The sequence below is a fragment of the Camelus ferus genome, chromosome 2, assembly GCF_009834535.1.
Source record: "Camelus ferus isolate YT-003-E chromosome 2, BCGSAC_Cfer_1.0, whole genome shotgun sequence".
NCBI lineage: Eukaryota > Metazoa > Chordata > Mammalia > Artiodactyla > Camelidae > Camelus > Camelus ferus.
Window position 1 is genome coordinate 55,610,320 of NC_045697.1, and position 72,089 is coordinate 55,682,408.

The following is a 72,089-nucleotide window of genomic DNA, read 5'->3' on the forward strand; positions in this document are numbered from 1 at the left end:
TTGTACCATTTTACCTACTTATGAACAATGTGTGAGAGTTCCAGTTGCTCCTTGTCCTTATCAATAGTGGGTATTTGACATATTTTTAATTTTTGTCATTCTAATGCCTGTATAGCACTATATCATCATAGTTTTAATTTGTGTTTCTTAGATAATGAATGATGTCCAGTAGTTTTTTTAAAAAAAATTATGAGCTCTTTCAATATTTTCTTGTGAAGTCTGTTCAGTTCTTTCCCCATTTAGAAGTTTTTTTTCACTTGTTTGCACTCATTTTATAATATATATATATGTACATATATATATGCAATGAGTATATAATAATTATATGTATAAATGAATATATTTGTGTGTATTGTGTATATATGTGTGTGTATATACATACATAGGATCCTTTGTTACATAGAGATAATGCATCTTCCCCAAGTCTGACTTTTTAAAATACTTTCTCAGTTATTTCTCAGTCATATCACTTGGTGAGCATGAATTTTTGTGTTTTCTTATGTACATCAAATTGCTGCAGCACCATTCATTGAAAAGCTCACTATACACACATTGAATTTACAGTGGTGCCTATGTTATAAATCAAGTGAGCATATTGGTGTGTTTGTTCCTGGATTCTATTCTATCTCATTGAATTATTTGTCTAAATTTATGCCAGTTCTATATTGTCTTAAATATTATACCTTTATAGTAATTCTTAAAATCTGGTTGTGTAAGTTCTCCAACTTAGTTCTTCATTTTTGTTTAGTGACACGTATAAGGCACATATAAATATGAATAAGAACATTCGGGGAAGTTATATTTTTAATTGTCTCCAACAACAAACAGCAGAAAAGTCTATCCAGAGAAGAACTGATATACTTCATTGCATATGCATACAGTAAAATGCTGTACAACAATGAAATCAACAAATAGAAATACACAAAACAAATCGATCTCACAAACAAAGCACTCTGCAAAAGATGTCAGACAAAGAATATATATTATATGATTCGTTTTACAAAAATTTCAAAACAGCTCTGAGTAATTGAAGGTATTAGAAATAGGTTAGTGGTTATTTTGGGAGAGGTAGATATAGCAGATTTGGGGGCAGGTTTCCAGGGAGCTGGTAATCCTGACTGCAATGGTAGATCCACCCTGTTCAATTCTCTGCCACTGTACACATAATTTGCACTGGTTTTTCAGTAAAATAATCTTTACTTCAGCTTAAAAAATTAAATATTACTTTTTATAAAATGAACAGAAATGCCAAGAGAAAACCTTATCAGTATGTTTCCATTTGAAATTATGTAAAATAATAAATAGTATAAATATTAGGGATATTATAACACTTCTATCTTATTCTTTTCTTAAGCCATCAACTATTAATTGAGCAATACTGTACTTAAAAGTTTTTTTTAACTTCAGCAGAATTGAGAATGCATTTCCCCAGCTTACTTTACAGAAATGTTACAAAATGGTGTCCAACTTTGCTCCTACTCTGTTGCCTTACTAGCAGTGTTCTGGTTTGAATGTCAGCAAAAGTTGTGGGATTCAATTCAGCAGTCTGAAGAAACAAAATTAAGAGAGAACTTTATGCTTCAAACTGACTTGCTAACTGCAAGAACTGCTTGTTCCCGATATGATTTTTCCTCTTTTTTCTGGTTTGGGAAGCTTCTAGTCAAAACACCCTAAAACTCAGTAGGTATCATGTGGAACAACAGCAACAACAAAAATGAATTGTTCAACATTCTCTACTAGCCAGTTCATGACACATCTCATTTTAGCCTAAAATTTTCTAGTGTTTTTCCAGGAGGAAGAAAAAACCTTAGATATTTTAAAGATTGATTTCCACTCTTGTCATTGTTTTCTACTCATCATTATTTTATTGTATCTCCAAGAAAAAAACTAGAAAATTACAAATCATTTTATAAAACTGGTATGAGAACTACTGAAAGGATTAACCAAAGAGAATTTAGCTCAGTGGGCAGAAATAGTTACCTTTTAACAAATAATTTAGATAATGAAATTGTGAGTGAGATCAACACATTTGTTAATAACTCCCAAAGCCAGATTCAAGTTCCAAATATTTCTAACAATTAAAGAGGCAATTATACTCACTAATTCCACTAATGACCTGTTTGTTCAAGGTACAATGGGTACAATCGCTAAGTACTACCTAACTAATGTCTCATGGATCAAAATGCAGCTGAACTGACCTAGGCATCACACCAGATTTCAAATGTGAAGTGAGTCAGTCCTAGCATGTAAAGAAAAATGAATGATACGTACTTTTTATTTAGGCCCATTTTGACACTGTAAGACAATTAAATCATCTTGTGTAATCCTTCCTATAACTCTGATTGTGTATGAAATATATTAAATATTACATATTTAGCACTGTTTCCCCTGGGCTTAAAACAGTGACAAGCTTCTAGCAAGTGTTTGATAATTATTTTTAGAATTAGTTAAGCAATTAATATAATTAAGTTTAACTTAATGGCAAAAAAAGTATTCCAAAGTAAGATGACCTGTCAAGAGTCACACAGGTTATTAAAGCAGGACTGATCTGAATCAAAATTCCTTGACATTTTCAGTTCAGTTATTGGTCTTAATGAAAATATCAATAACCATTCTTGTTATTTAAGTTACATAATGAGATGGAGGAGAAAAGTTATGATTCCCTTTATAGAATTTTATTTCAAGACAGGTTAAATCAATCCATCATAACTTTATAAAATTGTGTAAAATATTTTCAGTCTTGTCCCATTCTTAGTTCATCTAAAGACCTTCCAGAAATGGCTATACTCTTACTGAATTTTAAGAATTGACATATTTTAAATACCAGATGTATCATTTGAAAATGTTTTGTTCCTTCTGTAGGTTTTCTTTTCACCTTCTTTATAGTTGTCATTTAAAGAACAAAATATTATAATTTAATCATCACCTAGCCCAAAAACATAGACATTTATTCCTTTGCTTTTGTTTAAGAGTTTAATAGTGTCAGCTCATACATTTAGGTCTATGATTCTTTTGTTAATTTCTGTAACTAGTGTACAGTACTTCATATTTTGCATGTAGATATTCCAGTATCCAAATGCCATTTATTACAAAGACTATTTTTTCCTATTGAATTATCTTGACATCCATGTTAAAAATCAGTTGAATATAAATGTAAGGATTTATTTCTGGGCTCTCAATTCTATTTCTAGTTTGTTATTTTTTTTTCTATCATGGATGGGTATTACTTTTTCTGCATTGATTGATATGATCGTGGACATTTTGTCTTTATTCTAAACTAAAAATTACATTTATAATTTACAATTAAATAGGGTGTGTTTTACTTCTGAGTTCTTACAGTCAAGGATGTGGGTACTGACATGAGCAAAAGTCTCACCCAATAGGCTACATGACGTGCTTAGGTGAGATAGATAGAAAAACAGCACCCCCGAAAGCATCAATGTCCCTGTCCCTGGCACCTGTGAATATGTTACCTTAATCATTGCAAATGTGACTCTGCAGATGTGATTAAATTAAGGACCTTCAGAAGAGGAGATTATTCAGGTGAGTCCAAAGTAATCATAAAGTCTTATCAGAAACTCTTCCAAAAGAAATTTATAGAGAGACGGAGAAGATGGCGGAGTAGAAGGACGCTCGCAGGTCACCCTCTCCCACAAATACACCAAGACCCACATCTACAGACCCACTCAGCCAACCAGAGCACCTGCGGAACTCCGACAGAACATCACCCTCTTCAAAAGATAAAGACGCCAAAAATCTGGTAGGAGAAAAGGAAAAAAGAAAGAACAAAAGGCAAAGCAGCATGGGACGGGTCCCTCGGGGAGGGAGCGGCAAAGGAGGACTGGCGCTCACTCGCTGGGTCTCCCCTCTCCAACTGAGAGGCCAGCGGGACGGAGGGGGAGCCTCCGAGGCTCGGATCTGTACAGAGCAGCCCTTGACTAACAGAACTAAGTTAAACAGGCACAGAGCGTCCCCCCGACACCCAGTCTGAGACGCGGCCGGCAGCAGCTGGCAGGGCCAGGCTGCCCAAGCTGGGCAGAGGACGGGGGCGGCTGCACGAAGGGAGCCCCGGGGGAACGCAAGAGGTTGCGCGCTGTGGCTGTGGGTGCACAGGGCAGAACAACCTGGGCCCTCCATAAAACAGCAAGGTTGATGTGCTCCCGGGGGAAGGGTACACACCCCCATCTCTGAAAACCCACGGAAACTTTTCCTGGGAAGAGAGGCGGGGCTCAGGCACAGCCGCCATACCCTCCGCTCTGAGCACTCAGGAGGGGGCGGGGGCGAAACCTGCATCCCCACCGAAGGGCTTAGCAGCCTCAAAGGCCAGACTGAGACTGGCCTGCAGCCCGGGGCAGATAGGATCCTCCATCCAGGTTCCTCAGAGAACTTGCTCCACAAAGACAAACAAGGAGCTGGGTTCTGGCTCGGAGCAGGGACAAGGCTGTCCCTCGGTCTTCCCTGAGCCCACCCGCGGAGCGCCGACCAGGGCGGAGAGCGCAGCGGCACAGAGCAGCGGAGCTACCGGCAGCGCAGGTAGAGCGAGAGCGGCCCCCCGCCTTTCGGGCAGGAACACAGCCCCTGGGAGGTGCTGGGAGGGGGCACTACCCGCCCTCCTACCTGGCCAGTCTGACTGCGGCATCCGGAGGGGCAGCGACCCGCCCGCCCACAGCAGAGGAGAGCTGCACCTGACCCAGTGTTAGGAGGAGGCGCGATCTGCTTGCCAACAGCTGCTGGGAGCAGCACAGAAGAGGGCGCCAACGGAGGGCCTCTGAAAACAGCAAGCTGAGCTTCCAAAACAGGACGAAGACAGAAAGACTTCACATTAAAAGCACACAGACTCCAGGAGAACGCCGACAAACCCCACCCCCCCTTTTTTTTTAAAACTGTTTTTACCTGTTCTATTTTCTATTACTCTCTTAATCTTTACTTCTTAATTCATTTCTATTTCTCTTGGGTTTTGATGTCCTGCTATTGATTAGACACAGGTTTCAAATACATCTATTCATCTCCCCCCCACTTTTTTTGTAAAGGTTTTAAAAGGACGTCTCAACCCGATTAATACTTTGCTTCAACTCACTCTTCTATTATTCATTATACACTGTTTTCAAACCCTCTTTCTCCCTTCTTTTAAAATTCTTTCTCTCTCTGTCTTATTTTTTTCTTTTTTTCCTAAGTTCTATTCCTAAATAGGCATCAGATAGATAAAATCCTTAAGGACCAAAATAAACAACTGATACTCCATAAACCACAGTGCCAAAGAGGTATGAGCAAGATGAAGAAGCAGAAAAACCTTTCCCAATTAAAAGAACAAGAGAAATCCCCTGAAAGAAAGATCAACGAAATAGACATCGATAGCCTACTAGATCAAGATTTCAAAAAAGGAGTGATCGAATTGCTGAAGGAATTAAAAGAGATAGTGTTTAGAGATATAAAATATGTCAAAAATGAAATTGAAGCTATAAAGAAGAGCCAAGTAGAATGGGGAAACTCATTGACAGAGATGAGGAATGATCTAATAGCTGTGCAAAGCCGACTAGATAATGCAGAGGAATGAATTAGTGATCTAGAAGACAGGGCAATAGAAAGCACCCATTCAGAAGAACTACAAGAGAAGCAAATAAAAAATAATGAAAATAGCATAAGGGACCTAAGGGATAATATAAAGCGTCCCAATCTTCGCATAATAGGGGTCCCAGAAGGAGAAGAAAGATCAAAGGGGATTGAAAAGGTTTTTGAAGAAATCATGACTGAAAACTTCCCAAACTTAAAGAAGGAATCAGATATCCAAGTACAGGAAGCTCAGAGGGTCCCAAACAGGAAGAATCCAAATAGACCCACACCAAGACATATCATAATCAAGATGGCCAGAGGCAAGGATAAAGAAATGATTCTAAAGGCAGCAAGAGAAAAGCAAAGAGTAAGTTACAAGGGAACCCCCATAAGGCTCTCAGCTGATTTCTCTACACAAACACTACAGGCCAGAAGGGAGTGGCAAGATCTATTCAAAGCCCTGAATGAAAAAAAGATGCAGCCTAGGATCCTTTATCCAGCAAGGCTATCCTTGACGATAGAAGGAGAAATAAAGAGTTTCACAGACAAAAAAAAAAAAAGCTGCAGGAGTTTAGCAACACTAAACCCATGCTAAAAGAAATATTGAAAGGTCTACTCTAAATAGAAAAGCAGCAGGATGCTACAGATAATGAGAAACTCACAACTGGAAAGGTGATAACTCATGAATTACAAATAAAGTAAACATGAAATTATAAAAGAAGACATACAAATCACTGAGAGTAGGAGAGGGAGGCAGGGAAATATAGAATATCTTTTTCTTTCTTTTTTAAAATTTTTTTAACAGTAGGATGGGTTTGAGATCATGTTACTATCAGTTTAATAAAAACAGTTATAGTAATGGGTTGATAGATTTACAAAAAAGGGTAACCACAAGCCAAAAATGTACAAAGGAGTCACAAAAATTAAATAAAATCCATGAAAATGCAAAGGAAAATTACCAAACCACAAAAGGAAGAAGAAAGGAACAAAGAGGATATACCAATTCAACTGCAAAGATAAGTTCAAAATGGCAATAAACACACATCTATCATTAATTACTGTAAATGTTAATGGACTAAATGCTCCAGTCAAAAGACACAGAGTGGCAGACTGGATAATAAAGCAAGAACCTTCAATATGCTGCATACAAGAGACCCACTTTACGGAGAAGGACACATATAGATTGAGAGGGAAAGGATGGAAAAGGATATTCCATGCAAATGGAAAAGCCAAAAAAGCAGGTGTTGCAGTACTGATTTCAGACAAAATATACTTTAAAACAAAGGCCATCAAGAAAGATAAAGAAGGACATTTTATAATGATTAAAGGAGTGATACAAGATGAGGATATTACACTCGTTAATATATATGCACCCAATATAGGAGCACCTAAGTACATACAAGAATTACTAACAGAGATGAAGGGGGATATTGATGGGAATACAATCATAGTTGGAGATTTTAACACTGCATTAACATCACTAGACAGATCTTCCAGACAGAAAATAAACAAGGCAACAGAGAAATTAAATACTACAATAGAAAAACTAGATTTGGTGGATATTTTCAGAGCATTACACCCCCCAAAAATAGGATATACATTCTTTTCAAGTGCACATAGAATATTTTCCAGGATCAATCATGTACTTGGGCACAAAAGAAACCTCAACAATTATAAGAAGATAGAAATTATCTCAAGCATCTTTACTGACCACAATGCCATGAAACTGGAAATCAACAACAGAGAAACAAAGGAGAAAAAAAGGAAAGCATGGAGATTAAACAATATGTTATTGAAAAAACAATGGATCAATGAGGAAATCAAAGATGAAATTAAAAAATACCTTGAGACAAATGATAATGAAAGCACAACCACTCAAAACCTATGGGACACAGCAAAGGCAGTGCTAAGAGGGAAGTTTACAGTGATACAGGCCTTCCTCAAAAAAGAAGAACAATCTCAAATAAACAATTTAACCCACCACCTGAATGAATTAGAAAAAGAAGAACAAAAAGCCCCAAAAAACAGCAGAAGGAAGGAAATAATAAAGATCAGAGGGGAATTAAATACAATAGAGATTAACAAGACCATAGAAAAAATCAACGAAACCAAAAGCTGGATTTTTGAAAAAGTAAGTAAAATCGACAAATCTCTGGCCAAACTCACAAAGAAGAAAAAAGAGAGAGCACAAATTAGCAAAATAAGAAAGGAAAATGGAGAAATTACAACAAACAAAATAGAAATACAGAATATCATATGAGAATATTATGAAAAACTATATGGAACCAAACTGGATAACCTAGAGGAGATGGACAAGTTTCTGGAAACATACTGTCCACCAAAACTGAATCAAGAAGAATCTGAACACTTGAACAATCCGATCACTAGAAAGGAAATAGAAATAGCAATTAAAAACCTCCCTACAAATAAAAGTCCAGGACCGGACGGCTTCACCGGGGAATTCTACCAAACATACAAAGAAGAACTCATACCAGTCCTTCTCAAACTCTTCCAGACGATTGAAAAGGAGGGAATACTCCCAAACTCATTCTATGAAGCCACCATCACCCTCATACCAAAATCAGGCAAAGACACTACAAAAAAAAGAGAATTATAGGCCAATATCACTGATGAACATAGACGCCAAAATCCTCACCAAAATTTTAGCAAATAGAATCCAACAACACATAAAAAAGATTATACATCATGACCAAGTGGGGTTCATCCCAGGGACACAAGGGTGGTTCAACATATGCAAATCAATCAATGCAATACATCACATCAACAAGAGAAAGGACAAAAACCACATGATCATCTCAATAGATGCAGAAAAAGCATTTGATAAAATTCAACACCCATTTATGATAAAAACTCTCGCCAAAGTGGATATAGAGGGAACATATCTCAACATAATAAAAGCTATATATGACAAACCTACAGCCAGCATAGTACTCAACGGTGAAAAACTCAAAAGCTTCCCACTAAAATCTGGGACAAGACAAGGATGCCCACTATCACCACTCCTATTCAACATAGTCCTGGAAGTCCTAGCCACAGCAGTCAGGCAAGAGAAAGAAATAAAAGGGATCCAAATTGGAAAAGAAGAGGTAAAAGTGTCATTATATGCTGATGACATGTTACTATATATAGAAAACCCTAAAAGGTCCACACAAAAGCTATTAGAGCTGATTGAAGAATTCAGCAAGGTAGCAGGTTACAAAATTAACGTTCAAAAATCAGTTGCATTTCTTTACACTAACGATAAATCAACAGAAGAAGAAAGTAAAGAAACAATCCCCTTTAAAATAGCACCCAAAGTAATAAAATATCTGGGAATAAATCTAACCAAGGAGGTGAAAGAATTATACACAGAAAACTATAAACCATTGATGAAGGAAATTAAAGAAGACTTTAAAAAATGGAAAGATATTCCATGCTCTTGGATTGGAAGTATCAATATTGTTAAAATGGTCACACTGCCCAAGGCAATCTACAGATTTAATGCAATCCCTATCCAATTACCCAGGACATATTTCACAGAACTAGAACAAATCATAATAAAATTTATATGGAACCATCAAAGACCTAGAATTGCCAAAGCATTACTGAAGAGAAAGAAAGAGGCTGGAGAAATAACTCTCGCAGACTTCAGACAATACTATAGAGCTACAGTCATCAAGACAGCATGGTATTGGTACCAAAACAGACATATAGACCAATGGAACAGAATAGAGTGCCCAGAAATGAACCCACAAACTTTTGGTCAACTCATCTTTGACAAAGGAGGCAAGAATATACAATGGAATAAAGACAGTCTCATGAGCAAATGGTGTTGGGAAAACTGGACAGCAGCATGTAAAGCAATGAAACTAGAACATTCCCTTACACCATATACAAAAATCAACTCAAAATGGATTAAAGACTTAAACATAAGACAAGATACAATAAACCTCCTAGAGGAAAACATAGGTAAAACATTATCTGACATACATCTCAAAAATTTTCTCCTAGAAGAAATAAAAGCAAGAATAAACAAATGGGACCTAATGAAACTTACAAGCTTCTGCACAGCAAAGGAAACCAGAAGTAAAACAAGAAGAAAACCTACGGAATGGGAGAAAATTTTTGCAAGTGAAACCGACAAAGGCTTTATCTCCAGAATATATAAGCAGCTCATACGACTTAACTAGGAACAACCAAACAACCCAATCCAAAAATGGGCAGAAGACCTAAACAAGCAATTCTCCAAGGAAAACATACAAATGATCAAAAAGCACATGAAAAAATGCTCAATATCACTAATTATCAGAGAACTGCAAATCAAAACTACAATGAGTTATCACCTCACACCAGTCAGAATGGCCGTCATTCAAAAATCCACTTATGACAAATGCTGGAGAGGCTGTGGAGAAAGGGGAACCCTCCTACACTGCTGGTGGGAATGCAGTTTGGTGCAGCCACTATGGAAAACAGTGTGGAGATTCCTCAAAAGACTAGGAATAGATTTACCATATGACCCAGGAATCCCACTCCTGGGCTTATATCCAGAAGGAACCCTACTTCAGGATGACACCTGCACCCCAATGTTTATAGCAGCACTATTTACAATAGCCAAAACATGGAAACAGCCTAAATGTCCATCAACAGGTGACTGGATAAAGAAGAGGTGGTATATTTATACAATGGAATACTACTCAGCCATAAAAACCGACAACATAATGCCATTTGCAGCAACATGGATGCTCCTGGAGAATGCCATTCTAAGTGAAGTAAGCCAGAAAGAGAAAGAAATATACCATATGAGATCGCTCATATGTGGAATCTAAAAATACAAAAACAAAAACAAAAACAAACAAACAAAAACAAAGTGTAAATACAGGACAGAAATAGACTCATAGACAGAGAATACAGACTTGTGGTTACCGGGGGGTGGAGGGTGGGAAGGGATAGACTGGGATTTCAAAATTGTAGAATAGATAAACAAGATTACACTGTATAGCACAGAGAAATATACACAAAATGTTATGGTAACTCACAGAGAAAAAAATGTGACAATGAGTGTGTATATGTCCATGAATGACTGAAAAATTGTGCTGAACACTGGAATTTGACACATTGTAAAATGATTATAAATGAATAAAAAATGTCAAAAAAAATTTATAGCAGAATTTCTCTCTAATGTCCTTAGAGAGATATATTGGAAGATGCTACACTGCTGGCTTTGATGGAAGGAGGGGCCATGAGCCAAAGAATGAAGGTAGATGCTAGAAGCAAAAGGGGGCTGGATTCTCCCCTACAGCCGCACTTTGATTTTGGCCTAGTGAAACTCACTTTGTATTCTAACCTCCAGAGCTGTAAGATAACAAATATGTATTGTTTTAAGCCAATAAATTTGTGGTAATTTCCTAGAGCAGGAATAGGAAACAAATACAATAGAACCTAATATAGATTGGGTTACCTCATCAATAATGTGAAAGCCTGTGAAAATATATTTATCACAATTTCTAAGTCTTTTGGGCCTTCTCTAGTGAGAACTGTGGTGGTTTCTTGCAGCCAACATCGTAATTCCTTAAAATCCTTCAGTGTGTGGGACTAGCCTACAGAGACAGGCAGTTTGACACTCATTCTTTAAAACAGAGACAGAGATGGAGACAGACTCTCAGAGGGGTTGTATCTCTTGTCTAAATTATTTTTTTTAATAACTCTTCCAATTTTCAAATTAGCGTACCTTGACATTTTGGGTGGTTTGTTTTTGTTCCTGTTTTTGTTTTGTTTTAACAAACAAGACGTTATTCTACTGTGGGATAGAGCACTTGATATTTTCAAATGGTAACAAATGTACTTGATTGGTGAATTTGGGGGAACTAAAGTTTGTCTAAGCTCTGCTTTGATTCTCTTTTTGGAAACTCTAATCTGTAAAATGCATTCATTCCACACTTTCTTTGCTATGTGCTAAGAGGCTTTTTCTGACAGAGGAGGTCTGAGGTTGTCCAGTACTGCTTGAGACTACCTAATTCAAACCCAATTCTGACATCAGTGGTGAGTCCTTTTTGTCATAAATCTAAAGCACCATTTTCCCACTGGCTTACTCAGTAAGAATAGTGCTATTTTGATTTCCACCTGTCTGAGAGAGACTCATATCTGTCTCTCAATTTGTTGCAAATTTATGCCAAAACTGTGTGATTTACTAACTCGTAAAAACCTAATAGAAATTATAGAATTTTTTTAAAGATAAAATATAATCACTAGATAGTTAATAAGAGTATTAGAGATGTTTGTCATGTGACACTAGCATTTTATTTGACGGTGGGTACTTTAAAAGGGTCCAGGACACACATAAACATATACTGAATATTATGCACTGAATCAAGCCAAAATCAAAGTCCTGTTATAGCAATGTAATTATTATTATGCAAGATGTGCATCTTAGTGGCTGATGCAATAAGAATTAATTCCAAAGGAATCAGTAAAAGATTTTGCCATCTTGCCTCATTCAGTTTTCTACTCAGTACACAAGAAAGCTCTGTCCAAGCTCATAAGCTCACAGATTCTAGCTCTGTCCCCTGTAATGCTGCAATCACTACACACATCTGAATGGACATTAAGCACTCGAAAATTTGCATTGGATATGCAGCCTTCTGAGATGCATCTAATGTGCACTTTCTAATTAACTCTGCTACCACACCTGGGCCTACCGTCTTTTGGCTATAAGCATATTTTCAAAGGGGATTTGAAAGGCAATTCATTAATTTGGTATCATTCTCCAAAATCAACAACAATAAAAATATACAAAGAGAGGCAGATTTGATGATTAATTCAGTCTAGAACTACAACATCTGCTATGAAGCTAAACTGGGTTTGTTTTGGCTTTTATTTTGAAACATTATTTAAAGAGCTCCAATCTGTTTAATTTGCAGGGGATTTGGGAACAGGGGAAGGTGGTTGAATATCAGAGTCTGGGGAACACAGGTTGATTTTCTAACAGAGCCTAAGAAAGGCAGACTAAATACAACAAGAAGAAAAACAGCAGCAGCATCAACAATCAAAGCATTAGAGTTTAAATCACAGGAACAACAAGATTCAAAATTGGATCTATAGTCTTTATAGCTGTTTATTCTTGGGAAGTTAATTCACCACATTCAATATCAGTTTTCTCATCTATGAACTGGGTATAATAATACTGACCTTACAGAATCTTCAGGGCATTTCAATGATAAAATGTTGGTAATGAGCTTTGCACTAGCTCTGGTCTATCAGTGGCAATCAGTAGCTATTATTTGAATCTGAATCTTAAGAGAGTCGGCAATGCACACCCACACATTTAAATTTACAGAGATTGAACTTGCATATTGCCTAGATAAATACAATTTCACATATAACTGCCAGTCATAATTTCTGTATTTATCTACTCTAAAAGCATAATAAAGTTTCAGATAGGCATTTCTTAAGACACTGGGAAAAGCACTGAATAAGTTTTATTCAATTCCATCAAAGCCACACTAAATAAGCATTCACTTAGTAGAAAGAATGTTTTCAGAGCAAAGAGGGTTTCACGACAGGACCTCAGCCCTCCTTTCAACAATATTGCCTCCTTCAATTTCCTCCATTACCAAAATTCTGGAGGCATATTTGCCAAGGAATGTCTGTGAGATACACTGGGTGTTAGGAAATGCATTAAAATGAAGAGAATTATTAGAAGTGAGTTGACAAAGTCCACCTGTACCGTAAGTTTTATGTGCTGAGAAAGCACTGTGTTTTAATCTTATTTACTCATTTTATTACTTCCTCATGAGAATTCACTTATGTTTTAATGTGAAAAATGATAAACTTTAGTTACAAATAATAAACATACTCCTGTGTAACAATATAAAGAGTCTACTTGAATGATGTTCAGTCTCATTTCAATTAGAAAATGTGTTTCATGGATAAGGAGTCTTAAGGAGTCTTAAAGAGTCTAGCTTTTTCATCCTACGGCATGGCTGAGCAAGATGGGCAGAGACGGGGCAAAGCTGGGCAGCTATACTGAGATGTCATCCTTGGGTTTAGGCCCTGTCCTCAGCATCCTCTGGTCACTGGTTCTCGGCTCAATTTTTAGTGCTGAATCTAAAGCTGGTATAGCTAGTGAGTTAATCTCTCTCTTGGATTGGACAGAACCCATTAGCACCCTCAAGCCGACTCAGATGCCATTAGACTCTAGGAAGCTACCTGGCTCCGGGTTTCTGCTACATTGGCCAACGAGAAAAAAACAAATCAAAACAAAAAACAAAACACACACACACAAAGGTGGGCAGTCCCCCTCAGTGTCCCGCTGGCTAGGGAGAGAAGAGTGGCTTTCTTCCTGCCACTGCAGACTTCACAGTATATCTGCTACCTCTCAACTCAGCATGGAATCAGGACAACTGCTACATGAAAATGAAGGGCCTTGAATGAAAGATAAACCACTAAACTTCTCTCTGCCAAAGCTGATCACACCCAAGGTGAATAGTACAGCCCCATCTCTGAGTATGGAGTTCCACTGAAATGGTATTTGAACATACCTACCTCCAAAAGAAAAGACCAAAGGTGAGAATGATGATATTTCAGAACCAGGTGGCTGGCTGTGAGTTGTAATGCAAATCCCTAGTGTTTTGTGTCTTCTCACATCCACCCCACCCAGCCCCCTCTCTCTTCCCTCCCCCATCCTTCCTCCTCTCCCTCCTTCCCTCTCTTTCATCCACCAACTCCACTCTGTACATCTCCTGTGAAATATTAAAATACTTGTTTTTCTTATGGATACTAACAAGAGAAGTGATATCAAAGTCCTGAGAGCAGGACTTCCCTGCTTCTTGGGAACAAGTGGAAATGTCCAGGAAGAGAGTGTAATAAATAAAAGCCCGTGACCAGAATCTCTAGAAAGGCTTACACAGTGTAGGTGAAGATGAAGCATTTCTATTGCCTGCTATTTTTTTTCAAGTTCTACTCTCTGTCTTTGAAACGCCATTAAATGATTCTGCAATTGGAAATACCTATGTATGCTCTTTAAATCCCAGGCTTTATACTTTCTTTATAGGAGAGGAGTCTATATTCCATTCTAAATTATACCCATACTTTGCCACTTTGAAATAAAAATGGGGCTTCTGTTCCTTTTACTTCTTATCTCCCCTTAATAACTCCCTCTTATCACAAGAATTAGATAATTGCCATGTATCATTATTAGTTTTTAAAAACGAATTTTTAGTTGATACAATAATCAGGAAAAACAGTATCTTTGACCTATACTTCATAACCTTCATTCCTTCTTGCTCATAGTTCCTGTCATTTTTACTGAACTTACACGACTTTGCCTCAAATATATTCCTGATCAAGTCTCTCCTTGTCCTTTAGAACCCTATTTGGAGGAAGCAGGAGAGAAGTCAGTCTTTATCACTGCTGACTTAACAGGATGTGTACTATGTCTCTGTATAAACTACCAGTAAGGCAAGTCGTCCAAAAGGTGGAAAAAAAATTAAATTATATTTAAAAATAAGAATCAATTAGGAATTGACACTTTGAGACTTCAAGTTATTTGACAGTTTTGAATGTGTGTGTGTGAGTTTATCACATGGTAAGGGAAGCCACCACTACTTTGGTGTTTGAGGCTGCTACACTGTTCACCAGATTTTCACTGAGACAATGAGCTTCTCAACTGCTTCCACCACTGCACTTTCATTGTCTATTTTACATGTTGATCTTGTACATAAAATTTTCTAGGAAAAAATAGTCTTATGCCTATCAAAAAAAGGTTGGTACAACCATTGGCTTTAATAAAAGTTGATAAAACTACTCTTCCACATGGTTGACATTGTCCTTCTAACAGAATTTCAGGGTACTTACATCCATTTCATCTAATACGTTTGACGTACTTTTGACTTGACATATTGCATTATGTTTCTGGTTCCATTCATAAATAAATATTTTTTCTAGACTTCTGTCTCCTTGGATTACATATAAACATAAATCTAATTTTTTTTTTTCCTTGGTGACTCATCCTTGCAATAAATCTTCCAAGTCATATCTGATCTATCTTAGGGTCAGCCATCTTCTTTGTGCCAAATAAAACTTCCTGCTTTGTATGACTCTTCCACAGCTTCTGACCCACGAATAGTTCTAAATCCAGTTCCATGCTTTATACCACATTTTTCTTTTTGTAGTTTTATGTATTTTAACATTTTTTTCAGTTTCATTTCTCCTTAAGTGTCAAGACTGTCATTTTCATCAATTTTAAAAAAAAATGGATCAGTTTTAAATTGAATGTTTCAATGTTAAGATTGTTGTATTTGGTACATACCCTCTTTATGATTATCCTACTTACTAAAAACATTTTTAGTATAAGTATGTCCCCAATATCCATTCTTAATCTGAATTGAAATTTAACTGGTGTTGATACTAAATATGGCAAATCTATCTTCCTCAGAAATATCTCTGAAAATTTCTAAAGTTGACTTCCCCTAATGATCTATGTTGTTTCTGTATATGTGTTAATAATGTTAATTTTCTGTGGTTCCTCCATTAAATAATCTTCAACACATAGGAATAGGCCACTTAAAAAGGAAGAGGTGTCAAGAAAACTGAAGGATGAAAGAAGGGAATGCAAGGTACTTAAAAGAAACATACATGACATTTTCTGACATACATTTTAGCAATGTTCTCATACAGCAGTCTACCCAGGCAATACAAATAAGAGCAAAAAAAAAAAAAAAAACCCCACAAATGGGACCTAATTAAACTTATAATCTTTTGCATAGCAAAGGAAACCATAAGCAAAACAAAATGACAACCTACAGAATGGGAGAATATTTGCAAATGATACAACTGACAAAGGCTTAATTTCCAGAATATATAAACAGTCCATACAACTTAATAACAAAAAACCAAACAACTCAATCCAAAAATGGGCCGAAGACCTAAGCAAGCAATTCTCCAATGAAGACATATAAACGGCCAGCAGGCACGTAAAAAAGTTCTCAATATACTAATTATCAGAGAAGTGCAAATCAAAACTATATTGAGGTATCACCTCACATCAGTCAGAATGGCCATCATTCAAAATCCATGAACGATAAATGCTGGAGAGACTGTGGAGAAAAGGGAACCCTCTTACACTGTGGGTGGGAATGTAGTTTGGTACAACTGTTATGGAAAACATTATGGAGATTACTCAAAAAACTAAAAATAGACTTACCATATGATCCAGCAATCCCACTCCTGGGTACATATCCAGAGGGAACTCTAATTCGAAAAGATACATGCCCCCCAATGTTTACAGCAGCACTATACACAATAGCCAAGACATAGAAGCAACCTAAATGTCTATCGGCAGATGACTGGATAAAGAAGCTGTGATATATTTATACAATGGAATACTACTCAGCCATAAAAAAGAATAAAATAATGCCATTTGCAGCAACATGGATGGACCTAGAGACTGTCATACTAAGCGAGAAAGAGTGAAGCCAGAAAAAGAAAGAAAAATACCATGTGATATCACTCATATGTGGAATCTTAAAAAAAAAAAATAAAGGAAAAAAGGACACTATAAACTTATCTACAAAACAGAGCCTCGCAGACATAGTAAACAATCTTGTGGTTACCAGAGAAAGGGGTGGAAGGGATAAATTTGGGAGTTTGAGACTTGCAAACGTTAGCCGCTATATATAAAACAAGATTAAAAAAAAAAGTTTCTTCTGTACAGCACAGGGGACTATATTCAATATCTTATAATAACCTTTAATGAAAAAGAATATGAAGATAAATATATGTATGTATATGCATGACTAGGACATTGTGCTGTACACCAGAAACTGACACATTGTAACTGACTATATTTCAATTAAAAAATTAAAAAAAAATATATACAAGAGTCAGTTCCACATGATAAGAACATGAGAAAACCATGCATAAATTGTAAAAAAAAAAAATTACCTTAGATATAGAAACAATACACAATTCAATAAATGAGTCAATGTTGAAAGCAGACATATTTCTGAAGGAAATCTGAAGCTAACTAGACCAGGGCCACATAGCTGCTGTGAGGTTGATTGAAAGTAGATTCAAACCCAGGTACATCAGACTTCAAAGCCCAAACTCTTAGTGACTTTGAAGCCACATAAAGGACCCCATTCTTTTACAACCCATGTCCATGCATAATCAAAGGTCAATATGTGTGTTCACAAAGTACCATCAGCTCTCCTTTTTCTTTTTGGAGTCTAGTTTCCCAGTGGGATTAAGGGTGTACTTCATATTGATTTTATGAGCATTTTGTTGATTAAGCTTGATAACAATTGCTTAGACATGTATTTGCAAATACTTTACTTTTTTCCAGGTTTCCTGCTTGATTGCATTTGATTATATTAAGATGTTCTTTTTTAACTTACATTTTAATTGATCTAATTTTTTTTTACTTTCTTCTTTGCCCCTAAAATACCTTAGACATAATATAAATTCAGCCCTATTTTATTATTTTGGGTTTTGTTTAGTTTCTTTGTTAACTATTTAATGTATCAGAAACTGATCTTGGTCTTTGGTATGAAGTGAGAAACTTAGAGGGCTTTCAAGGTCTCCAATAACCAGTTATGACTCTTCTTGTTCATGTGTGTGAAGACTTACTTCCACTAAGTACGCCCACAGTTGTGCATTGTACTTACAGTCATCTGAGAACAGCAGACCTATGCACATACAAATTTTCCTGGCACTGATAATACCCACAGTTCTTTATTTCACTGTTACATGTAATAGGTACAATGACTCTCCAACAAGCATAGTCCCTTTTTTCTCTGTCATGTTCCTTAATCATCTCTATTTGAATATGTCTTCATAAACTGTGTAATACCTATGATTTTAAACACTGTTCTGTAAATATATCCTGTGGAACATTGCTTTACATCATATTGAGTAAGTGCACTAGAGTCAGATGGCCTGGGTTTGAATCCAGGCTCTCCTATTTACTACCTTTGTGTTGTTATTTAAGTTATTAAACCATCTGTATCTGAGTTATCTTCATACATACACAACACTGAGAGGATAATACGAGCTTTCCATAAGGTCTTTGTGAGATTTAAAGACTATGCTGCAAAGTGGATACGTGTGTCAAGGGGCACAGTCGACGTCCACAGTAAGTCTCTGCAGAGCAGTTCTTAAGAGAAAAAGCTTTACACTTAGAGCCATATGGGTGTGAAGCATGGCTGTCATTTACTGGTTGGGTTTGACTCCAAAAGAGCTTTTTATTCACAGCACAAACCTAATGTTGTCAAGCTCACACTGTAGTAACTGTGGAGTAGGAGTAGTAGTTAAGAGTGTGTTCTTTGGGGCTAGACAACTGTGCTCCTGTTGTGGTTCTAATGCTTATAAGCTGTGCGACCCTGAAAGCCTTACTTTGGCTTGCTCCCATACGAAATGGGGATAAGAACTGTACCTGCCTCCTGGGGTTGTTGTAAGACTATAAACCATTTAGCACATGTTCAGCTCCTTGGAAAGCACCTGACGAGTAAGAAATGTCCTACAGTTATGCTGTCAATTTTGTAAATGCTGCTCTTGAAAGGCTCTTGATATTGACATTTCTTTCCTTTCACAGTGGTAGCATCATATTTCTTATCTTTTGTATTTATTGATTTATCAAATATTTTTATTTGTGTTATATTCTCTTTTCTGTCTTGGATTCTTCTGTGCAGTTGTGTTCTCTTGATCTTATTCTACTCGAATTCTTTTCATCAATATTTCTAATTCTCCTCCCCTATTATATATGTCATTACATATTGACTTCTCAAGTCTCACTGAACACTCTTTATAAACACAACCCATTTAACTGAAGAGGAAAGGAGGTCACAGATATTGAGTAGCACAAGGCAAATCATGCCTAGCTCACAGATGAACAGTATTAAGAATCAGGTTATTAATTTTTTCTAATCAAATAGAATCTAGTTAAATATTTATATTAATAATATGATTCCTCAATAGCTTAATTTAACACATTGATTGCAGACTACCTTTTAAAATATATTACATTTTGGTGACTTAATCTAACCAAATATGCTCATTATCATCTAAACGTTAATTTTCAAATTGTGATTAATGACTCATTGTAGATCCTGAAATCAATTTAATGGTTTAAGCCCAGCATTAATAAATAGAATTGAATAGAATATAATTGAATAGAACAGAAGAGAGCAGAAAAGAGTAGACTGCCATTATGCATTTAAGCGGGTATATTAACTTTATGAAACAATTTTTAATTCCAGTGAGTGTATGAGTGAGTGTGTATGTGTTTGTATGTGTGTGTTTTGGGTATCAATGTAAAACGTATTACTCACTGTGGGGCACAGTTCAAAACTTTTTGGAAGACAGATACACATTGTTGCTAGCCTTGTAAAAATAATAGATCAGGAATACAGTATTTTTTTTAACTTTTTTTATGGAATACAGTATTAATGTGTTATGCCAACTGGAGTTGAAAACAAAGAACTGCTATTGAGATTAAAAATTTAGCAAGCCACGGACCGTTTTGCTTTAAGTCTTTGTGACCAGTCTAATTCAGTTAACTATGATCTCTGTGTTATCCTAAAGAATTCTGATTTGCCCCCAGGAAACTGGTTAATTGCAAGCTGGCTTCTGGTTATCAATTTCCAGGACAAATTCTCCTTACCCTTTGTCGTTCACTGTGGCTCAGAGAATGCTATTCCATTTGATATGTTTATATCCTTAACATGATCCAAATAATACTAGCTGGGTTAATTTCCTGGTTAACATATATGCACTTGCTGAATTACAACTCTAAGCAGAAATATGTCAGTTTTGAGATTATTGCCTATTGATGATCTGTTTTTCTATTTATATGTGTACATTAAAAAGAAGTGAGGTATATCCACTGAGCCTGTATTATTTCTATCTGTTACTTGGTACAATATGTTCATGATTAAATATAGACAAAATAAAAATTTCTGAAAATTTGATGTCTATTTCTCCCTTTACAGCTGCTACTATTTCTTTATTCATTTTGAAGTTCTGTCATTAGGTGTAGATGTATTTGGGATTTTATGTCTTACTGCCGAATCAAGCCTTTTATAAATATGTCCCTTTTATTTCTGATGACACTCTATCTTGAAGTCTAATTTCTCTTACAGTACTATTGCCACCCTATTTTACTGTTATTACTGGTGAGATACATTTTCTCCCACACTTTCACCTTTAACGTGTGTCTTTAAAGTGCAGACAACCTGTGGTTGGGTCTTTTTTTAAATTATAATTTTGTGTGATAATCTATGTCTTTTAATTGAAATGTGAAGACTAACATATAGCATAGCTATTGATATCTTGTATTTAAGTCGAAATAACCGCTGTTTGTGTTTTTGCCCCATCTCTATTTTGTTCCTCAGTTTTTCTTTTCTTGCTTTCTTTTGGATTATTCTTTATATTAGATTTTTAGCCAAATGTATAATTATTATATTTTAGTGGTTGCTCTAGGAATTATGAAATGCATCTTTAATTTATCCCATTGAACTTCACATATCACTTCCTACTCAGTTTTTAAATATTTGAACATGAATGTAAGTATTACATTCATCATCCCCACATGCATTGGCTATTACTGTCATGTATTTTAGTTCCACAAACACTATAAACCCCAATTACAATGGCATTATTTTCTGTTTTAAACAGTTATTTTTATATTACCTAACAGAAAAAGTAGTCCTTTATATTTATCACTTATTTGCCAGTTTTGGTTAATTCCTTCTTTTAGATCTAGTTTTTCTCCAGGTATTTTGGTATAATTTACCTGCAGCCTGATTAAGTTCCTTATTTAGCAACAAATTCTCTCAGCCTTCATGTATATGAAAATGTTTTAATTTCACCTGTATTTTTGAAGGATTTTTTTCCTGGCTATGGAAGAAGGACTAACAGAAAAAAATTTTGTCTTTATTTTCTTTTTTCTTCTGATCTCTATAGTTTTTTTCTGTGTATATTATTCATCTTTATTTTTTCTGTCCTCAAGATTTTTCTCTTTGTCTTTTACTTTTAAAGATTTGACTATGCTGTTCCTAATATGTCTTTCCTTTGCTTTTAACTTTTTTGAGATTCACTGAACTTCTTAGATTTTTGGTTGATATTTAACACCAAATTTGGAAAATGTTCTGCCATCATGGTCCTTATTTTTTTCTGACCTACTCTTTCCTTCTGGGATTCCAGTGATACGTTTGTGAGATCTTATATTGTCGCACGTGCCATGGAGGTGCTCTTTATTATTATTAATCCATCTCTTTTTGTGTCATTTCTTCAGATTTAATAATTTCTGGCAATCAGACTCCAGGTTCAGTTTCTTTATTCTACAATCTTCAATCTGCTTTTAGGCCTGCCCAGGGAAGCCTCCTTCTTCTTACACATAACACTAAACTGGCTATGCATGTATTTATGAAGTAGTGACATGACAATGCCACCACCAAATGTTACACTACAACAGAATTTTCAGCCTCAGAATTATTGATATGTCTGGCTAGATAACAAGGGACTGTCCTGTGTACTGTAGAAAGTACAGCAGCCCTACTTGGCCCTTCTGTGCTAGGTGCCTGTACCAACCCCTCCCTCTGTTGTGACAGTCAAAAATGTATCCAGATGGTTCCAAATGGTCTCTCAGAGAACACCACCTTCAGTTGAGCACCACTAAATGGTAATTTTTTTCTTATTTCTGTTCATAACTGTATATTCATTGAGGAAATATTTGATTTTCAAAAATAAGAAAAATTAAATCTAATCATGTGGTGTATAACAAAGTCAAGGCACAAGTTTGAATTACATATTTAAGCAACTAACTTGACTTATAGAACCATGTCTTGTGGAGCAATTACTTCAAAATGACTTCCATGATGCATTCAGTATGGGACTAGAAAGCACCTAACCACATCTTTTAACTTCAATCGATTTCAAATATGCCAAATGCAAAAAATACTGCTAACTATACATGTGCGTTAAATTCACAACTCTTTTCTTCATAATCTGGCTTTGAAATTTTAGTGCAAAGGAAATGCTGGGATGTCCAAACTTAGCATATGACCTTCTGCAAACTGCTGTGCTTGCTGCCAAGCTGTGCATCTGTGGATATGCCCAGATGGCTGTATCGTAGCTATTTAAATTGGGGAATCTGTAGTAAGAAGTCACCACTTATTTAACCTGCTTTTCTGGGATACTTAGCATACAAATTTGGTTTAAAATTCTAGGACTTTTGTGATCATGTATGCTTGTGACTAGTGTGGGTGGGTGAGTGAGTGAGTGAGTGTGTGTGTGTGTGTGTGTGTGTGTGTGTGTGTGTGCACGCGTGTTCACACTGATGTGTTTATTGGAGATATGTGTTATATCTGCTATCTCCCAATTTCGTCTATTTTGTCAGTATAGATTTTAATTTGATTTTGTTAGCTGGGAAAGGACATTAACTGCCCTTTTAAATTAAGTACATTTCTGGTAACTAGAGTTTGTGTGTATGTAGGCATTGATATATGTTTGCTGATAGTATGATAATAATAATGAGAAGGAAAAAGAATAAGCTTTAAACAACATAAATTATATACTACTCAATAAGGAAAAGAAAGACAGATTATGGGCAACTCGGGTAATGGCTTCCTTTGTGATTGTCCTATTAGAACCCAACTGATACCCCATTTAAGAGAAAGGTACAAGTAGAACATAAAAATAAAATGCATACCATTCAAGCTACAAAAAAAATAGAAAACAAAAGGTAAAATTAGCTTAAAGTAGTCATCTGCACTATAACCTTTTTTTAAAATGACATAATATTCAGGAATTAACTGAAAGTGTGCATATAAATATATGAAGAGTAGAAATAAATATATTATATATATATATATATATACAGTAGAAAGGCTGGGATACACATATGTAAAACTATGTAGATATATAAGCATATTTATCTATGTATCTCCAGATTTTCTGTTTCTTGACAGTCCTCTATCAAATGTTAATCAGAAAAGACAAAAGGAAAATAATGTATTACCAAATATAAAGAGTAATTTATTTCTTAAAAGTTAACATGGTAAAAAATAAGATGTACATTTTAAGTGAGTAAATACAATCTGATACTTTAAACTTTTAAATAAGTACTATTAATACATACTAAATATATATTTCACGTTGAATAGAGAACACTGGCATTTAGTGATTCTAAATAGTTTTTTTCCTCATGAGCTATGATATTCCATATCCTATGTATGAATTGTCATAATGAGTTTTAAAAACAGTCATTTACCAACCTGTTTGAAACAAATCAGAAGTTACATAGCAACAAGGCATCTAAATACTTTTGATCTGACATTTTACTAAGTAATATTCTATCAGATATAAATAATATTGGATAGAGTATCTCATTAATTATGTTTAACACCTTTATTGTGGTATGAGTCTTGTACAGTAAACTATACATATTTCAGACGTATAATTTGATGAATTTTGATAGACGTATACACCAGTGAAACTACCACAAGATAGCTAACAATTCCATTACTCCCCAAGAGGTGCAGATTTCAAATTTCCAATCTATCCCTTCCCACTTCTTTTACCTGTCATTCTAAGTCAAGTAAGTCAGAAAGAGAAAGAAAAACACCATATGATATGGCTTACTTGTGGAATCTAAAAAAAAAAAAAAAAGACACAAATGAACTTATCTACAAAATGTAGAAAGACCTCACAGACATCTCATGATTATTTTTAGTTGATAACTATAAAGAAAATGTTTGACAAGATTTAGTAATATCTCTAGAATACTCACAGAACAATGAGTAACATTCATTATACTTATAGCATACAAACTTCTAATTGTCATTCCACAAAGTGGAATTTTTTATATCTCTCTATATTAAACGGAAAGCCCCCTTCCTGATCATGATCAAGGTTAAACTGAGTCTGAATGGCTACTCTGGTATAGAAATAGAAACAGCCTTGGATTAGATTCAGATCCTCTGGGTTCAAGTTTAATTTTTACCACCTAACATCTAAGTAATTGTTTCAATAAGAACTTAACCCATAGCAGAAACCACTTGAATATTTAAAACAATGAGGTTTTAAATCTGCAAATGTGGCTACATGCATGATGAGGGAGACATGAAGCCAGAAAGGGGAAAGTAAGGTACCCTGCAATGAATCTGAACATAAAATTACCAGAAATCCAAGACCAGAAGGTCCAAGGGAGGGAGTAGTGCTACTAGAGTGCAGAGTACAGATCACTCAGGTAATGTAACAATAGAGCCGTCCTGTTCAGTGGCAGTTGGAAATATAAGATGTAGCAGATGGTGGAAATGGAAGGAGAGAAAGGAGTGGCAAAGAAGGAGGGGGGCAGAAATAACTTGGATTGTCTCTCTCCTCTACCCTCCCAGTATTGCCCCATTGCCTGATCCCATCCAGAACCCAGGCGACAGTGGAGTGTGGGAATGTGTTCTTTAGGTCAGCCTTAGCAATGCAGGAGAGGACAGGGGGAGGCAAGGACGGATGTGAGGGAGAAACTCGGTCAGTTATCGCCAACAGTTTTCCCACCTGTTAAACAAGAATTATAATAACCATCTCAAAAGTTTACTGTCAAGATTCATTTAAAACACTGTGCTGGGCTTTGAAAAGCAACATGCTTGTAAAAGTTACTATTATTACTAGAAAGAATCCAGCAATTCCAGGGCTTAAGTGTTCTTCCTTTTGGTTACCTTATAGCTTTGGATATGTTACCTACCTGTGATAATCAGTTAGACTCCAAAATAGGGATTAGTCTTTTTGAGCCTTAGAAAGGTCATTGGAAATCTCTAATAATTTGACACACTAAAGTGTGAAAAGATTTGCATTCCTAAAAAGAAAGGTTGAGGTTTCCACTTTCAGAATGTCTACATGAGGAGCTCTGTGGATCCACTCTCCATAAAAACTGGTGAAATTATTTTAAAGAAGTAATCTCTTGAAATGGTCCTAATAATAGACAATAAATAAGGAAATACTTATTCAAGAAGATCTACTAACACTGCAGTTTTACTGGGCATCTGAACCACAGCCTTCTCTCTCCCTCTTTTCCCCCAGCTCATTTTGATGGAAACTCCACCCTAGGTAGGAGAAGCCAGAAACACAGGGCTTCCTCTATCCCCAGTTCCCAGTCAAGAGTGGGGCATCAATATTTCACATTATGTCTCCTAGTTACCTGTTACAGACCTAAATTCACAGCCAAGAGGCAGGTTAGTCTAAGAGAAAATCACTGTTATCCCATGGTGACTGTGCATGTTCAAGTCTACACCCCTAGGGAACATTAGAGTCTCCACACTGTTGCGGAAATAGACTGCACTAATTAATCAAGCCAGTCACTAAACAAACAAGCAAGCAAACAACAATAACAAGCCCTGGGTAGAAGGGGACTAATACTTAGGTTTGCTAAAATATATTTTCTAAAATATCTAGTTTTCAACAACAAATATTTATAAGGCATGCAAAGAAACAGGAATTTCTGACATAGGAAGAAACAAAAACAAAAACAAAAGCCCTGCCTGTGAGAGTAACCAGAAGTCAGATTTAACAAAGACTTCAAAGGAGCCATTGTAAATATTTTCAAAGAAGTACAGGAAATTGTTAAAAGCAAAAGACGAAATGATGATAAAGTCTTACTGAATAGAGAATATCAATTCAAAAGAGATGGAAATTATTGAAAGAAAAAAAGAAGAACCAAATGGAAATACTGGAATTCAAAGGTAAATAAAGTGGGAAAAAAAAACAAAACCCAAAAGTCACCAGAGGGGCTCAATAGTAGATTTGAATTGTACAGAGAAAGAATTAGTGAACCTGAAGATAGATTGATGGAGATTATGCAATCTGAAGAACAGAGAGAAAGGATTGAAGAAAAAAGAATGAAGCCTCAGAGAAACGTGGGACCCCATTAAGTGTAGGGCCAACATGTACTTAATGGGAGAGCCAGAAAGAGAGGAGTGAGAAAAAAGTATTCAAAAAATAATGGCTTATTTCTTTTGAAGTTTGATGGAAACTATTAATCTACAGAGATAGTAAGAAGCATGTGGAGAGATTGGTCCTCTCATACACTGCTGGTGGGAATGTAAACTTTTTAAAAGACAATTTTTAAGAACGGTATAAAAAAAAGACACTTAGTAAAACAGTATTAAATATAGACTCATCGTTTGGCCCAGTATATACATAGGAGAAATAAAAACATGCCTCCACAAAAATTTGTATGCCAATGTTCATAGCAACATTATTCAGAATACACAAAAGGTGAAAAAAGCCCAATACCCATCAACTGATAAATGGATAAACAAAATGTGGTTTATCCACGTACTAGATTGCCATTCAGCCATAAAAATAAAGTACTGATACATGCTACAACATAAATAACCTTGAAAATACACTAAAAGAAATAAGCCAGTCCCAAATACCACATATTATATGATTTTATTGATAATGAATGTCCAGAAGTAGGAAAACTGTGAAGATGAAAATTAGACTAGTTGTTGGTTACCAAGGGCTGGGAGGTGATAGTTAAAAGGATACAGTGTTTGGTGTTGGGGTGATAAAAATATTTTGAATTAAATGAAAATATTTTGAATGATGACAGTTGCATAATTCTATGAATAAACTAAATTCTAATATTAAACTGAATACTAAATTAATACTAAATACACCGAGTTATAGATTTCAAATGGATAAATTTAATGGTCAATGGATTAAATCTCAGTAACCAGTTCTCCCGCCCCCAATAGGTTGAGTCACACTTCCATAATTTTTAGGGAACTATAAACATAAAGTAGAAATATTTGTCACTACTGTCCTCTTATAATTTTTTGAAGTATAAATCATTTTCAAAGGGCAGAAAAATAGTGGCTACTTAGGTGATTTTTAATTTAAACATGTAATATATACACTGTCCTGCATTTCTCTGCTACTGATTTTTATACTTTTTAGAACTAGACTTTTTTCACTAAAACAGTTCAAACATCTGAACTTGACATACCTAATTTTTGCAAAAATGAGAGAAATAGACAAAATTTCTAGGCATGCCAACTTTCAATTTTGATCCCTTTCCCTGCATTTGAGAATGTGTTTTCTTGTAGTCAAAGCAAGAATAAGCAGCTTTAATTTGCATTTGCTGGCTTTCACAAGCATGCACCCTAACCTTAACATCTCTTAAGTAGAGTTTATTTTGCAGAGGATCTGTTTATCTAGCATTAGTACACGACAAAAACAGGAGTGTAATAAGAATGCATAAGTTTGAAATGCATAGTGCGTAACTGAATATTTGAAAATGTCTTAAAGCAGTGGAGCAATTTGATCCTTATAATCCAGTTTACTTTTTTTTTTTCCCTGAGAGAAAAGGGCATGCTTATCTAGGATTTATTTCATCTGCAATTTTCACGTGACAAAATTTACTTTTAAGTTTAAAATGATGTTGTTTTGGTCCCTGGTGTCTGAGTGTGATGAGAGCTAGAAAAGCAGACAGAACTCCTAATGTCTAATCTTGGCATGGCATTTGCTTTCCATTTTCTTTAGTGTGCACTAGTGGGATATTACTGAATGTTAAAATCTTGGCAGAGTCACTAGTGTGTAGAGTTTCTTTTGTGAAGTGGGAAATGAAGCCCAGTAAAGTTTATCTATTTTTAAAATTATTGCTGATTAGTTTTTATGTCTTTTTTTATCATTGAATTTTCTCTTTGACTATGTATAGCCTAAAGAACACAGAACCCCACTAAACAGATGTAGGAATATACTGTTTCTCCTAGGTGAAAGATATGAACCTCCATCTTTGTCCTTGGTGAATGCATTGCATTCTTCTCAACAGTTAACATAGTGGCCCCCAAGTATACATTGCTCAGTGTCACCGCACTCTGTCCTTTTCCCCTATCTTCATAAACCCTTTTATTTTTCACCTGAACAAGTGTTACATCCTATTTCTCACATGACTCATCACACACTAATTCTTACTCTACTGGACCTGGGTATTTCTCATCAGCTTTTTAAAACCCTGAGTCTACCAAATTTGCAACAATGTTTTAAAAAATTATGAAAAAAACAAACTTTGATTCTGTTCTGCTTTAAAACGTGTCCAAATGGTTTAATCCTAAAACCAGAAACATATTTTACTCCACATATGCTTTGATCCCTCAGTTACATTTCATATTATTGGCCTTCCTATCCTTCCTGAAATGATTCTGATTCACTCTTTTGAAATACCCCTCACAAGCTTTCCTGGATTTCCAACTACAGTGCAAAATCCTTCAGAGGAGGAATCACATCATAGAAGTCCAATTTATTTCCACATATATTTACTGAGAGCTAAGGATATTACCAAACAAAGCAATAATCTGATGGTGGTATTTACATTCTGGCAAATACAGACACATAATAATAAAAAATAATAAATAATACGCCTAGAAGTTCACATGCTATGAAACAAGGAAACTGTAGGAGAGGACTGACATTGTACTGGGTGAGGTTTAGTATAAACAATAAATCTCAATACTGTTCCTATTACCAACTTAATGCTTTTCATACACATCTTATAAAAGACATAAAAGTATAATCAATAAATAGCTTTTTTCTATAAAAATCTTTTTTTGTGATATCAATCTCTTCTCACTGCCCATTTTTCACTCAGCCTGTAACGCATGGATAATATGGATATAAATGTACATGTACATAGAGGAATATAGACATAGATACTGATGTAGACAGAGATACAGATGTTTGAGCTCCTTGACACATTGTCATTTGTCCTATCAGTGTTCAGTGATATATACTTGTTTGGACCCCATCCATTTTAGGAGATGAAGCATCTGTTTATCCTCTTAAAGGATTGACAATGATAAGAGTGAAGAAAGTATTACATCGGAAACAGAGTAAAGAGTCATGCAGTTAAGTTCTTAAGCAATAAAGAACATATGCATGCCACAAAACTGGGAGAGGACAGGGAGGAGACCAACAGTTGGGATACCAAGATATTTTTAAAAAATTCTTCAGGAGCATAGGACTGCTCTCTAGTTAGAGCACAAGTCCTTGTAGGTAGAAATACATTTGGGTTTTTGATAATCGCTGTCTACAACACAGCAGGCACTCAAAAAATAATGATTTATAAAGATTTACCATCAGATAAGGGATCCAAAATGTGTAAGAGTTTTTGACTTTCACCTTTTCAGCACATAGATATCACTTCTAAAATCCTTATAATCATGAATAAAATAATGGTATGTATCAGAAAAAGCACATGGCAAGCACAATGCTATGGAGTAGATCACCTAAGGAAGTGCAAAGGCACATTTCACTATTAAAGGACCCATTTCACTCTATTCAGTTATACTGAAAAATTAATTCTTTCTAGTGATTATGGACAGGCTCATTATATAATTAATGTATTTTCAACAAACCTCAAGGTGTTTAGATCATTTAACGAGGTGACATAAAGCATTGTGGTTGAGCTCCAAAACTATGGGTTTAAACTATCTGATCATTATTTGTGGTTAATGCTTCAAAAAGATGGCAACAGTGGTAACTGAATTCTATGTGTTAGAATGCTTGTTCCTTTACTTGTTAATTGTATGACTCTGGACGTGTTTTTATTATGGAATCTATCTGTTCTACAATTCCCTGTAAATTAGGCTAATAGAGTACTGGTGTGAGTTTCAAATATATTAATATCTGTAAAACAGAAGAATGTCTGCCAGTCTGTAACTCTAAATTAATCCTAAATTAACAGCAGAAGATGTTAAGTCCATACAGTTTACCTGTAATTTCTGACAAAGGGTTTACTTTTCCTCAAGAAACAATACCTTTCCCTGTCTTCTTTACAAAATTCTTTGAATATTGATTATTTCAAGATTTTCTAGGTCCAGCATTACACTGACACTAAAATCTGACAAAGAAGCCACAAGGAAAAAAATTATAGACCAATATCCCTGATAAACATAGATGCAAAAAATCCTCAAGTATTAGGAAACTGAATTCAACAATATATTAAGAGAATCAAATGGGATTTATTTCAGGGATACAAAGATAGTTCAACATCTGCAAAACAATCAATATGAAACACCATGTTAACAAAACGAAGGATAATAATTACATAATCATCTCGATATATGCAGAAAAAGCATTTGACAAAATTCAACATTCATTCATGATAAAAACTCAATGAAGCGGGTATAGAAAGAATGCATCTCAACATAAGAAAAGCCATATATGACTAGCCCATAGCTAACATCACACTCAATGGTGAAGAAAGCATTTTCTCTAAGATCAGGAAGACAACAAGAATGCCTACTCTTGTCACTTTTATTCAACATAGTAGTGAGAGTCCTAACCAGAGCAATTAGGCAACATAAAGAAATTAAAGTCACCCAGATTGGAAAGGAAGACATAAAATTGTCACTATCTGCAGATGACATAATATTTTATAAAGAAAACCCTAAAGAGGCCACCAAAAATTTTTATATTTAAAAAATTCAGTACATTGGAAGAATACAAAAATCAATATGCAGTAATTTTTCGGTTTCTATGCACTAATAACACATATCAGAAAGATCAATTTAAAAACACAATTTACAGTTGTATCAAAGAGAATAAATAGATAGGAATAAACTTAACCAAAAAGGTGAGAGACCTGTGCACTGTCAACTATACAACATTGATAAGAGAAATTGAAAAAGATACAAATAAATGCAAAGATATTTAGTACTCATAGATTAGAATTTATATTATTAAAATGTCCATACTATCTAAAGCAATACACAGATTCAACACAATCCCTCTAAAAATATCAATATCATCTTTCACAAAAATAGATCAATATTAAAAGCTGTATGGAACCACAAAAAATCTGAATATTAAAAGCAATTCTGCCAAAAAAGAAAAAAGCTGGAGGTATCTCGCTCCCTGATTTCAAACTATATTACAAAGCTATAGTCATCAAAGCAGTATGATATTAGCATATAAACACACACATAGATAAATGGAACAGAACAGAGAGTCCAGAAATAACCCCACATATGCACAGTAAATTAGTTTATGACAAAGATGCTTAGAATATACAATGGATACATGATAGCTTATTCAATAAATGATTCTAGGAAAACTGGACAGCCACATGCAAAAGGAGGGAATCCACCACTATCTTTATACCATACACATACATTTGATCAAAATGGATTAAATACTTGAATGCAAGCCTTGAAGAAAACACAGGTGGTAAACTCTTTGACATTGGTCTTGGCAATGATATTTTTGATCTGATACCAAAAGTAAAGGCAACAAAAGCAAAAATAAATATATGGAACTATGTCAAATGAAAAATCTTCACAGCAAAGGAAATCATCAACAAAATGAAAAGCAATCTGTGGAACTGGAGAAAACATTTGCAAATCATATCAGATAAAGGGTTAATATAGAAAATACATAAAGAACTCACAGAACTCAACATCACAAAAAACAATCCAATTTAAAAAATGTGCAGAGGATCTAAACAAATATATTTCCAAAGATATACAGATGGCCAACAGGTACATGAGAAGGTGCTCCACATTACTAATCATTAGGAAAACACAAATCAAAACCACAATGAGATATCAACTCATACCTTTTATAATGGTTTGTATCAAAAAGACAAGAAATGACAAGTGTTGGTGATGTTGTAAATTGAACCCTTGTGTACTGTTAATGGGAATGTAAACTGGTGCAGCCACTACAGAAAACAGTGTAGACATTCCTCAAAAAATTAAAAAGAGAACTACAATATAATCCAGCAATTCCACTTCAGGTTATTTATCTGAAGGAAATGAAAACACTAACTCTTTCTGATGTTTGCACCCCCATGTTCACTGCAGCATTGTTTACAGTAGTTAAGATATGTAAACAACCTTACTGTCTACCAATGAATGAACAGAGTAAAGAAAATGTGGTGTGTGTAATACACACACACACACACACACACACACACGTATATGTATATACATACACATATACACATTTATACAATGAAATACCATTCAGCCATAAAAGTGAAGTAAATCTTGCAAATTGTGGCAAGACATGGATGGACCTTGAGAGCATTATGCTAAGTAAAATAAGTCAGACTGAGAAAGACAAATACCATAGAATCTTACTTCTATATGGAAACTTAAAAATCTGAATCATACAAAGAACAGATTTATGGTTGCCAAAGGTGTGAGCTGGGTTGTAGGTGAAATGGGTGAAGGGGATCAAAAGGTACAAACTTAGTTACAAAATAAGTCATGAGGATATAATTACAGCATGTGACTATAATTAATAATACTGTATTGTATATCTGAAAGTTGGTAAGAGTAAATCTTAAAAGTTCATATCACAGGAAAAAAACTTATAAACATGTATGGTGACAGATATCAACTAGACTTATCAGTGATCATTTTGCAATATATACAAATATTGAATCATTATGTTGTATACCTGAAACTAATATAATGCTACATGTCAATTTTACCTCAATAAAAGTATAAAAATAAGAGATTTTCCAGATATACATTATTTGGAGTACATATGTAAAGCACATTACTAAAAGTTAAACACGAAATAATGACCATTATTTAGTACTAACAGTTCATCTTCAAAGTTTTTGTTATATATAGAAAAAAGAATTCCCTATCACACACTAACTGCCTCACTCTCTGCTTAGTGTTATCTATGACAAACATTTAACTGTCAGAAACTATAGAATACATTTACTTACAATGGACTTTAAGTTCTCTTCAGATTCCATTTGTGGAATTCTTTTAGTAAGAGGTGAAATATTATTGGAAATGAAGAAATCCTAGAGCAAATAATGGGCTGGGGTAGTGAATCTATTATTATCCCTTTGGGTCCTTACTAAAGCGAACTTTATTAAAAAAATTGTACTCCTGTTTCCATTTAAAAGATTCATAATGGTTGTCCTTCAGTGTTGCACCTTGTTTCACCCATCCATTGAAAAGTGGTTCTTATAAACCTCTGGTAAATTAAACATATTCTCTCTCTCTCTCTCTCTCTCTCTCTCTCTCTCTCTCTCTCTCACTCACTCACACACACACACACACACACACATACACACACACACAGGATGTGGGAAACCAGGCTTCTCTAAGAATTTCAAAACTTTCAGGTAGGTGGTGAAACAAATCAAATGATTAAGGCTGAGCATGGAAGAGAGCCATATATTTCATATAACAACGTGATCTCTCATACGAAATATATTAACTTAGATTAGCAATACTATATTTTCTGTCTTTACATGTTGGTCATTGGGTGCCAAAAATAATTTTCGTCTTTCCTTCTCCCAGAGTCTGCTTGGCTAACACGTACTTTGAGCTAAAACAGAACTCCTCAAGAGAAAGAGAAATCTTCCCTCACCCTGTCATTAGACTACAAATGGTGGTCTTTGTGCTCATTGGTTTTTAAAGCAAACCTCTTCAATGCACTTACTTGTTTCCTCTTATATCTCTCCCACAGGCTTAAAATTTCTTGAAGGAAATAACTATGGTGTATTTCTGTTGTCTAGTATCTAGCTCAACATTTGAAACAGAGTAACTGTTAACAGAAAAAACAAATAAGTATCTTAATACATAGACTTACAGAACTCTTTTACATTTGAGAAGTTACCTACTTACAGTAGTAGAAAACAGATTATGTTCTACCTTGCTGATATTTTTATCATTGCCTAGAAAGTGGCACAGATTACATAGTGAAATGGTAAAAATGGTAAAATGAAAACATCTTGATAGGTGTTTTTTATACAATATGTCCATGTATTTAACAATACTTCTCAGAATCTTTTCAATATCTCTTAGACCCAGGTAACTGGGGTCCCTGATCTGGGCCCGGGACTGCAGAACACTTGCCAAGGCTCTTCTTTGTCTATATCCACAGGGGCAAAGAGTCCACAGGCATAAGTGGACATACTCATCTGAAGCCTGTATGTTCTCCTCTAGGCCCTGCTCCTGATAAACTGTGTTTTGGGACTTCTCTGCCTAGAGATCCACAATATTACTTCTGGATCTGCTTTTGTCTTCCCCAATATAAAGGCTATTCATTTAGGATGTTCTTTAGGTTTCTATTGTTGGCCTTCTCATGGGACAATGATCTTTTTTATTTTACTCTCTGATATTCCAAAGGAATTGGAAGATGTTTATATGGATCTCAGGTCCAATTAATTTGGTATCAAGTATAAAATATTCCCCAGTTTAGGCCATGACTTTTCGGTTCAATCCTCAAATAAACTAATTTTAATTTTCTTGAAAATTATCTTTCCTTATTTATCAAAGGCACTGGGGTCTCCTGCTTTCCATACCTAATGGCTGTAATATTGTTCCTTCTTAATATTTTCTCCAGGACTTTCTTGTGCCAGCCTACAGTTCTCATCTCTATAGTTTTGATCAGTATCTCATGATTTTAATGCCCAGGCCTCAGGGAGAGAAAAATGTCTCCCCCTCCCCAGGATATTCAAGTTACTCCATTCAAACATGTGTCCTGAAAGAAAAGAAGAAAGAGGACAAGAATTTCCCTCTTCAGAGTTGGGTCTGGCTCTGACATAGACTCTGTGAAATGACATCACCCAAGAACTTATGACTCATCCTCCTCCCTGATGACTTTGCTGTGTTCGTCTGTGGTAGTTAGAACTGCAGCCCCCTAGACACATCTGAGAATGCTGCCATTGCTATGGCCAAACAGTGTGTACAAAATGAGAACTTGCAGGTGCAGGACACCAGTCTTTCAAAAGACTGTCACATAAAAACTATCTGGTCCTCACCTAAGTGGGTAGATGAGAGACTTCAGGAGGAACCTAGTAAGTTCCCAGCCATATGTTTTGTCATGCAGTCTTCCTTGACCAATCTCAGTGGACTTAATGTTGGTTTTCAGCTCTCACAGATCTAAAATCTCTAAATGGGATTTCTGGAATAAAGCTAGCTAGCTCAAGACTATGTATGTATGTGTGGCATGGCCTGCTTTCTTAATATTCCTAGGAAGTCTTCAAGATGAAGTGCATTTGGGTCAGAATGTACATTTTTGTGGTTTCCATACTTTTCTAAAAAAAAGCTGAAGTTCAATAATTCTGTAAAATAAAAATATGATAAACTGAACAAGTTACAGGTTTGCTTTTGCCTCTTGTCTGAAGGAATTATTTTGGTTATTGTTAATAAGAGTTTAGAAACAGGTTTTTAATTGTTTATCCAGACATTAATAAATAGACATATTCATTACACATCAAGCCTTCAGTACATGCATGATATGTATGATTTTGAAACATATCAAAATAAATCTTGGGACCCAAATGTAGAAAATCACATTATTTATCACAATATTTCAATGACCTTTGAAAATAAAATGAATCATATATAATTATATTTGTAACTAAAGTCTGCATTTTCCTTTGATTCTTTATAAATATATTGTTAAATTGCTAAGATTCTTGCGTATCTCCGCTAAAATAAACATAACATACAAAAAGCACATTTAAATTGTACTGTAAGATGAATAGTTAATATAGAAAATGTTTTATTTTGGCTCTTCTCTCAGAGAAGTTTTAAGCCTAAATATCTTTACGAATAATTTATTGTACATAACTTCTCATTATAAAACAGCTACTTACTAGCTGTGTGACCTTGATGAAATTATTTAAACACTCTGCCTTAGTTTTCTTAACTGTAAGATAGAGACAGGAATAGTACCTTTCTCACAGAGTTATGAGTAGGATTACATAACTTATTATATGTTAAGCTCTTAGAAGACTGATCACGATGGTGAGAGTGATGATGGCAATGATGCTAAGGCAACACATGTTTTTAGTCCTTGACTAGACAGGTTCCTGAAGAGACTGTACGAAGTATTAGGAGATTAACTGTCAAGGTGAGTTAGGCCATGTTATACACTATATATCCCTTTGGGTAAAATAATATTTATTTTATGTTAATGGGTTTGGGCAATCATTGAAAATGGTTGGACAACAGAATACTAATAAATTCAATTAATTATCAACATAGTTTGTGAGAGCATGTAATATATTTATATTTATATATATTTATAATATGAGAGGATAATAACAAGTAGAAACAATATGGTATATTTAAAACTACTTTCTATTTCTTACTTCAAAATTCACATTTATATAAGTTAGTTTTCAGGTGGATAAAATTTGATTAGGACTAAAAATAAATTCTAATTTTCCATTGTCTCAACATATAAAAATTAAAAAAAAAAAAGATTACAGTTTCTGACCATCCAGATTATTTGTTTTGTCTCTTAAATGGCAGTAAGTGCTTAAACAATGTAATGCACATTGATTGCTTTCCAATTTCTTTTTTTTGACTTTAAAATTTGCAATACAATGTTCACTGAGAAAAGTATACATACTGTTTGTTAAACTGTCACAAGATGAATACTTATGCTACAACCATGCAGAAGCTTAAAATACAGAATACTGCCAGTATTCCATAAACCCTGTTCATGCCTTTCCCAAATACCCCACCCCAACTCTCTTCCCCAAAGTAAGTTTTCTTGATATCTAATACTAAATTTTTACTATTATATATATAAATATATTAATTTATATGTAATATGTTCATAATTATATGAACACTGTATGTCTGGAATTATTTAATATTCCTTTGTGCCTGACTACAGTTTTTCCCAAAATTTCCCTCAAATTTTAATTGTAACATTTATTCATATTTCTTTGGTAGCCACAGTTTTTCATCGCCATTTTGCTTAATACTATAAGAGATGGACAGCTTTAGTCATTTGTCAAAGTATTAAATTAATACAAAAGTGAATGCAGTAATATGAAATTTACTCTCAATTTCACAGCAGAGTAGGTGAGAACTGGCAGTGATGAAAGAGAAAGAAGTCAAAAGATCAAAGAAAATGTTCAAGAAAATCTGATCCTATCTTAGTTCAGACTGTTGTAACAAGATACCATAGACTGAGTGGCTTAAATAACAGAAGTTTGTTTCTCACAGTTCATAGGCTTGAAGTCTGAGGTAAGTGTGCCAGGCTGGTGGAGCTTTGGTAAGAGCCCTCTTCCTTGTTTCCCCACAGGGAAGAAGAGAAAGGGAAAGTTTAAGTGTCTTTTCTTACATGGGCACTAATCCCTAATCAAAGACCTCACTTCCTAATACCATCATATTCTATCACATGAGGGTTAGGATTTCAACGTATCATTTTTGAAAGAACATGAATATTCAGTCCATAGCTACTTAGGATCAACTATCAATTTCAGTGATTTTGAACTTCATCACATTTTCTTATCTTATTCCATTTCATATTTCCCTTGTCTTCCTACAGATAAGGTTGTCCAGTTTAGCCAATAAAAAGTACAGGTCCCCAGCCAAATCTGAATGTCAGATATACAGACATTTTCTCTTTTTTTTAGTATAAGCATGTTGCACAGGATATACTTAAAGTAAAAATAAATTATTTTTATTTTCTGACATTCAAATTTAACTAGGGGCCTGTATTTTATTTGCAATCCCTACCCAAGGGATGACATACACATACTAATGTAAATCTGTTTCTCTGAAACATATATGTAATTCATTCAAGTTCCTTGTGTACTATGAACTCACAGTTAAGCATCTATTTGAAAAACTGATCTTATTTTCAGAGTCCAAATTAAAGGTTAAGTGGTTTAGGTAGTAACACTACTTTATATTGTATGCTATTATTCATTTTAAAAAAAAACAGTACTTGCAAATATAAAAATACTCAAAGTTTAGGGAAGTAGTTGTTGGTGTTGAGGAAATGGTCAATGAAAGCTCTCTCAATATCTCATAGAAACAAATGAGAATGAATTGAAGAAAGAAGAGAAGGATGGAAGGAGAGAATGCTGAATAAAAGGAAGGGAGGAAGGAAAGAGGAGTGAAGAAAGATTTTCTGTGAACAATCTAATAAGGAAAATAACTTGCTCATCAACCTAAATATTAAAAAGTGACAAGAAAGACAGAAGAAAGGAAGAAATCTGACCAAAGAATCTAGACATTCAAGATATGAATCAAAAAAAGGACATAAAAATGAAGAAGCCATAGATAAAAGACCAGTGTAAGCATTATTACACTTAAATATGAAATAATTTCTAGATAACAGTTCAAATCATTATCAAGAAAAACAAATATTTTAAAGGTTGAAAATGAAAAAAAAAATGATAGTGGAACTAACAATCACAGTTGAGTGGGAGGAAATGTGTGAGTGCTGAGAACCTAATTACAGCAGAGGCAAATTTGCCTATAATAAAGAAATGTATTCGAAAGAAATACAGTGATTCCAACTGCATTAATTTTGTCATAATATTTTGTTATTAATAGTTAAAGAAGTCTTTTCAGAAATAGTATTCCTTGCCTTGCAGATACTGAGTTTTAGCCATTTCTTCAATTTCAATTTAACTACTTTTCCTTAAACTAATTTAAGTACAGTTTAATAACCCATATTCAAATTTCTACATAGGATATAGCCAAATGTTTATGGAAGTATTTTAATCTACCCTAATTTTTTATGAGCAAAAAAAGGTGTCTGGAAAGATACTAACCTAATTTTAATAATGATGTCTATTTCTTGGTAGTGGAAATTAGAGCAATTATTTTAACTTTTTTTCTTTTTCTTTTCATATATTCAATTTGCTAAAAAAAATTTATCAGTTTTCCAAAAATAGTATTTTGGCTTTTTTTGTGAGAATAATAATTATTAGTAGCCAGGAACTTGCTTTAAGGACTGAAGGACAGAAAAAAAATTGTAAGAGAAGATTAAAGTAGGCATTTCATTATCTTTAAAAATATTCTAAAAGTAAATATAAAATTAGATTGTTGTGAAATAACCAGGACAACAACAACAACAAAAAACTGTAACAAGGTTCCATATCTGATTTCCTCATATATTTTTTTAAAGAAGCACCAGCTGTTATATGTGTTCTTAAGCTATTGGTTAAATAATCTTTATGGGAGGTTAGGGTACACTACTTTATGCAGAATCAGCAGTTTATAAAGAATAAAACAGCATCATGGTTTGTGTATGGATCATGAAATAGGAACTTGGAAATCTTTAAGCATTCTGAATACTAGCATAGATTTTCTATTAGCAAAGTGAATGAATTTTGAATATATTATTTGCAGTAATATAGATCCAGTACTAAAACCTTGACATGATCTACAACCACAAGTTAGTTATTTTCACCAATATCTTTTTTTAAGTTCTAATCTGGAATAAAGGCTAGAACTGAGAAAGCAAGTTATTACCTTGAGCTTATGTGAACCTTCCATCTTTCTTTGGGATCTGTCAACAAAAAGCCTCATAATTAAAAAAGGATAATGATGTGTTTCAGTGTGGAGACACCTGGCCACTAATTCAAGTGTTGATTTGTGATTTTCATATTGTGATTTTTATTTCTGTATTAACATCTGTTCTTTGAGATGACAAGTTGGTGTGGGAATAGGAGGCTCAACTATATTCCCGATTGAGTTAATCTGTGTTATATGATAGCCTATTAAAAAAAGTTGGCTTTAAAAATTCAGTGCTAATATCTATGTCACAGTTTTGCCCAAGAGGGAATTTTACTATGGTTTCCTGTGGGATATAGTAAATGCAAATAATATTTTAAACTGTCCTATATTAACAGATGGCCCAGAAGAGGATTTTGCTTCAGAGATTCCCACTTGATTCTAGGTTGTGCAGGGTGGGCTGAGATAATAACCATGGAAGCTCAAATCTCCTTATCCACATGGATTAGAAAAGGGGTATGTAGCCATATCAAGATTTGAAGACTTTGAAATACAGCAGCTGTGTCTCGAACCTACCAGATAACATTTTGGAAGATTAAAATGATGGGACTATGAAGAAAACAAAAGCCAATTACTGAGGGCCACCAGGGTAGTCAATAAAATTATCACAAGCAGTCACCGTAACAGATTAGGTCAAAAGAACACACTTTATAGCATAAAATAAGGCAATATTAAGAAATTAGTTATATGATAAAAGTTAATGTTTGGCAATCATTTTATTCAGTTCATTCTTTAAACATTTGTAAAGGAAACTGTGGGTATTTCTTGAATCTCAGGTCACTCTAAGGTATTGAAATCTGTTTTCCTCACATAGAAGTTCATAAAAATTATCTAAAGTTAGAAATACAGCAAGTGATCACTGTGTTTTTGCAAAGCTATCCTAGAGCATTGTCCAAAAATCCTGCCTAAAGTCAAAGGAGTTTCTCTGTTACTTGATTTTTTTGTTCGTTTGTTTGCTGTTTATTATGACCCAATGTTTGAAAGGTCAGATGTTACTTTGAAAAATACTGATAACTTGCAAGTAATTTTTATCTGGTAGAAATGCTAACAATTTCTATTTGTTAAAAAAAATAACCCTCAATAGGTTGATCAATAGATCAATTTGTGACTATATTTACAATTCTCCAATCTACTTTTAACTTTTTCTTCATTGACTCTGGTCTCTCATATTCTTTATAAAACCAGATTTACCATTCTGCTGCTTGCCTCTTTAGTGACATAAACAAATTTCTGACATATGCTCAATATATATATATATATATATTTTATAAAAGTCACATTTGTGGGTTTTTTTTTTAATGTGTGAAATGCTTACACTGACCCACTTGCCCATCAATATGAGAGCAGGAACTCTGTTTTACCTCTATTAGCTCCAATACTCTGTTGTAGCCTTCAAGGCACTTACTAGATTCTGTCTGTCTCTGTCTGTCTTTCTCTCTCTGTATATATGCATGTAATTTAACTTTGAAATATTTGTCTATATAGATATCTACCAGCTAAGACAAAATAGAAACTACTAGTGCAGATTCAGACTATTCAATACGTATGTGCAAGGAATAAGGGAATAAACTCAAAGCCATTTTACTTGGTTTCCTCAGGAAAAGGTTTTTCCCTAAGGAAGATTTAATGTCAAGGGGAAAAGCTCTCCTAGTAAACACACGTGAGGTTTCTTCTTTTTATCTTTATCTGACAGAATTTAAAACCTCTACAACATGCCTTTCAGAATTTTAACATGAAACCATTGAGTGTTCCAAAACACAGCTTGTGACCTGCTAAGATGAGTGACTATCATAATCTTACCCTTTCTGTTGGTTCAGCTGGATGCATTTAAACCGTGCATCATAGGCATAATATAGCTTAATCTTGACTGAAGCTGTCCTCAGAATTCTAGGGAAGGAGGGGAAGGTGGGTACAGGAAAAAAAAATCTTTTCAGGGTGGGAGATGGGGAGGCACTATATGCTAATTGTGGGTTAGTGACAAGATGACAGTAATTTAAACAAAAATGGGATCTACCTATTGAAAAACTAAGAATTGTATGTTTCCAGTCAGTCTATAAAATCCCCACAGCTGCCACAATCTAGTAAATGAGACTTCTCTATCCCTGTTGGCCACATACTTCCCGTTCCAGAAGTGTTCTTAGGACTCTAATCTTATCAACACAATGAAAACATGAGAATAGTTATAACAATTAGTAGATACCTAAATAAGTAGATACCTAAAGTGTGCTAGATATTATGCTATGTATTTAAGACAAAAAAACATTTAACATGAAAAGCAACTCCAGGCAGAATTAAAGAAATTTAGGCACAGACAAGTGAGAATTTGCCCAATATCACACAACTAAAGTGACTTTTATCCAGATGCCTTTATTTTACACTGGGCAAACTAAGTTATTTTTTAAAAATTGTGTGTCTCCTAATTTGGGCCATAAATTTCAAATTTCCCAATCTCTCCAACACTTATTTTAACCCCAACACACTCACACAAAGTTGTACAATAACAGGCTACTATTCTGACAGGAAAGTAAGTTTTAATTTATGGTAGATTCAGTTTCTTATAACTTCTGAGAAATAGTTTAGTCCAGAAAATTTATTGAGTTGAAGTAACAAGAGTTCTGACTCTGTTTTAAGAAAGCAGTTAAATAGAGAATGCAAAATAAGTTTCTATTATCAGAGAACAGAAAATTAAACACTAAACTATGCATAGTTAAACCTTTTTTTAATGACCACAACAAATTGAACATTTTAAATAATTGCTGAGAATACAGAAAGAATAGAAGCTACATCAAACAAGTTATCTGTTTCTTAACTAAAGTACTTGATTGGGCTTCTAAAATTAGAGGTGAGTGAGTCAGAAAAGATATTATTTCTAGTATAAAAATTTCCAAAAGAAAGAGTATTTTCCAATTACAATTATTAAAAATTTCAGGCTTTGGGTTATGTTTAGTTTGGGCAATATATTAACCTATTTTTCTAAGGATTTCTATTCTACTATATATCTTCCACTCATTTTTCTAAGCTTAGTCACTCCAATATGACTCTTTCTCTTGTTTGGTTCCACATGAAATCTAAATTTCTACCCTTATACCTCCAGTTTAGTTAGAGCCTTCTTTTTTCAGACCCATTAAATTTTATAGAAGTGATGTGGTCCCTATCCACATTCCCTAGAATATCTATTTAAATTCTCACTATTTGTCATGTTTAGACATACAATCAGCAGGTTACGTTATCTTTAATCATCTTTAAAACAATCTTGTAAGAGTGAAATTTGGAGAGATTAAAGAATTCACTCAAAATTTTGTAGCTACAGCTATTGTATTGTGGTTACAATAACTTTCGAAGATAGTGAAATTTGAAAGTTATAACCCAATTATTTTAAATTTTTTTCTATCCATTTTTCAAAATAAATCTAACTCCACCATCTTACACTTAATAACTATAGTGTATTCTCCCCCTTTTAAACGACTTTCTTCATCTAGTCCTTTTACATCCCAGAAAAAGGACAAAAACAATCTTAGGAACCTTTTTTAAAAATCATATAATAAAATGCCTTTCAGTTTTCTTATATTCATTCAAACTGAACTATTTTCTTGATTATAATGAGCCTCTTTCACATATATGTACCTCTTCTCAAGGTATGATCTTCACCAATACATATCAAGATACAAACTTTACAAAAGCTGAAAAAGGCTCAACTTCCACTCCTGGGAAGAAGGAATAGACATACTTATAACTATTTCTCCCACTAAATACAGTGGAAAACCCTGATCATTAAATATAAAACCAATATAAGCAGACTCTGGTTGCTGGAGAGAAGGAAAACCAGTTAGGCATCTCAGGACCCAGGAATAGAAGTGTAGTGAGTTTCTTAGGTTTTCCTTTTGCCTTATATCTCAGACTTGTAGAGGAAATAGATCCTAGCCTGCACATGTCAGTGGGCACAGTCAGAAAAGTCCCAACAAAAGGCTCCTTTCTCTCACTGAAGGACAAGGAAAAGGGAAAGCCTCAAAAGAAAGAAAATCTTACATAATAACTTCCCTATTCCACCCAAACACCACAGAAGAAACAGTGGTAACACCCAATCCATGCCAGCAAAGACCAAGTGGGGAGTCTGGATATGGACTCTCTTTAAAGTGTAGCAAAACACTACAATCCCCCAACCAGGTTGGTGTCAGAGAAGGCAGAGTAAGGAGCTAGGATTTTTAACCCAGTAGTGAGATAACTATTCCTACTTCCCCTGCTTGTGGTATCACTAAAGACCACATGGAGAGCCTGGACTTCAACTGACACTTATCTCTACCAAGGCACACCTACCCACCAAAATGGTGTCATCCAGTGAGAACTTGAAGAATTGGTGAACTTGAAGATAAAATGACAGAAATATGCAATCTGAGAAAACAGACTGAAAAAAATAAACAGAGCTCCAGGGATCTGTCAGATCTAATATTTATGTACTCTGAGTTCCAAACGGAAAGGAGAAAATGGGCAGGGCTGGAAAAGTACTCAAATAAATAATGTATGAAAACTTTCCATATTTGGCAAAAGTAAAAAACCTACAGATAGAAGAAGCTGAAAAAAACTCCACAATTAATAAACCCAAAGTAATCCCTATCAAGACAAATCACAGTAGACCTTTTGAAAACTGAAACCAAAGAAAACATCTTAAAAGCAGCAAGAGAGAAATAACATCTTACCTATAATGGGAAAACAATTCAATCAACAAGATTTTTTTTTCTCAGCAATCGTGGAGGCCAAAGAGAAATAGCAAAACATTTTTCAAGTGTTGGAAGAAAAGGACTCTCAAAATTGAATTTTCTTTCCAGCAAAAATATGCTTAGAAGTGAAGGGGGATTCAAGACATTCTTAGATGAAGGAAAACTAAGACTATGTGATCAGTAGACATGCCTTTAAGAAATAAAGAGAATTCCTTAAATAGAAAGAAAATGAACAAAGAAGGAATCTTGGAACATCAAAAAGGAAAGAAGTACAATGGAAAAAATAAAAATATGAGCAAATTAATTTTCTGTCTCCTCTTGAGATTTTTAGACTGTGTTTGATGGTTGAAGCAAAAATTATAACACTGATTAATACAGTTCTAAAAGTATGCAGAAATAATATTTAATACAATTATAAATGGGGAGGACAAAGGTGGGACATAAGTAGATAAGGTTTCTAAATTTGAGTCAAAATGGTAGAATACTGAAAACAGTAGATTGGGTTAATTTGTACATATTTATTGTAATACCCATTTATAGTGACCACTAAAAATTCTCTAGAAAGAGACACACTCAAAAACACTGTAAATAAATCAAAAAAGAATTATAAAAGTGACCAAGTAACTCACAAATGAACAGAAAACAGAAAACAAAGATAAAGGAGAGAAGAAATAGAAAACAAAAAATAAAATGGAAGAATTAGGATTAACATGTCAATAAATATTTTTAATGTAAATTAAATATCAACTAAAAGATTGAGAAGCTTAAATAATAAACTATATGCTGCCTGCTACAAATTTACTTCAAATATTAAGATAATAAATACACTGAAATTAAAGGGATGGAAAAATATTTCATGCAAAGATTAACCAAAGGAAAAAGGTATAGCTACATTAATATCAGATAAAATCTATTTTAGATCATGGGAAATTACCAGAAAAGGGAAGGAAATTGCCTAATAGTAAAAGGTCCAACCTACCCAGAGGCCATACCAATCCTAAATGTGTGTGCACTTAAAAAAAAAAAAAAAAAAAGGCTGACAATGATATGAAACAAATAGCAATTGAATTAAAAGAAATAGATGAAACCATGGTTATATTTGTTGACTTCAATACTACTCTTTCAATGATTCATAAGACAACTAGACAGAAAAACAAGGGTACAGAAAAACTAAACATTAGCCAACAAGATCTAATCATTTATACAGCACCCTACCCAACAACAGCAGAATGCACATTCTTTTCAAGTGACATCGGGAAATACACCAATGTATATCATAGCCTGGACCATAAAACAAATCTTAGTAATTTAAAAATAAAAACCATACAGTATGTCCTCAACAATGGCATCACCCTAGAAATCAATAAAAGAAAAAGATAAGAAAATCTCCAAATATGTGGAAAATTTAAAAATCCATTCTAAATAATCCATTGGCAAAATAGGAAATATCAATAAAAATCACACATTAAATTAAATGAAAATACATATCAAAATGCATACAAAATAGCTAAAGCTGTGCTGAGAGGGAAATTTATTGCACTAACTTTAATTATTCACCCAGAAATGTAAGTCAAGTTTAATATTCAAAATTAATGTAATCTAATATATTAATAGGCTAAAGAATAAAATGCCTTAGAATAAAGGTATATTTCAAATAATAACTTAATCTCTCACCTGAAGAACCTAGAAAAAGAACAAAATAACCAAAGATATTCACAAGGAAAAACAGAGCAGAAGTAAATAAAATTGTAATGAGAAAAACAATGGCCAATTCTTTAAAAAAGATAAATAAAATCAAGAAACCCCTTGTACGACTGGCAAAGTAAAAACAGAAGAAAATACCAATTACTAGTATCCTGAATGACATAATAGATTTCACTATAGATCCCACAGACATCAAAAAGACAGTAAGGAAATAATATGAACACTCTTTACTATAAAAATAATTTTGACAAATGACATGAAATAATTCTTCAAAAAAACACCAATACAGGTAATTCTTGATTTTCAAAAGTTCACTTTGTGCCATTTAACTTCTACAAAAGCCCTACGTTAGTACTTGTTTATGCTAACTGAAAGAAAGCCAGACTATTTTCAGTTTTATGGAAAAAAGCAAAAGGTGAAAAGTGTTCAGAGCTTGTTTTGTAACAGGCTGCTACAGTGCCAGTGTGCATCCTGAGCCACAAGAGTAGTGACCTCCTTTCCCAGGAACTACACTGACCATCTCAGCATCAAGCCACCATAACTCTGAACTGTGTCTGTGAGCATCTATGCTTTGTCTCAATTGATTTTGGGCATCAGCTAGCAAGACGTTCTACAGTAATTCCCTTTTTACTCTACACTATATTGGCTTAGGAAAGGTTTCATAGGAATGTTCTAGTTTCAGATAGTGGGGGAAACGTATACTGCAACACACCCACTAGGAAAGGTTACTTAAAATTTCCTTTAATTTTTAAACTCCCAAAAAAGAAATCTCTAAGTATAGATAGGGTCATTGGAGAATTGTGCAAAATCTTAAAATAGTAATAGCACTAATTCTACACAATACAGTCCAGAATAAAGAAACATAGGATAAATTTCTCTGTTTTATGAAGCTAGTAATACTGTGATACAAAAATCTGACAAAGTACAGCAAAATAAAAATATAAATCAATATCTATTATGAATTTAGATTTTAAAATTCTAAACAAAATATTAGAAATTTGAATTTAGCAATTTTTAACAAGAATTATACACATGGATGAAATGAGGTTATTCCAGGGATGCAAGACAGGTTCAATAAATGTAATCCACCATATTAAGCAGTTCTATCCATCACAATAAGACAAGAAAAGGATACAAATGGCCTAAGATTGGAAAGAAATAAAACTCACTATTTAAACAAATTGACAACCTACAGAATGGAAGAAAATATTTGCAAATGATATACAACTGACAAAGGCTTAATTTCCAGAATATATAAACAGCTCATACAACTTAACAACAACAACAACAACAAAACCCAATCCAAAAATGGGCAGAAGACCTAAACAAGCAATTCTCCAATGAAGACACACTAATGGCCAATAGGCACATGCAAAAATGGTCAATATCACTAATCATCAGAGAAATGCAAATCAAAACTACAATGAGGTATCACCTCACACCAGTCAGAATGGCCATCATTCAAAAGTCCACAAATGACAAATGCTGGAGAGGCTGTGGAGAAAAGGGAACCCTCCAACACTGCTGATGGGAATGCAGTTTGGTGCAGCCATTTTGGAAAACAGTATGGAGATTCCTTATAAAACTAAAAACAGACTTTCCATATGATCCAGCAATCCCACTCCTGGGCATATATACAGAAAAACTCTAATTTGAAAAGATACATGCACCCCAATGTTCATAGCAGCATTATATATAATAGCCAAGACATTGAAACAACCTAAATGTCCATCAACAGGTGACTGGATAAAGTTGTGGTATATTTATACAATGGAATACTACTCAGTCATAAAAAAGAATAAAATAATGCCATTTGCTGCAACATGGATGGACCTGGAGATTGCCATTCTAAGTGAAGTAAGCCAGAAAGAGAAAGAAAAATGCCCTATGATATCACTCATATGTGGAATCTAAAATAAAAGAAAAAAAGAGGACACTAATGAACTCATCTACAAAACAGAAACAGACTCTCAGACATAGTAAACAGTCTTATGGTTACTCAGGGGGGTAGGAAGGGATAAATCTGGGAGTTTGAATGTATGTTGAACACTTTTCTGCAAGTTAAAACTATCTGATACTACTCAGCCATAAAAAGGAATAATACAATGCCATTTGCAGCAACATGGGTGGACCTGGAGATTGTCATTCTAAATGAAGTAAGCCAGAAAGAGAAAGAAGTATACCATATAATAATATCAGTCATATGTAGAATCTAAAGAAAAGACAAATGAACTTGTTTACAAAACAGAAACAGACTCACAGATACAGAAAACAATCTTATAGTTACCAGGGGAAAAGAGGGTGGGAAGGCATAAATTTGGGAGTTTGAGATTTGCAAATATTACTATTATATAAAAAATAGATACATAATAATTTTTTTCTGTATACACAGGGTACTACATTCAACATCTTATAATAACTGTTAATGAAAAAGAATACGAAAACAAATATATGTATGTATATGTATGACTGGGTCATTATGCTGTACATCAGAGATTGACACATTGTAACTGACTGTACTTCAATAAAAAAAGGTAAGTGAAACTATACTATTTTCATTACTAAAGAGTAAATACACCTAAAAGCTCATTTTGCAGAATACTTAATATTTTACTTTACATATAAAATCTCAGCATGTGGTCTTAAAAATAGAGATTGTACTAGATCAGCTGATACATGAGAGAGATTTTACCATCTATCAGTGAGGACAGAAAGCGCTATTCAACAAATGATCTTGAATTTTGAAATTCATGTATGATGAAAAAGAAATTCCACACATAATAAGAAATAAGAAGACATAGGAAAAAGACAGAATTCTGAGAACAGAAAGAGAGGGAAAGGAAGGAGCTGGGGAAAGAGGGGGAGAGAGGTGAAGGTGGGGCAAGACAGAATGAGAGATCCAAAAAGCTTTTTCTTTCAGGGATGCTGGTTTTAGCTCAGCATCTTGCCAAATGTGTGGCAGAGTGATTGCAGGAGTATTCTAAAAGCTCACCATACTGAGAATTACTTTTTCTAGTACTATAATGTCATACTTAGTGACTTCGAACATTTTAAAACTAAAATAATAATTTTAAAAATAAAATTTCAGATTCATTTTTATATCTTAAAAATAAAAAAACAGTACAATTATTCAAAAATGAAACACTTTGGTGCAAATCTAACAAAATATTGTCAGTATTTAAATACCGTAAGTTAGAAAATAATTATGAAAAAAAATCAAAGACTATCTAAATAACTAGAACTATTGTATTGATAGTATAGGAGACTAAATATAGGTTATGATGTCAATTCTTCAAATTGTTATCTGAGTTTAACATTATCCCTAAAATTAATCCTTGTAATATTTTATGTAGACAAAAAATAAGATTCTAAATTTTATATGGAAAGGAAAATAAAATACCTGAAGTGGGAGACAGATATATCTATGCAATTTCAAGATTTATTATATGGGTAGCCTATGTGGTATTGGCAAAGGACTAGACACATAAATCAATTAATCAAAATAGAGAATCCAGAAACAGAACCACACAAAAATGCCCAAGTGATTTTTTATACAGGTGCAAAAGCAATTCAATGCAGAATGTGTAGCCCACCGCTTAACAATGCAGGAAAAAAACTGGCTATCCAAAGACCAAAACATGAACCTTGACTTAAATCTTTACATTTTATATGGAACACACTCAATATCGGTCATCTATTTAAATTTAAATAGTAAAAGTGTAAAACTTTTTAAAAATAGAAAAAACTGAGATCTATGGTAGGTGAAGAGTTATTTGATACCAAAGAATTTGATAAACTGAACTTTATCAAAATTAGTTTTGCTCTGCAAAAGGCCTTATAAGAAGATGAAAAGATAAAGTTCAAACTACAGTCTGGGAGAAAACATTTCCAAACCACATATCTAACAAAATACTAGTATCTTAAATATATAATGAACTCTCAAAACTCAACAATGAAAAAATCCAATTCAAAATGGGGAAAGATAAAGAGACATTTCATTGAACAGGATATACAGAGAGCTAATAAGCACCTGAATCTCCAGAGAATTATGCTGAGTGGAAAAAGGCAATCCCATTTATGCTTCCATTTCTGTAACATTCCAGAAAAGACTGAATTAAAGAAATAGAGAACAAATTAGTGATTGCCAGAGGAGATAGCAGGAGGGAAGTAGGTGTGACTTTTCAATATCAAATTGAAAGATCTTTGTAATAATGGAAATTATCTTTATCTTTGCATAAATTTCAGTATCTTGGTTTAGATATTGTACTACAGTCCTGCAAGATGTTACCATTGGGAGATATTGGATAAACGGTCTATGTGATCTCTCTGCATGTCTCACAAAGTCATGTGCATCTTCAATAATCTCAAAATGTTTATTAAAAACAAATCAAAACTAAAATATATTTATAAACGGTTAATGTTACATAATACCTTCAGCACAACACATAAAATCTTCTATATTCTTCCACTTACTATATTATGTTTTCTATTTTCATTATGTATATACATGGGTTATTGCCTTTAAAAGAGTGTAAGCTCCTGGTCATACAATTACTTATACTTCCACTCCCACTCCTACCTTCTGGTTCTTTTCCAGCATTTATGCAGAACATTAGTAAATGTCTGAAGATGTCAATTACAAGCTCTGTGATCTTGAAAAATTCAATTAACCAACCTGAACCACAACTCCAGTGACTAAGAGCAGTAATTTAACCTACTTAACTGCAAATGTGATTAAAAGTATTGGGTTAGGTAATATGGTCCCAGGGTTTCATAAACAATATAATGTAATTTGATATTCTTATTGCTATTATCAGAAAATAAACATAGTAAATACTTAATCAAATGTCAAATCAATAATGTAAATGAGTAGTTAAACCAGCTCAACATACATAAAGGGTATAAAAAGAGCTTTCTTTTACCAACAGTGTAGGAGAGTTCCCTTTTCTCCACAGCCTCTCCAGCATTTATTATTTGTAAACTTTTTGACGATGACCATTCTGGCTTGTGTAAAGAGATACATCCTTGTTGATTTAATTTGCATTTCTCTAATAATTAGTGATGTTGAGCATCTTTTCATGTGTTAAAGAGCTTTTGTTTTTATTCACAAATTGTACACTCATAATGGATATTCAGTAAGGAAAAAAGTTGAACAATAGATCACTATGGCAACATTTTTAATGAGCCATTTTAATAACATGACGTGTTTCCTTGATTTATTTTTTCCAGCCAAGTAGCCATTCTGTAGAGAACTACAAAGAATTAAAGTTCTTTCCAACTAACTCTTGTTTTCTAGAAATAAATTACAGATTTTTCTTACTCATGATGGGGTTATATCCCCATAAACCTATGGTAAGTGGAAAATATTTTAAGTTAAAAATGTCTTTAATGAACCTGACATACAAAACATAATAGCCTAGCTTAGCCTATCTTTACATGCTCAGTATACTTACATTAGCCTTCAGTGGGGCAAAAGCATCTGACACGAAGCCTTTTTTATACTAAAAGATTAAATATCTCCTGTAATTTATTGAATACTGTGCCAACAGCTGAAAAAATGGTTTTATGGGTACAGAACAGTTGAAAGTGTGTTGGTTGTTTACTCTTGTGATTGTGGACTGACGGAGCTGTGGCTCACTGCCCCTGCCCAGCATCATGGGAAAGGATCATACTGCATCTTGCTAGCCTAAGATCAAAATCCAAAATTTGAAGTAAGGCTTCCACAGAGTACATATTCCTTTCTCAACATCACTAAGACAAAAATCTGTTAAGTCTAACGATCAAAATCAGGGACCCTCTGTGTTCTCTTTAACTTTTTATTAACAATTTCTGGCACACAACCTTTGCTCAAAAGGTGCTTTTGAGAATAAAATAAACTTATAAATGAGCTCAGTGTGGTTTATCTCAACATACTCCACCACTGCTTGAATGGTGTTTGTCAGAATTCAAGAGACATTTGACTAATGAGCCCTGTATGATTTTAGACTCTAAGGACATCTTATTTTCTGATGTATACTCCCCAATGATTAGCATAGCATGGGTAAAAATATTTCATGACTGATTGGACTTATAAATCCCTCATTACAGTGTTTGTCTTTCGTACTATCAGCCATAAATTTTTGGAAAAGAAATATTTATGAAATAGATGCTTAAATGTTGAGGTGAATGACTCATTCTGAGGATAACATTTTATCAGCTCCACAGCTTTAATATTTTCTAGTGTTTATAATGCACTGATACATCGTTGTTCAAATCTAAAACTTAGTGCTTAAATTTTATCTTATATTGTTTTGTTACATAAATTTAAACTAAATCTCTAACTGAAATCTCTCATTTGTGAAATAAATACAGCCACACACAATACAAAAGGACGCTATTTACCTATTTCTTCATGATTGCTAAAATACTGATTTATAATGATAAAAGCATTAAGAATTCATGAAAATATTTTACTGTGCCATTAAGTTCTAAGATATATAAATATACAGAATATAAGTTAAAGAAGATGAAAACCTACATTATTCCATTCTTGGAAATTGTCAATCTAGTGTTATTTAGCAATCAATAATTCAATCATTCTTTACTTTTTAATAATGTAACAATTTATGGAAATTCTAAGGAAAAAGTAAACTATGATCAAAGAAAGACTTAAATGCTTTTGTATCAATAGAAATCAATTATACCTTTCAGTTTTCAATGTGTGAATTATTCATAGTATTTCTTACCTGGCTGTCATTTACCCATTGATTTATAATTAAGAAAATCAAGCCAAAATTAATGTTAAACAAGCAAAAGTATGGGCAGGAAGTCTTGATTTTTTAATGAATTCTCAAGTCAAATAAAAACAATTCAGCATCTACTTAATTGGTATGTATAAAACGTTAATCTCACTTTTATCATAAACATATTTATTGTAAAAATATTGATATTCACTGTGCTGAAAGAAAAGCACCTGTCTACAAGAAATCTTAATGGGACTCTCTAAGCAGAAAAGAAAGGGCCACAACTAGAAATATGAAAATTATGGATGGAAAAATCTCATTGGTAGAGGCAAATATACAGTAAAGGTAATCAATCAACCACATATGACAGTTACTAGAAAGGTTGAAAGACTGAAAGTTAGGGGAATGGAAAAAGATATTTCATGCATATGGGAAAGAAAAGAAAGCTAGGGTAACAACTCTTATATCAGAAAAATGGATTTTAAAACAAAGTTTGTAAAAAGTGATAAGGATATTACATAATGACCAAGGGATCAATCCATGAAGTAGATATAACAACTGCAAATATATATGCATCCAACATAGAAGCACCTCAATATATAAATCTAATATTAACCAGCATAAAAGTAGAAACTGACTGTAACACAATAATAGTAGAGAACTTTAACACTCACTTACAGACAGATCATTCGGACAGAAAATCAGTAGGGAATACTGGGCTTAAACAAGGTACTAGAACAAACAGACTTAATAGATATACGTAGACCATCCCATCCAAAAGCAGCAGACTGCACACTTAAAGTGTACATGAAACATTCTCCAGGACAGATCACATGCCAGGCCATAAAACAAGTCTCAGTAAATTAAGGAAAGTTGAAATAATATCAAACAACTCTTCTAACCACAATGCTATGAGACTTGAAAACAACTACAAGGAAAAAAAACTGCAAAGCACTATTATGTGCAGGCTAATTAAAATGCTACTAAACAACCAATGTAGCACTGAATAAACATAAGAAGAAATGAAAAAATGCCTTGAGATGATGAAAACAAAAACATAACAATCCAAAAATCTATGTGATGCACTGAAAGTACTTCTAAGAGGGAAGTTTATAGCAATGTAAGTCTACCTCAGGAAATAAGAAAAATCTCAAACAATTTAAACTTAGATCTGTAGTAACTGCAAAAAGAACAAACAGAACCCAAAGTTAGTAGAAGTAATCACAAAGATCAGAGCTGAGGGGGAGGGGAAAGATAGGAGTAGGAGATTAAGAGATACAAACTATTATCTATAAAGTAAATGAGACAAATGATATACTATGCTACACAGGAAAATATAGCCATTATTTTATATAACTTCAAATAGAGTAAGCTATAAAACATATTAAATCACTATGTTGTCTACATGAAACTAACATAATATTGTAAATCAACTATAATTCAATTTTAAAAAGGATCAGAGGAAAACTAGAGACTAAAAATATATTGAAAATATAAACAAAACTAAGAACTACTTTTCTGAAATAATACAATTAATCAAACTTTAGCCAGCCTCATCAAAAAAAAGAGGACCCAAATCAATGAAATCAGAAATGAAAAGTAAGAACTTACAATCAATACTACAAAGAATCATAAGAGATTATTATGAACAATTATATGCAAATAAATAGAAAACCAATCTCCCAAGACTGAACCAGGAAGAAATAGAAAATATGAAAAGACAAATTACTAGTAATGAAGTTGAATTAGTAATAAAAAAATTTCCCAACAAACAAAAAGTACATGACCAGATGGCTTCACAGGTAAATTCTACCAAAAACTTAGGAAGAGTTAATACCTATACTTCTGAAACTATTCCAAAACATTTGCAGAGAAAGGAATGCCTCCACACTCATTCTATGAAGCCAACATCCCCCTGATACCAAACTAGACAAAAGATATCACCTCAAAAGAAAATTACAGGCTAATATCATTGGTGAACACAGATGTAAACATCTTCAACAAATACTAGCAAACCTAACTCAATAATACATTAAAAGGATCATCTACCATGATCAAGTAAGATTTATCCCAGTGAGTGATGGAGGGATGGCTCAATATCCACAATCCAATTAATGTGACACACTACATTAACAACTTGAAAAATAAAAATTATATGATCATCTCAATAGATGCTAAACACTCTTAACAAAGTGGGCATGGAGGGAACATACCTGAACATAATAAAGGCTATATATTACAAACCCACAGTTAACATCATACTAAAAGATGAAAAGATGAAAGCATTTTGTGTAAGATCAAGGCAAGGATGTTCACACTCATCACTTTTATTCAACATAGTGTTAGATGTCCTAGCTATAACAATCAGGAAAGAAAAATAAGTAAAAGGAGTCCTTACTGGAATGTAAGTAAAACTGTCACTGCAGATAACATGATACTATCAACAGGAAATCCTGAAGACACCAAAAAAACTACTAGAACTCAATGAATTTGACAAAGTTGCAGGATACAAAATTAAAGAAAGCTGTTGCACTTCTATACACTAACAGTAAACTATGAGAAAGAAATCAGAAAATACAATTTACAACCACATCAAAAAGAATTTAAAAACCCTAGGAATAAATCTAACTAAGGAGGTAAAAGACCTGTACTCAGAAAACCATAAGACACTGATGAAAGATACTGAAGATGACACAAACAGATGTAAAGGTATACTGTTAATGGATTGGAAGAATTTATATTGTTAAAATGAGCATAGTACCAAGGTAATCTAAAGATTTGCAGATACTAACTACTATATATAAAATAAACAGCAAGGTCCTACTGTATAGCTATATTCAATATTCAATACCTTGTAAAAGCCTATAGTGACAAAGAATTTGAAAAAGCATATATATATATATACACACACACACATATATATATACACACATATATATATGAATCACTATGCTGTACACCAGAAATTAACATTGTAAACTATAATTAAAATTACAAAAAAATTACAATGCAATTCAAACCAATGGCATTTTTCACAGAACTAGAAGAAATAATTTTAAAATTTGTACAAAAACACAAAGATCTCAAATAGCAAAACAATCTTTATAAAGCAGAAAAAGCTGGAGGTACCAGTTTGATTTCAAACTATACCACAAAACTGTAGTTATCAAAACAGTATAGTACTGGTATCAAAACAGATACATCAATTATTAGAATAGAGAATCCAGAAGTCACCCAACACTTATATGGCCGAACAAGGCAAGAAAACAACGGGTAAAAGACAGTCTCTTCAACAAGTGGTGCTGGGAAAGTTGGACAGCTACATACAAAAGAATCAAACTGTAACACTTTCCTACACCATGCTCAAAAATATATTTCAGTCTTTAATCCATTTTGAATTTAAGACTTTAAACCATAAAATTTCTAGAAGAAAACACAGGAAATTCTTTGACACTGTTCTTAGTAATATTTGGACCTGCCTTCTCAGATAAGGGAAACAAAAGCAAAAATAAATAAATGGGACTACATCAAATTAAAAAGCTTTTGCACAGCAAAGGAAACTATCAATGAAATTAAAAGGCCACTTACTGAATGGGAGAAGCTATTCACAAAAGACATAGCCAATAAGAGGTTAATATCCAAATATATAAAGAGCTTATACAATTCAAGAGAAAAAAAACCAATTAAAAAATGGACAGAGGATCTGAACAGACATTTTTCCAAAGAAGATGCACAGATAACCAATAGGCACAAGAAAAGATGTTCAACATCACTAATTATTAGGGAAATGCAAGCCAAAACTACAATGAGATATCAATTCATACTTTTTATAATTGGTATTATCAAAAAGAACATAAAGAACAAGTGCTGGTGAGGATGTAGAGAAAAGGGAACCTTTATATACTGTTGGTAGGAATATAATTTGGTGCAGCCATGATGGAAAACAGTATAGAGATCACTTAAAAATTAAAGACAGAACTACCATATGATTCAGCAATTCCACTCCTGGAAATTTATCCAAAGAGCACAAAATTACTAATTTAAAAATACATATGCATCCTTATATTCACTGCATTCAGAATTATTTACAATAGCCAAAATATGGTAGCAAACTAAGTATCCATCAATAGATGGATTAAAAAAATGTGGTATATATATAATGTGTGTGTGTGTGTAATGTAACATTACTCAGACATAAAAAAGAATGAAATCTTGCCATCTGCAGCACTATGAATGGATCTGAAGGGTATAATAGTAAGGGAAGTAATTCAAACAGAAAGACAGAATACACATATAAGTGAAATCACGTAGTATTTAAGAGCCAAAACAAATGAATAAACATAAACAGAAGCAGTTATAGATACAGAGAACAAACAGGTGGTTGCCAGAGGGAAGGGAGGTGGAAATAGTTGAGGGAAATTGAGAGGTACAAACATCCAGTTGCAAAATAAATAAGTCACTGTACAGTGTGAGGAATATAGTCAATTAAAAAAAAAAGAAAGGAAGAAAGAACAAACAAATATCTCTAAAATCTATTTGGGTATTGACAGAACAAGTAAGGTCAATTTTTCAATAAGCTGAAGAGTAAGAGTATCCATAGCAGAGCACACCAATATTGGCATATCTTCTACATTAATGTGGGTATATGAAAAATAATTGATTAAATAAATTGATTAAGTTGAAAATATTTAAAATGTTTAAAAAATTTTCTTAATTCATGGGGACATCTCTTGGTTTACCCAGATATTGTAAATATTGTAGTGATACAAATTTAGAGAAGGTAAGAAGAGAATACAGAGGAAAATATGTGTGTTAGAAATTACTTTTAATGTCTATCAAAATTTGTGTATGGCCTTCACATTTCTAATTTTTAGAAGCAATATGTATTCTAAATTAATTATGAATTGTGACTTTATGCTATTTTATTGATAAAATGTAAATATCAAATCCACTGTGTTTGATAAATGCTATATATATATATGTATATATACATACACACACACACATAACTTTAAGAAGTAATTATAACATTTTGTATTGGTGTAGGTATAAGGTCAAGAATTAGCTATTTTTCTGAAATTAGTGTTTAATTTACAGTGGATTTACTCTTTCAGATTTTATGCTCTAGATTGTGCTATTAATATAGTACACCTAGCCATAGCTGATACTTAAATTTTACTTAATTGAAATTAGATAAACAATTCAGTTCCTGAATCCTACTAAATATGTTTCTAGTCATCAGTAGACACATCTGGCTAGTAAATAGCACAGTTCTAGCAAGCAATTACATGACATTTCATCACTGCAAAAAGCTTTATTAGAAAGAACAGATCTAGAACATTTCAAGTATGACTCACATTTTAAAAGCTCTATCTACAAATATTTGAGGGAAAACATCTATTGCACAAGTTGATCTATAGATTTAATGCAATCCCAATCAAAATCAAGAAAGTTATTTTGTGTATATCAACTACTGATTCTGAACTTTGAATAGAGAGGCAAAATACCAAGAAGAGCCAATACTATACTGAAAGAGAACTACAAGTTTATAAGACTATATTACCTGACTTCAAGTCTTACTACATAGTTACAGTAATCAAGACAGTGAGGTATTGGTGGAAAAAATAGACTAAGGATCATTGGAATGAACAAAGGGCACAGAAATAGACCCATATAAATATAGTCTACTGATTTTTGAAGAAGGAGCAAAAACAATACAATGGAGAAGAGATAGTATTCTCAACCAATGGTTTTGAAATAACAAGACATTTGCATGGGAAAAAAAATAGAAATCAAGACACAGACCTTACACCCTTCATAAAAATTGAGTTAAATGGATCAGAGACCTAAATGTGTCATGCAAAACTAAAAATGCCTACAAAATAACACAGGAGAGAATCTAGATGACCTTGGGTAGGGCAATGGCTTTAAACACATACCAAAAGCACCAATCCATAAAATAATTGGTTAGCTAGACTTCCTTAAAATGAAAAACCTTTGCTCTATGAAAGACAGTGTCAAGAGATTGAGAAGACAAGCCACAGACTGGGAGAAAATATTTGCAAAATACACGTGTAATAAAATACTGTTATCCAAAATATATAAAGAACTCTTAAAATTCAACAATAAACAAACAACCTGATTAAAAAATGGGCCAAAGATATTAACAGGCACCTCACCAAATATATACAGATGGCCAAACAACATATGAAAAAAATGCTCTACATCATATGTTATCAGGAAAATGCAAATCAAAACAATAATGAGGTACCACTCCACATATATTAGAATGACTAAAACCAACAACATTGACAACATCAAGTGCTGATGAGGATGGGGAGCAACAGGAATGCTCATTTACTGCAGATGGGAATGTAATATGGTACAGCCGCTTTGGAAGGCAGTTTGGTAGTTTCTTACAAAACTAAATATACTCTTACCATACAATCTGACAATCATGCTCCTTGGTATTGATCCAAATGAGTTGAAAACTTATGTCTACACAAAAACCTGCACATGAATGCAGGTTTATAGCATCCTTATTCATAATTGTCAAAACTTGGAAGCAATTGAGATGTCCTGAATGGATAAACAAACTGTGGTACACCAACAAAGGGAAAAAGCTATCACGCTATTAAAAGGCATGGAGGAACTTTACAGGCATACTGCTAAGTAAAAGAAGACACTCTTGAAAGGCTAGATATTGACTTAGTTTAACTATATGACACTCTGGAAGAAGTAAAACCAAGGAAACAATAAAAAGATCTATGGTTGCCAGGTGTGGGAGAGGGGATGATAGGTGGAGCACTGTGAACATAGTCCATATGATACCATAAGGATGGGTACACATCATACATTTGTTCAAACCCATAAATGTGTAACACCAAGAGTGATACCATGGATTTGAGGTGATTATGATGTTTCATTACAGGTTCATCAAATTGTGGCAAATGTAGCACTCTGGTAGGGCATGTTGATAATGAGGGAGGTTTTGCATGGGTGAGGACAGAAGGTATGTAGGAAATACCTATATTCGTCTCAATTTTGCTACAAACCTGAAACTTCTCTGAAAAAGTCTTAAAAATATACTGTATGAAATAATCCGTTACAAAGGAGGTATTTAAGTTATATGCACTGACTAATCTTTATATGCCCATTGTACATGCCCAGAAACACAACTTATATTTACTTCTTGAATTATCAATAAAAGCTCTCTTATCATCTGGTCACCTGTAAGTATTCCACTTCATTGGACATGGACACTAACTTACATGAGAAATCAGTATTTTTCTATTTAAAAACTTATCTTCAGTTACTGTTTCTTAAATAATATAAATTCACTATTTGGTTAATAAAAGTCCTAGTCAGAAGCAAAGTCTTGGACAGAAATAAATATGTCAGCTCTAAAAGTAACCAGATATTCAGAGAGGAAATAAGATGCTGGAGAAAATAAGAATCATCTTGATACCTCTAGGTGGGTGCAATCAGAGAAACAAAAGCAGTAGGAGATATATGTTAAGGGATTTATTGAAAAGAATTGGCTTACATAACCCTGGAACTGGCCAGCCAAGTTTGAAATCTGTAAGGATGGGACAGCAGGAAGAGCAGAAGGAAACTTTTGGGCACAAAATGAAGCTGCTATTTATGATCATAATTTCTTCTCATTCAGAGAAACCTTACCTCTGTTCTTAAGGCCTTTCAATTGATTGAATCAGGGCCACCCAGATTATCTAGGATTATCTCCTTAAAGTCAACTGATAATATACACACACTACTATATGTAAGATAGATAAACAAGGACCTACTGTATAGCACATGGAACTGTATTAGATATCTTGTAATAACCTATACTGGAAAAGAATCTGAAAAAGAATAAATACATGTATATGTATAATTGAATCATTTTGCTGTATATTTAAAACTAACACAACATTGTAAATCAACTATACTTCAATAAAAAAAGGTCAACTGATTACGAACTTTCATCACATCTACAAAATACCTTCATAGAAACACCTAGATTGGTATTTGATTGGATAACTGAAACTGTAGCCTAGCTAAATTGACACATAAAACTGACTGTCACAGTAGGGATTATAACTGCTGCCGGATTTTTAAAGATGACTCAGAAAAAAAGAATAAATTGAATATTCTAGTCTCATCATCACCTTTAACCTATGGGTTAGCACTATAGAATATGTTTGTAAGGTGTTTTCCTAAATGTCTTGAAATGAAACACTGTAGAACACAATTCCTTTTATTATTCTATAGAACTTCTATCTCTAACAAAAATATTGCAATTTAAAAGAGTTCTACTTTCTATACTTCTGAATTTGTTATAAATCTAAAAAAGATAAGCTTAATATTTACATAGGTAGAACCTTTTGCTTTATATCTCTTTTCAAAATTCTCTTATTTCCTTAAAGTTAACTTAAAGATAATGTGTATTTCAAAATCCTTTGGCAGGAATTGAAAAACAATTTAAGGTGTTTCTTATTGATCCTCAGAACAATTTTAATCTATTTCTCCATATATTTTGGCTGAATGTACAGACAGAACAAACCAAAACTTGGACATCAAGACCTGAGACTACTGGGAACATAACCCAGGACTATTATTTTAGCAATCTATTTTGTTTTATTTCTTAGAGATAAATGTTCTGATTATTCTTTTTCACTTAAATTTCATTTTTGACCAATGCAGTCTCATTTCACTGCAGTCTCAATTCTGATCTCTTTGTCCTCTAAAATAAGTTCAAAGTGAATGAAAAGAATACAATTCAATATTCATTATCTCAAAGTATTACTTCTTTTTAAAAACTTGACATTTGGTTGACTTAATATGGTGTCCAACACAGTGATTTGATATTTTTATAGATATAATTCGTATAAAGTTTTATAAAATATTGGCTATATTTCCTGTGGCTTCCAGTGTATCTTTGTATCTTAAAGTATTACCATTTTTAATCAAATAAAGCTTTTGTTCTATGACAATGTACTTCCCAAAATTTATCAAAAATACAGGTGCTTATCAATCAACTTTCTAAATATACAGAAAAAATATCCTTTTATGAAAAGAGGGGCAAGGAGAATAATAGTTACAAGAACAAATTAATTATTTTGGATTGATAAAGGAAAGTCAAAGTCATAATATTTAGCTTAGGGGTTTGAATCTCTGATTTGCCATTCCCTGATGAAAACTATCAAAAAAAAAAAAAAACAACAAAACCCCAAAAAACTAGACACTTTTTTTTTTTTGTAACTTAGTCTCTCATTTTCAAGATAAAGAGTTTCTACTTTTAAAAGAGTGTTTTTTATTTAGACAAAAATGGTGGGGATCTCACCACTGAGTCTGAGATTTTTCTGTTTTGTTTTTCATTAATTTATACTTTTAAAACCATAATGTTTGAGAAACCAACTTTTTCAATTACCTTGTTTAATTTCATTGCTAAGTGGAATACATCAAGCAAAATACATCCTCTACCATCAAAAGATCTCAGGTTAGCAAAAATGTTATATTTTTTTCACAGAAAAGTTATAGGTACTTAGAGTAACATGACAGAAAAAATAATACAATACTGTGAAATTTAATAATCCTCTTAGTTTTAGAGGTGGGAATATGTAATATTTAGGATGAGAAAGATTTCCACTAGAAATGTTTTTCACAGTGGGTGTTAAATTTTAAAGAAAAGTATAAAGTACTTACCAAGGCAAAAGTCAGGTTAGGAGAGAGTTCCTGGTATTGGACAAAGCATGTACTAAGGCCTAGGTTCAAGGAAGAACACAGTGTATTCAGAGTAGAGGATAGTTCTGTGATTAGAAGGTAGAACCTGAAGGAGTAAACCCCTCCTTCTCTTTAGGGGGCCTTAGTAGGAAATAAGGCCATAAAACTTATAAATTACCTTATTTGGTTTGATGGGTAATTTATACTTTTATGATAAATATGATTTGTTACATTTGCAACGCCTGTGAGATGTCTATACATACCCTGGCTTCTCAGATCTTGTACCTCCTCACTCTAACAATCTCTTCATTCACCTAACCTCAACAAGATATTCCCAGAGTGATAACATAGACTATGTCATACCCAACTGAATTATCTGAAATTCAATTTCAAGCTTTGTACTCTATCACCCACTTTTTAGGCCACTTATTCTATTACTCCCAATTAAAAAAAATACATTTCAACTTTTTTCAGATATGCAAACCATTGACCTTGCTATTTTTCTGTTAATTTACCTTTTTTCTTATGTACCTTAGATCATTCGTACAGTATTACCATCATCCCCTGATAAATAGCCCTATCTCCCTCAATTTCTTCATATTAGCTTGTGGTATTAGGGTAGTTTAATTTATACTATTCAATCAGTCTCTGTTTAAATCAGTCTCTGTTAGCTCCTGTCCTTGGTTCAAATAATAATAAGTCAAATAAATATTTATTCCTTGCAATTATTACATTTCTGTCACAGGTCCTTTAGGGTTTTGATGCATAACACTTTTTTATTGAAGTATAGTTGATTTACAATATTATATTAGTTTCAGGTGCACAACATAGTTATTCAATATTTTTACAGATTATACTCCATTTGAAGTTATATTCCCTGTGATGTATAATTTATCTTTGTAATTTATTTATTTAATACACAGTAGTTTATGCCTCTTAATCCCCTACCCATATCTTGTTCCCCACTGCTTTGGTGCACCACTCTTTATTCCAGAACTCAAACTGTCAAAATCTCCAGTAACTATTGCAGAGAAAATATGAAATTAAGCTATAGCTCTTAGAGCTTCATCCAGAAGTAATATATGTCAAATTTGCTTACATATCCAGAAAAAAGTCACATAATTACACTTATTTTCAATAGATAAGAAAGTACAACCTTACTAAGTATCTGAGAGGGGAGAAAATTGGAGTATTACTAAGAGCCCTAATGACTATCATGCCTGACCAAATCCAGCCTGGGTTAAACCCAGGTAGCTCCCTATTCTTTATTTTCACTGTAACAGCTGAAAGCCCTGGGAAAATAGTAAAATAGAAAACTCAAAAGATAACTTTTTTCATTTAACATTTATGCCAAAAAATAACAAATGGGCACTTAACTTTGCCCAGGAACCCTGCTACACTTTCCTAAAATGTATAATTCTTCATTCTGCAAAATAACTATTTCATACTCTTGTCACTCTTTAAAATGCAACCTCTCTTACCTAACTCTGATGACCTTCTACACAAAGTTCGAAATTGTAAGCCTTCATTTAGGAATTATTTAATATTCTTATCTTAATATTTACTAATTTGCCAATTATATCCTTCTTTCCTATTATAATGAAGGACTCATTTATGTAAAGCACAAGACCTCTACCTGCATCATGGATCCTGCTCCTAAAGCCTTGTAAAGAGATATTCTTCTCCATTTTCTTCCTTATCTTTTTCTTATCAGTTTTTCTCACTCTCCTGGATCATCCTCTCAGTAGGTCCCATATTTAAAATAATTAAAAACAAAACCAACAACAACCCCCCAGATCTCTGGACCGCCTGTCTATCTTCCATATAAACTGCATTTTTAGCTTCTCTTCACAGCAAAACTCTTTAGAAACTGTTTTCTCTAGTGGAACTCCTCTCTTGCTCACTTCCCATTCTCTCCACAACCCACCCTTGGTTCGCTACATTCCCCTCGACTGCAAGACATTTTCTCCTCAAACTTTTCATCGGCTGCCTTGCTGTCCAGTCCTCATCTTATTTGACTTCTTCAACCACAACAGTGACTGTTACCACAGCCACTTCATCGAAAGATTTTTTTCTTTAGCTTTCCAGATTTTCTCTTATCTGAGTGACTTCCTTTTTGTAGGTCTCACCCACAGCTCTGCCACTAAATACTGAACCCCTGCGCCCCATTCTCTTTCCTTGTTAATCCTTTTGATTGTTGGTATCATATGGTTATATGCCTTAAAATGCACACATTAAGCAAATTTTTAAAATTATCTCCCATCTTGAACTTCACACTTGTTTATCCAGCTTAACATATCCATCTGATTACCTCTTAACATCTTCACTGAAGACCATGCAAATTATTACTCCTTGAGCTGTCTAATGTGAAACATAAAATGTCTACTATATCTAGGCTTAACAAATCCATAAAAGACCTCTTAACATTCAGCACTCTGTAATCTACTTTCCAAACAGTTTTTGTTTTTGTTTGTATCAGAAATAGCAACACCATTTACATTACCACTGAAATGTAAGACTAATATTCTTCTTTCTATCTTTTACTATAGTCTCAAATCAATTCAACAGAAAGTCTTAAGCACTCTATCCCAAACTATAACCAGAATCTGGCCACTTTAGAGGATTCCACTGTGGTATTCCTGCTAAGCCATCACCATCATTTTACTGAATTACTCTAATCCAATCATTTTACTTACTGGGAATATTTTAAAAACATCAGAGTACACTATTCCTCTGTTAATATTCTACAATATATTCCCATTCTTCTTTCAATAAAATTCTAATTCTTACAGCTTCCTTTCTTATCACATTCTTATTTTCATATTATTTAATTATTTTATTTTGTAGGAGGGGGTAGGGTAATTAGGTTTATCGATTTTTCTTAGAGGAGGTTCTGGGGATAGAACCCATGACATCGTGCATGCTAAGCACTAGCATGCTTAGCTTACAATGAGCTCTACCACTTGAGCTATACCCTCCCCACAACATTCTTATTTTTTGATTAAAAGGATCTGGACCTAATTAGATCTAATCTAGTTCTAACACTTAAGAGAGTGGTCTAATCTGGAAATAAAATACTTGAAACATATTTGGAAATAGATACATCCTTCCACTAGTTTTTATGTATGTGTTTTTCAGGTTTGTACATTAATAATTTGTTGCATTTTTTAATGTCCTCATTTTGCTTTTCCCTCATCCCACTTCTGGCTCAGAATGAATGAATGAGCAAACAAATGAATAAATAAATAAATGCCTCAGTAATTTTTTAACCAAAACAACAACATACCTACTTTTTAATATGGGGATGTGATAAATAGATAAATAAGTATAGCTGAATGTATTACTACAATGTAAAGTTTTTTAAAAAGAAAGTGACAATGATCAAACATTTCCCCCATTTACAGGAATGTGCACAGAAGGAGAGAGAGGGGAGAAAAGGAGAGGAAGAAGGACAATAGCACAGACAGTAACAATGCATGTACTGAAAAGTAGCAGTGATGGGTACGGAGTGAGAAAAGAATCCATTCTCTTTCCGCCTCCTTATCTCCCATAGTTCTGGGTAGCCAAAAGAAGCTCATGAAATTGAACCTGTCATTTAATATAGTCAGATCTGTTTCATCATCTTCATTTTTTCTCCCCTTTGTGCTTTAGAGAGAAATAAATTAGCAATAAATCTGCTTATCCTCTTAATTGGTTAGATCTAGCATGTCTGCAAGTAGCAATGCCAGAATGTATAGTAGTTGAGTGGCTCCTCCTTTGTAATAAAGCTGTCAGGGCTGACATCCCCAGATTCATGGTCTCCTCCTTCCTCCTTCTTTAGCAGGGTGAGGGGATTATGCAGATGAGTCATAACACTGTGTCTGCCTAGGAAATCTTGTCTTGTGTGCTTGGCATACTCTGAATTTATTTCTATACCACTGAATTCCCACAGCTCAGAACTGTGTCTAGGGGATAAACACCTTAACAAAGCTGTTTAGCAGCTCCACTAAATGGTTTTGGCAGGCACAAACTTTTTGAGTAGATGGGAAAAAGCTTCCTCTCCCACTCTTTTCTTCTATTTGTCCTTATTCAAGTCTCTCTCTTTCTGTATTTCTCTTTTCTCTTTCTCTTCTGTTTCTTCTTTAACTGTCTTTCTCTCCATCTCTCTCCTCTGAGAACGTGAATTTTTTTTTCAAATTATATGTAAACATTAAGATAATTTCTTAGAACACCTTCCCTTAAAGTGACCAATTTTTTTTTTTTTTTTTTTTGGCCTTGCTAGCTCAGAGAGAACACAGAAGAAAGATATTAGGAATGGGGCAGGGGGTTAGCCACCTAATAATCATTAGTCAGTCTCAGATTACAAAAGGCCTTTAAAACTATGGTTCAGAGTTAAAATTTTATTCTCAGCATGATGGAGATCTTTATAGGATTTTCAGCAGAAAAGATACACACTTTGATTTATATTTAAAAATATCAGCTTTGGCTTTAAGTGTACAAAGAATAGTCTACAGTGGGTAGAGGGTAAGAATGGAAGCAGAGAGAAACTAGGATGCTAACACAGAAGTCTGACATAGACAGGATCGTGGCTAGGACACAGGTGCTGTTCTTTCTGCCAATCTGTCTTCTTTCCTCAGTTTCAAATCGTTAAATGTCTTACAAATAATTTTTTCTTACTTTCTGAGAAGAGAATCCATTGTAAGTGGGTCTTAAACTCACCCTTCTTTACTCTTCCATTGTTTCCCTGTGGATGTTATAGTTTTTCAGGCATTTTTTCAAAAGTTGTTCTACTTTAGAGCTCAGTGGAGTACTTTTATTTGCAACCATTTCCTCAGCATCTCTTATTTCATATAATTCTTTACAGCCTCTAAATCTTTCCTTGAATACAAGAGATTCAATTTAAAGTAGGATCTCAAGTTTTCTCCAAGGTAAAATCAGACATTGGAGTCATACTACTCAGTCTAAATTTGGAATTAATCCTTATTTTACATTAGAGTCAAGCACTCTAAATCCTCCTGATAACACCAGCCTACAGAAAATGAAGTGAGATGTTAGGATTGATCTGTAGTGGTTTTGCCCAGATGATTCACTCAGTGGCATTCTGTCAATTTATTTTTATCTAATGAGGAAATAAATGTCTATGAAGGCATTTTATTTGGTATTTTCCAGCGTATTACTTTTAACACTCCTAGATATAACATATCAAGCACACACGCATAAAAAAAAGTAGTTATGTTTCAAGCCTTTTAGTATAAAATAGTTAAATTTACCATCTAGAGAAATTGTGAACAAAATGTTTGAATGGTCAGTAAACCTAATATTTGAATAATATGTTATTTCATATATGTCTTAGAAATTTAAAATTTCTTTTGATCAAGGCTTTTTTAGATATTAAGCCATGTACCAAAACTGACCTAATCATATATAATCCTCATTTAAGACTAATAAATTAAATTAGGATCTCATACTTTAAGGTTATTAGATTAACTATGAAATTGCCACTTTGTGTAGGTCAAAATGTTTTGATATTGTCAATTTAAATTGATTCAAACTATATTTATATAGACAGATTATGAACTGAATCAAATACATGTATAGGAAATACTTCTAACAGGCTCAATTTAAGATTTTGTGCAAACTGATAAAAATATACAATAAAAGATACTTCTAGGTAGATATGGAATTCTGTGAACTTATATCTCTCACACTTTATTTGATGGATGTTACCTTATGTCTAAGAATACTCTCTCCACTCAGAATAGCTCTTAAATCCTAGAATCAACAGGGTCCACTCTTTTTTTCTTTTGTTGTTCATATAAATTTAACTGCTGCTCTACAATATATATCTATCGTTAGGTATGTCTGTCTTCCCCAAGCCAAACCATGTATTTAATTCTGCAATACATCCTTTTAGGTTGTCTGCAGGTATTTTAAATTTAATATATGAAGAATAACCATTTTTCCCCCCAATAACATTTTCTGCCACGTTCTTTCAAGCCTTGGATGGTGACAACACCAAGCGCCCAATCTAAAGACAAACATTCTTGATGTCAACCTGTACTACAAAGCTACAGTAATCAAAACAGTATGGTACTGGCATAAAAACAGACACCTAGATCAATGCAACAGGATAGAAAGTCCAGAAATAAACCAAAGCGCTTACGGTCAATTAATCTATGACAATGGAGGGAAGACTACACAATAGAGAAAAGACAGTCTCTTCAATAAGTGGTGCTGGGAAAACTGAACAACTACCTGTAAGAGACTAAAATTAGAAAATTCTCCATCATCACATACAAAAATAAACTCAAAATAGGTTGAAGGCTTAAATATAAGACCAGATACTTTAAAACTCCTATAGGAAAACATAGGCAAGAACACTCATGGACATAAATCACAGTATTATTTTTGGACCAGCTCTTGGAGTAATGGAAATAAAAGCAAAAATAAACAAATGGGATCTAATTAAACTTAAAAGCTTTTGCACAACTAAGGATACCATCAATAAAATGAAAAGACAACCTACAGAATGGGAGAAAATATTTTCAAATGACATGACCAACAAGGGACTAGGTTCTCTTTTCCTGACTTCCATTTCCAGTCAATAAACAAAATGTGCTCATTCTACCTCAGAAATGTATCTTAATTACTGACTCTTGTTTCTGCCTCCAGAGATATTGCCTCAGTTCAGGCCCTCATCATGTCTCTTCAGATTGTAACAAAGGACTCTTAATGGTGTTTCCCGAGACTAGGTAAAATTTCCTCTTCTGTTAAACTGATTAAACACGTATCTTTTTATATAACCAAAAAAAAAAAAAAAAAAGATGATGTTATCAACCCTAAGATTAAAATTTTCTACTGGCTCTCTTTTAAAAACAACTTTTTATTAAGATATAGTGGACATATTATATTAGCTTCATGTGTTCAACATACTGATTTGGTATTTGTATGTATTGTGAAATGATCACCACAGTAAGTCTAGTTGACATCCATCACTACACATTGCTATGATTTTTTTTCTTGGAATCAGAACTTTTAAGATCTACTCTTTTTTTTTTTTTTAAGTATAGTCAGTTTACAATGTTGTGCCAATTTCTAGTGTAAAGCACATTTCAGTCATACATATTTATACATATATTCCTTTTCATATTCTTTTCCATTATAGGTTACTATAAGATATTGATTATAGTTCCCTGTGCTATACAGTATAAACTTGTTTATTTTTATATACAGTAGTTAGTATCTGCAAATCTCAAACTCCCATACTATTCAGCCATAAAAACCGATAACATAATGCCATTTGCAGCAACATAGATGTTCCTGGAGAATTTCATTCTAAGTGAAGTAAGCCAGAAAGAGAAAGAAAAATACCATATGAGATTGCTAATACGTGGAATCTAAAAAAAAAAACCCCAAAAACAAAAACCATAAATACAAAACAGAAACAGACTCATAGACATAGAATGCAAACTTGTGGTTGCCAGGGGGACAGGGGGTGGGAAGGGACAGACTGGGATTTCAAAATGTAGAATAGATAAACAAGATTGTACTGTGTAGCACAGGGAAATATATACAGGATCTTACAGCTCACAGCGAAAGAGAATGTGACAATGAATGTATGTATGTTCATGTATAACTGAAAAATTGTGCTCTGCACTGGAATTTGACACAACACTGTAAAATGACTAAAACTCAATAAAAAAAAAGTTAAAAAATAAAATAAAATAATAAAAAAAAGTTTTTAAACCCATGCAAAAAAAAAAAAAAAAAATCTCAAACTCCCAAGTTATCCCTTCCCACCTCTTATCCCTCTGGTAACCATAAGTTTGTTTTCTATGTCTGAATCTGTTTCTGTTTCATAAGTAAGTTCCTTTGTATCTTCTTTTTTAGATTATGAGTGATATCATATGGAATTTTTCTTTCTCTTTCTGGCTTATTTCACTTAGCATGACAATCTCCAGGGCCATCCATGTTGTCGCAAATGGCATTATTTTGTTCTTTTTCATGGCTGAGTAGTATTCCATTATATAAATATACCATAGCTTCTTTATCCAGTCATCTGTTGATGGACATTTAAGTTGCTTCTATGTTTGTACTATTGTAAACAGTGCTGCTATAAAATTGGGGTGCATGTATCTTTTTGAATTAGTGTTTACTCTAGATATATGCCCAGGAGGGGGATTGCTGGATAAGGTAAGTCTAATTTTAGTTTTTTGAGGAATCTCCATACTGTTTTCCATAATGGCTGCACCAAACTACATTCCCACAAACAGTGTAAAATCTTAGCAATTTTCAACTATACAGGGTTTTTAGCTTGTTTTTGTGTTTTAGTATTAGACACAAAAGTTTTCATTTCTTTCACATAATATAAACATTTTAACTTACAGTTCAGCTTTCCTGAGGTCCATATCTAAGAGTAAAATGCCAAGAGCACAGAAAAGCTGGGTAGAGGGGATCCTCATAATGAGGCACTAAGTGAGAGATCTTACTCAACCACTCTACTCAACATGCTGGAAGGAAGCCCATGCAGGTCCCTGAGAAAGAGTCATTGTGACTTACGCCCTGAGAAAATTATACTCTGTACTCCCTCCTCAGAGAATGCCTATGAAGGTCCTCAGAAAAGAGAGGTCCCTGATGAATGATCACTAATAAAATCCTAATGCAGAGTTAGTCCTCTGAGGAGCGGCTGTTTTAATAGTGGGGGTTTTCTTCTTAACCAGAGTATCTCACTGGAACAGCTACACGAAAGTTACACCCCAGCTACTCTTATAGTTATGAGTTCCACTTTAGTCAGACTGTTTCCTGGGTGGTACCCAACATTAGTAAGCAGTCCCTTTCTCTGAACACTCAGGATATATTATCTGGTGAGATCCTGGGCCTTCAGCTGAGCCTGGGGAAAGCTCACTAATGCCTCCAGCAAATGAACAGAGCTAGAAGGTCAAAGGGAGCCTTAGGTGAATGGACATAAGTCACTCTGTAGGGCAGCCAGACAACTGGTTTTAGGTAGGAGGAGTGTGAACATTATCTCTAACCCTTCTAGATATATAGTGACTACCCCTGATACCCAAACACAAGAGGCAATCTTAAGAAGGTAAAACCTATTTGAGGGCTGCTCTTTCTTCTGACAGACTTACCAGAACATCCTGGTGGGTACTACTGACTATCTTAAAAATAAGCCCTCCTCTAATCTCGTCTCAAACTACACGGATAGCCCCATTTCTTGTCAAGCCACTGTACCTTGTTTTGCTGATACTTTGAAATTCTCATTATCATGTGATGAGTTTATCAGTATTATTATTGTTATTTACATAATCTTTTCTGGTAACTTATTTTCTTAATATTTTTTTTCCCATCTGCCCAATGACTCTGCCTTTATTCCTCATAGTTCATTGGTAATT

General features: G+C 33.8%; 1 long non-coding RNA gene across 1 annotated transcript; it reads right to left on the reverse strand.

Moving 5' to 3' along the window:
• Positions 1 to 30,564: 30,564 nt before the first annotated feature.
• LOC116657277 lies at positions 30,565 to 55,271 on the reverse strand. The gene is made up of 3 exons (XR_004312389.1): positions 55,172 to 55,271; positions 52,577 to 52,581; positions 30,565 to 30,710 (listed from the first exon to the last, which is right to left on the reverse strand). It is a non-coding gene; the product is annotated as an uncharacterized LOC116657277 (long non-coding RNA).
• Between the last annotated feature and the right edge of the window lie 16,818 nt (positions 55,272 to 72,089).